Below are 67205 nucleotides of genomic sequence, written 5' to 3' on the forward strand. Positions count from 1 at the left end.
ACACTGGCTGTGCTGCTGGCTGGCTGCACGGAGCCCAAGGTCCGGTAGTTGGTGGGGAAGCTGGAGCTGGTGCTGAAGCTCATGTAGTTCAGGGAGGAAGGCAAGGGGCCAAGGCTCAGGTTCGAGATGAAGGCTGCTGTATTCTTAGAGGCTCCTAAGCAGAGATGCTCTCCCCAACTTCAGAGGTCCAGAGAAAAGGGCACCTGGGTCTATTTTGCAGCTTCCCTCCTAGTCATGCGGCTAAAGAGGCAACTGCTTCTTGCCCTCCATCCCACCCCGGCCCATTTCAGCTCAGGTCTCGGGCCACACTGTTCAGCAGGGTCCCCGAGGGCAAAGGGTGAGAGTGGGGATGGCTCAGAGCAAAACCATCCCGGTGCGTGGGGCGAGGGTCCAGGCTCAGAGATCACCTAGGACCAGCCCTGCAGGCTCTGGCACTTTGAGGCGCTCAAACTTGGGAAGGCCTTGGGGGGCGCCAGCGAGTCCAGAGGGCCCCTTGGTCCTTTCCAAACGTCTGGGGACTTCCTCTCCCTTCTCTCCTGAAGCTAGCCCGGCCCCTTTAAAGACATTCCTGGGGGCGTGGCTTAGGTGACGTCAGCTTGGGGCATGAATGAACAGGAGCCGGTTCTCACCCAACTTCCATTAAGGATTGGGGCAGGAGGTGCTGAAGTTGCGCGCGGGCAGCGGGCGGGAGCGGAACACCGAAGCCGGCTTGCGGGGCGGGCGTGCGGGAGCCGGGCAGGGATCAGGCCGAGAGCGAGGAGCGTGGCATGGAGCGTCGGAGGCCCCGTACCTGCCTCGCCCTGCTGTGGGGCTGCATGCTGGTCGCCACCGCGGCGCAGGGCAAGGAAGGTGAGTTTGTGTGCGCGGCGGCGCCCCAGCCCGGGCTGCCGGCTCCCGAACCTCGGCGCCTCCTCGAGCTCCGTGCGCTTCGCTGCGCGCAAGTTTGGAAACCGACCCGGCGCCGCCCAGCCCCGGAGCCTCCGCTGGGGTTGGGAGGCGCGCGGACCGCGACTGGGACAAACCTGGGACCCCCGCTCCCACACCGGGGTTTTAGGGGCTGAGGGGTAGCGGCCCGGGAGCGCGGGGCTCGGAGGCCGCGGAGAAGGGAACGAGACGCGGGCCACGCGGTTGCAGCCCCGGCGCCGACTCGGGGACGCATCCCGGCCGGGGGCGCGGGGGGTCCCTTGGAAAACGGGGTGTCGGAAGGGCTCTCGGTGCGCGACTCAGCCTCTTGGTGATCTGAATTCACTAACCCGTTTGCTCCGATTTGGCGGAGAAGGCATTTCTGTGAAGGCCCCTCATTTTGGGGAGGGGGCTCCTGGGCTGGCGGGGCGCACACTGCCGAAGTCCCTGCTCCCTGAGATTTTCTCCCCCCGCCCCCCCGCCCCGTTCTGCCTCCAGTCTGGGAAGAGAGCGTGAGGGGAGTTTCGGGTCAGTCTGCCCACACGTAGGCTTTCCTCCTTCCCACCCCGCACTCCCAGGCGCGGGGCACAGGTTCGCAGCCGCCAGTGCCGACAGGAAGTCCCAAAGTCAAGCGTTCTGAGCGAGCCAGGGGTGACTCAGAGCGGGGAAATGCGGCAGGTGGGGGCGCGGCCTCGAGGTGTGGAGCCATCAGCCCAGGGCCACCAGGGCGTCCGGGCACCCGAGGCTGGGGACTGAATCACCCACCCCCGCCCCGGCGCTCCCGGCGCCGCACTTGGGGAGGCGGCCCGGGCCGGGGGAGTGTGCGGACGGGGGCGTTGCTCCTCAGCGAGGGTCGGGGAGGGGAGGGGGGCTCCTGCCCGAGGCCCAGGACCTGCCTGTCCACCCCGCAGAGGCCGGCTTCAGTGTCCCATGGTGAGAACGCGTGTTGTGCGCGGGGCCCGGGCCGAGGCTTCCGCAGGCTCCACCAGGGGGAAGGGCGGAGGAAGCCCGAGCCCGGTGAGAAGTTTCCTTGCGCCTGGCCTTCTTTTTCCGCCTCCCGAACGGAGGTCGGGGGTGTCTGCAGCTGCGTGTTGGGAGCTCACGCCGGAGCTGGAGCCCTCGGGGGTGGAGGTGTGGGGTGGCATTCTGTGCCAGCCTCTGGGGCAGCCACGGCTGCTGGTTCCAGCTCGCAGGGGGGAATGGATGACAGGGATTTCCGTGGCCCTCAATACCCTCACCCCCTCAGCTTTTGGTCCTCCCCTTTCCTTGGGGACTGTGGTTGGAGAGAAGGGGAGAGACAGCTGGAATCACTGCAGGCCCTTTTCAAAGGCTGCCCGTGGGGGCTGGGGGATTAGGCTGCACTGACGCTGCTGGGTGATTGTTACCTGCAGCGGCCTGGTCCCCGCGTTCCACGTGGAGCCCTGCCCAGCCTAGGTGACTTCCATGGGATGGGGGAGGAAAAGGGCGTGCCCGGCAGAGTCCTGGGATGGGGGACTATTTATACTGTAGGCTCCCGGAGTCTCTTTGAAAGACTCCCAGAGGGAGTGGAGCCTTGGGGTGGGGTGGGGTGGGGTGGGGTGGGGCCAGTGATGGCCCGTGATGGCCCGGATGGCAGCTGCTAGTGTGTTGTGTTTTTGGGATTCAGGCTGGTGTGGTGGATCTGTCTAGGGGTGGGTTGGGGGCGAGAGAAGGACACACATGTCCCTTTCTCCCTTAACCCAGGCTGCTGCTCAGCTCCATTCTTCTTTCTCGCCCCCCCTCCCCGAGGGTAGAGGAGCCAGGCTGTGTTTGGAGACTCAGATGGAACCTGTTAGATTCTCAAAAGACATTGAATCTTTACAACAGGGAAACCGAGGGAGGGCAGGGCCCTGTGCACAGCGAGGGTCAGATCTGAGCATCTGGCTTCTTGGGCTGCCAGAGCTCGGGGCCCCTTGCCTTGTGGTTTCATGGTGGATTTTCCTGGGAAGTGGGAATAGCTGGGCCGGGGTGCAGGGGTTGCTGGCTTGAGGTGCTGATGGGAAAAGGCCTGGAGAGGGCTCAGGGGGCCTGGGAAGCCCTTGGCTTCTTGATTCTGTAAGAGTCCAGCTCTATCTCCTTCTCTTTTTCTTCATCTCCCCCTCTCCGCCCCCGCCCCCCCTACACACACACACTCACACAGTCTCTTGCCTCCCCTTTAACCAGTCTTGGTTGCAGAGAGATGGGGAACAGGGAGGTGACACTAGGGGAGTGGGGTATTGCATTGGGACCTGCAAGGGTGACACTGAGGATGGAACTTAAGTTGGAGGAGGCTTTCCTGGGGGTGGAGCGAGGGACCCAGGGTTCCTGGATGAGCCCTGCCCAGCCCAGGCCTCTCGGTGAAGCCTTTGGGGGCAGCTGAGGGGCTCCCAGCCCCCACCACCCCTTCCAGGGAAGCAGGTGCCTCAGGCCTCGGAAGAGCAGGGTGGAGGGGCAGCCGGCCGGGCTCCTGTTCCTGGTGATCGGTTTGAGGGAATTTCCCGGGAGGGGACTCCTTCCTGTGTGAAGGCTTTTTTCCTTCTCAGATTGAGCCCTGTGATACTTCCAGAGCCAGGCCTGAGGGTTGGAAGGGGAGCCCCGCTCTGGCAGGGGTTGTGGGGTTCCCGCTGCATCAGATGACCCCTTCAGAGCCTGGGAGTCATGAGCTCCCACCTTTGGCTTCCTACCTGTCTGTGGAGGTGGGTGTGCACTCACCATTGTCCTGGTGCACGCCCCCCCCCCCCCACCTCCGCCCACACACCTCCCCCCAGGCTGCCGCCAGGAACCTCCAGATTTCTTCCTGTGTAGCCCAAACATTCCATTTGCTAGAGGAGTTAGTGAATTTTCCAAGCTTGGGCCCTGGGCATGTCTGAACAAATCCCTGCCCCATCCACCCTCCAGCCCCCCTACCCTACCCTTACGGTCTTGGGGCAGGTGCCACCTCATATTCCCTCGCCCCTGTCTGGGCTGCTGGGCTCTTCCTAGAGAGAGGTGGCCCTGGCCATCGGTCAGATGGCAGTGCCTCACACCCAGGGCTTAAGTTCAGGGGAGCCTGGCAGTCTTACCTTGGGGAAGGGTTTCTAAGACATCAGGTCCCTGGCTTGGCCCACCCCCGGCCCCCCTCTCTGAACCAGGCCCCTCTCTGTTCCCTGCTGCCTGGATTTCCACCCCGGAGCCCTTCTCCCAGGTCCTGGCCCCAGCAATGCTGCTTCCTGAGGTCCTACTCCTCATGCTCCAGGGCCCAAAGGAACGGGTACTTGGCCCCTTACCTCTCACCTTAGGGCTTTATCCTCTGAATTTGTGGACCTTTCTTAGGTCCCAAGCCTCAGCTTCCCCAATCTCCTTGCCCTCCAGGGTGGGAGGCACCTGTTGGCAGCTACCTGGGCTTTACTTGGAAGAGCAGTACCTATTGGGTCTTGGCTGCAGCCGTTGAGTCTGGCAGAGAGCCAGGGTGGATGGGTGGGAGCTGCCCAAGGGCAGGGCTGGATGTAGGGAAGCCCCTGGTGGTGAGTCCCTCCCTCAGGCTCCAGATGCCTCTCTGGGGCCAGCGTGCTCCTGGAACCCGGTCCCTCGGGGCCTGGAAGTCCCCTCCGTGGGTTTCCATCCCTGGTCCCACAGGCACCTCTGCAGGGCAGTGGCCAGGGGGGTGAGGGACAGGGCAGCGGGAGCTACTTTCCCAAGGAGGGGACCTCACCAGCTGTGTGTATCTTTGGGCCCCTCCTAGAGGCCCCGTGGGTTCAGGGCTTTATCCCGCCTGCTCTGTGGCTTTTGTGGTGGGAAGATCGGTTTCCAGTCACCCCCTACCGGTTCCCCCTCCACTCCCTGGAGCCGTTCCCACCTGTTAGCAGCCCTCTCTCCTTGCAGGACCACGACACGTGTGTGCACATATGCGTGAGCATATATGTGTGCTACGTGGTTTGGTGGGGTTGAGGATGGGGCAGGAATAGGCACCAGGGCCCCCAAGGCCCACGTGCCTGTGAAGTGCTGTCCAGAGGCCGTGTCCCAGGAAGCAGACAGGGCCGCGTGGTGTCGCTTAACAGCTCAGCCCTGACAGCCCCAGCTCTCCGCCCAGCTGCTGTCTCCCCGCTGGGCTAAGCTGTGCTGCTCTGCCCAGCTGGAGGCTGAGTGAGAGGGTGGCATGCCTGGAGTCGTGGCCTAGGAAACAGGAGGCCTGGTCCTCACCCAGCCCGCTGTGTAGCTTTGACTGGGTCCCGTCCCTTCCCTGGGCCTCTGTTTCCCTACGTGTTGAGGGACGGGTCTCATGGATATGGTGACCCCCTACAGTGGGGTCTCACTCTGGGCTGAAGAAGCCGACAAGGACTCTTGGGGTTCCTGGAGGACTGTCATTTTTCCACCATGGCCTGACCCCCGGAGATGCCCCCAAGCTTACTGGCCTCCTCTCCTGTCTCTTCCAGTTGTTTTGCTGGACTTTGCTGCAGCGAACGGGGAACTCGGCTGGCTCACGCACCCGTATGGCAAAGGGGTAAGCCTTCGGGGTCGGGCGGGGGCATGGGAATGGGGGCGCTGAGACCCAGGGAGGACGGGGCCAGTCTAGATCAAACAGCTCAGCCAGGGTTCATACCTCGTGTCCTGCTTCTCACGCCAGCTTACAGGTAGACATCCCAGGGTGGGCTGGGGATTGGGAGGTGATAGGGAGGGACCTGAAAGGTGGAAGGAGCTGGGAGACAGCTGAAGGCCCTGGCAGAGCAGGGACCCATGGGAGTTCCCTTTAGCCTAAGGCTGGGAGGGGTGGTGGCAGCCACCCTGGGCTTGGATACCCCCAGGGGCTGGTGGTCAGGGGGACTATCTTGGGAGGGAAGGGGTTAAAGGCTCCCCCTGTCTTCCAGGTCCCAGCCCAGGAGGTGCGGGGTGAGGGAGAGACAGGGAACAGTGGCTCCCAGGTGCCCGCAGCCCCCAGCCTGGGAAAAGGATCAAGTTCCTCGCTGCTCCCCCAGCTGTTGCTTCCCCTTCCTGCTCGGGGCTGCGTTTGTTTTGCCTCATCCCCATCCAAGTTGTCTCCCCTCTGCCCTGGCCTGTTATGACCCAGTCTGGAGGGAAAGATGCTGGGGTCCTTTCTCCAGCCTTGTGCGTCACTACCATGTGGCCTTGAAGATATTGCTGCTCACTGGGCCTCCGTCTGCCCTGCTGTACCATGGGCCCTTGCTGAGTTTGTCCTGGGGCCCTGAGCCATGGAGAAGTGTGTCTCTAAGGGGCTCGTTGGGACAGCTCCCACTGCTGGAGAGATCTGCGTGAGTTAGGTGCTTGTCCCTGGTCACCTTAGCTTTGAGGAGGCCTGGATGACAGCTCTAGCGGATTTCCTGGATCCTGGAATGTCCAGCTGGGAGGCATCTCAGATCATTTCACCTAACCCAGTCATTATACAGAGTGGGAACCTGAGGCCCAAGGGCATTCGAGGCCTTGGATTTTGTCACATAGTGCGGCCAGGCTTCTTTCCTCAGCCCCTCTGCTTTCATTCATGCATGCACTCATTCATCCAACAAGTACTTCCCTGAGTACCTACTCTGTTCCAGGTAGGCCCCGTGCATACAGAAATGCATTAGACCGAGTCCCTACCCCAAGGAGCTCAGAATCTAGTGTGGGAGCCAGATGTAGGTGTTACCACGGAGGTGCCAAGTACTTCGACACGGGCGACATGAGACTGGGGGCCAGAGAGGGGCATGTGGCCCAACCTTGGCCCAACCTGGGAAGTCTTCCTGGAGGAGGCCAAGCTATGTTCCTTCCTGGAGGAGGGAAGAAGATGCGCTCGTCTGTCCCAAAGCCAAAGTCTAAATGATGGGAGATCACCCATTGTTTCTGACCCAGCCTCTTCCCCTGCCACTCACATGCGCACACAGGGAATAATGATGATGATGATGATGGTGGTGATAATGCTGATGACACCAGCTGTTGTATGACAGCTCTTTCATCTTACCCTGCCAGGCAGTGTGCTCAGCAGTTTGTAGACATTCTGTCATTTATCCTGACAGCAGTGCTGTGGGCTAGATGTTGTCCCCAGTCTGCAGATGTAGACGTGGAGGCCTGGAGAGCTTCAGTGCTCCACCTGCGGTCACATGGAGTCCTCCTCCTCCCCGCCCCAGACCACAGTCTAATATAGAGGTTCAGCCCCCTGACATTGGGATCAGAAACAACAGGGACAGCTCCCGGCTCACTGGGTACTTCTAGTGCGTGGGGGTGACACGAAGCTCCTCTCTGGGCCTCAGTTTCCCTGTAGAATGAGGATAGCAAGAACTGAAAGGTGTCTTCCTGGTGCCCAGGGCTGCCACCTGGGCATTGCCTCTGGGCCTCAGTACCCCCCCCTCCCCCCCGAGGGCGTACCCACACTAACTTGCTGGCCCCCACAGTGGGACCTGATGCAGAACATCATGGACGACGCGCCCATCTACATGTACTCCGTGTGCAACGTGGTGGCCGGCGACCAGGATAACTGGCTGCGCACCAACTGGGTGTACCGCGGCGAGGCCGAGCGCATCTTCATCGAGCTCAAGTTCACCGTGCGCGACTGCAACAGCTTCCCGGGGGGCGCCAGCTCCTGCAAGGAGACCTTCAACCTCTACTACGCCGAGTCGGATGTGGACTACGGCACCAACTTCCAGAAGCGCCAGTTCAAGAAGATCGATACCATCGCGCCCGACGAGATCACCGTCAGCAGCGACTTCCAGGCCCGCCACGTGAAGCTGAACGTGGAGGAGCGCTCCGTGGGGCCGCTCACCCACAAGGGCTTCTACCTGGCCTTCCAGGACATCGGTGCCTGCGTGGCACTGCTCTCCGTCCGCGTCTACTACAAGAAGTGCCCCGAGCTGCTGCAGGGCCTGGCCCGCTTCCCCGAGACCATCGCCGGCTCGGACGCGCCCTCCCTGGCCACCGTGGCGGGCACTTGCGTGGACCATGCTGTGGTTCCCCCTGGGGGCGAAGAGCCCCGCATGCACTGTGCCGTCGACGGCGAGTGGCTGGTGCCCATCGGTCAGTGCCTGTGCCAGGAGGGCTACGAGAAGGCGGAGGATGCCTGCCAGGGTGAGTAATGGTGCAGGGGTGGCCTGGGGTAGGGGTTCTGGGGTGGAGCCTGTGTTCCCAGGACTGTGCGATCTTGGTAAGGTCATCCCTGTGCTGACGTGGTTCTCTTAGTGGAGACCGCAAAGTCTCCCTAGACTTCAGGTTTTTTATTTCATTGAGAACGAATGAATTGTGAAATGAATGAATGGAGTCTAGTATCGAGGTTACAAGCAAGAATGCCTGGCTGCAAATCCCAGCTCTATACTTAGCTCTGTGACTTTAAGCCGGTTCCTTAACCTCTCTGTGCCTGGGTTTTCTCATCGGTAAAGTGGAGGTGAACGTAGTGCCCATCTTGTAGAGTTGTTATGATAATTAAATGACTTAATGCTCATAAACTGATTAGGTCAGTGTCTGACACATAAGTGCTTTTAAGTGCGATTGTTATTTTTGATTCATCCCACAAGAATAGCTTGGGTATCTACCGCATGTATACCAGCACTGTGGACATCTGGTCCAGTCCCAGGAACTAGTTCCATCTCTGTTAACTCACTGTGTGACCTTAGGCAAGTCACTTAACCTCTCTGGGTCTTGAGCTCCTTTTCTGTAGGTGGAGGTAAGTGAATTGGACCCTGGATTCACATCCCCTGGCTTCCCAGGAAAATTATCTGGGAGCTTTTGAAAAATGCCTGTGTTGGGGAAAAGGTGGAAGGAAGATAGAGGATCTTTCCGGCCCCTCTCCTCACCTGACCCTCCACGGGCCATAGACCCAGATTCTCTCCTAGGGGCCTCTTCTGACGACAAATCAAACCAGAGAGGAGGCCAGTTAAATCAGACCCTCTCTGGGCATGGGTGAGCTCACGTTGGGAGGCTGCGGCTTGGCACGGCCAGGGCCTGTGACAGCGGAAATCGGTGCAGCAACATGGACTTTTTTCATTGGGTGATTTTTTTTTTCTGGAAACGGCTGTGGGGCAGGGCATTTGTGGAATGCAGGCCGACCTTTGGAAGGCCAGCTCATCCCCGTTCTCTGGGAGCTTCTTTGCTAAGATAAGCGGGGTGTTGAGAAATTGGGGATTGAGTCTGTGCAGTTGCACATACCCACTGGGTGACCTTAGGTACATCTCTATTCATCTCTGGCCTTAGGTGTCAATAAAATGCGAAGCTCAAGTGTTACAGCTGACTTTATACTTGGTTTTTAGCCGTGGATCCTACAACCTGGGAAGTGGGTGGAAGTGTTGGAGGAGCCTGAAGCCCTTTCTGATAGGCCCCACTTGCCTCCTAAAACGAACCCTCAGAACCTTGCCTAACACAGTCTGCAAAACCCTGAATGGGAAGTTCCCTAAGAGCCTTTCAGGCCATAAGCCTGGGGTGCAGTCTCTGTTCCGGCCGTTCTTACCACCCCGCTGTCCTCGCAGCTCCCCTTTGCTGCGTGAGGCGGCCCCTGATTTAGGTGACCTCAAGTGCACACTCCCAGTTTCAGACAATGATGAGGGGGTGGGAGGGGGGGCCGAGGCAGCCCAGTGGGTTGAGCAGACTCCTCCCACATGACATCCTCACACAAGAATGCGGGGGTGGGGGTGAGGGGCAGCTGAAAACTTTCCACAGGCTGGTGATTCAGGCCCTGTAGAGATAAGTGGACGGTTAGGACTGGGGGGCGGGGGGCGGGGGGGGGGCACGGTTCTCCAGCAAGCAGGGCAGCCTTCCCTCCCCCGGAGGTGGGGGGTCAGGATTCTGGCAGGCTTTGTTTGTGAAGAGCTAGCAAGCCCCGGGTAGGGAGGACTGGTTTCTGAGAGCGAAGCTTTTGACTCTGCCGGTGGGACCCTCTCCACGGCCAGCCACCTGTTGCCTGTTTTCCTCTCCTCGGGATCCTTCTACCAAAATTCCCTTCAGTGCTCAGGGGCCTCTGTGTGGCTGCGAGCCTCCAGCCTGGCTTCCCTGTGTCCCTCCAGGCTTTTCCCAGCAGCCCCTGACCATGATGCCGATGGAGAGCATAACAGCAACTTTCATAGACAAGAGCTCCCCAAGGGCAGGCACACAGCTAGGCAGGCACTTATCCGGGCGCTCGTGCGGAGTTCGCACCACCTTTCTGCCATTCCTTTTTTTAAAAAAATATACATTTTTATTGATTTCAGAGAGGAAGGGAGGGTGGGGGGAGAGAGAGAAACATCAATGATGAGAGAGAGTCATTGACTGGCTGCCTCCTGCACGCCCCCTACACTGGCGACCAAGCCTGCAACCTAGGGCATGTATCCTGACTGGGAATTGAACCGTGACCTCCTGGTTCATAGGTCGACGCTCAACCACTGAGCCGCACCAGCCGGGCTCTGCCGTTCCGTTTAGCAGACAGGGATTTGAGGCCCAGAGACCTGCCTAGAGTCACACAGCTGAGCTGTGGCTGCACCAGGATTTGAATGCAGGCGGCGCAGCGGCATCCAGGCTCGAGGATGGGTCAGGAAATGGGGCGGGAAATGACCAGTTCCTTTGGAATCCCTGACTCAGCTCTTGGCCTTGGGACCAGCTCTCAGGGCAACCCCAGGATGGCAGGTCCTCGTGCAGGAGCAGGGGTGATCAGGGGGGTGTTTGCTGTACACGTTGAGGGAGAAGTTGAGGGAGGCGCCAGGTCTGCCCCCCCTGTTCCTAATGGGAGAACCTGGCGACCTGGATTCTCTCATTGGGGCTTGTATTGATGACAAACTGTGCCCAGAAAAGGGGCGTGGGTACCCCGAGGCCACCCAGCACCTGGTCCAGGTTATTCCCAAAGTTTGTTTCTCAGGGTTCTTTCCCCAGGAAGCTCCGAGCTCAGGAAAGAGTTAAGCGGACAGCGGAAGGGAGGCACTCCCAGGTGCTGTGTTGGACAGGTGGGCACGCTGCCCGGAGAACTCTCGTGAGCTATGTCAGGAATGAGCCAGCTTCACTCCGGCACCCCCCCCCCCCCCGGCCCCGCCGGAGGACAGTGGAGTCACTCAGGCTGACAGGCTGACCGTCGTCTCCCCTGGGGCGGCTTTGTCTCCCTTTCGGCTCCGCTTCCTGTGCTGGCATCGGCCGCTGAGCTGGCGGGCCCCCCGGCTGGCGCCTCGGCCATGGGACTGCTGGCCAGGTGAGCAGGTGGCCGGCGGCTTGGGCCAGAGGCTCAGCCCAGCAGCTGGGAGGCCAGAGCTGGAGGTGGGCGTTTGGGAATTCCCTCCTTGGTGACTCCTGCTCCCTGAAGGGGCTCAGGACCTCGGGAATGTCCCCTCTCTACCTTAGTTTCTCTATTCCCGGTTCAGAGGGACACCCCATTCCAGACACCATGCTAAGCATTTCAGAAGCAAGGTTTTCTTCCCATCTTCACAAACAACCCAGAGGGGCTGAGGATTTTATTCCCATTTTACAGAGGAGGACACTGAAGCTCAGAGAATGGAAACAGTGGCCTAAAGAGCTGGGGCCTGTAACGAGGAGGGCAGTACGTTGTCCCCAGCTGGCCCTGGCATGTGTCCTTCCATCTGTAGCTGGGTGACCTTGGTGAGTCCCCTCTGGGCCTGTGACTTTGTGCTGTGGCTCCGTCCAGAACCTGGGCTGCTCTGCCAGACCGTTGACCTATGGGACCTCACCATGTGCCAAGGAGCAGGGTCCTAGCACTGGCATCCCGAGGGGCCCCAGCCTAGTCCAGGGTCCATAGCTGAAGGGAGGCACCCCCTGGGCAAGAGAGGCTCTCTGGTTGAGGTGGGTCTCAGGCAGGTGCCCCTGGGCCTTGGCAGGAGCCCTGCTTTGTCAGGACGTGGCTGGGGGCTCTGGGTGCTACCGCGCCTCAGTTCTGTGGAGCTGCCCTTGGGCCCTTCTCCCCCCATACCCTGACTGCCCCACCCTCAGCTCACACTGGGGCAAATTCAGGTGCTGGCAGCTCCTTGGGGAGGCCCCTCCCTCCCTCACCGGAGGTGAGTGGGTCCCCAGAACGAAGGGAAGGAAGGAAGGAAGGAGGCGAGGGAAAGCAAACAGAAGATAAAAGCCTGGTGGTAGGGAGAGAGCAGGAAGCGGGGAGGCGGGGGGAGGGGGGGGCCATCGCTTATCATGGCTTGTGGAGGAATGCCCCCACGATACTTCCCCAGAGCTTGTGCGTGAAAGCGCGTGCGTGAAAGCGTCAGGGTGCTGGCAGCAATCACCTTGCGGCAGCAATTGGGGCCATGGAGACACCGGCTTCTGTGGGCACCACAGGGCCTGCCAGGGAGCGAGAAGCCCCCGGGCCCGGAGCTATCAATGTCCCTCATTTGCTGGGTCAGTAACTATGAGTTGCCACTGGCTGCCTGTGAGGGCAGGAGACAAAGTCCACACGCTGCATTCTTGGGCTGAGGTGCTGCACACCAGCTGGGCACGGCTTGAGGAGATGACTGGCCCCAGGTGAATTGCTACTGTGACCTCCTGACCCTGTGACCGCCCCACCACTGGCCTGAGAGGCGGTTGGGCCTGAGGAGAGGAGCTCTGCCAGGGGCTGGATTTGCGTCATGCCAGAGGGTGTCTGTCCCTGAGTCACCCCACGCTGCCACCTGAGGGGCGGGTACCGTGAACTGGAAAAACTGGGGTACAGCCCAGGGTGCAGCCACCGTGCCCCAGTTCCCCTGCTCAGTGATACAGGCCTGCCAGGTGAGTGGGGCCAGAGAAGATCTCCACAGGTGTGCCAATGCCAGGTGCATGCCAGGCAGGTAGGCAGGTGGATGCCCTGGCATGCCATCCCCACAGGGTCTCTCCCTGGACTGCTCACTTCTTGGTCCTAGAGCCTGTGTTTAATGTGCACATGGTAGGTTTTGCCATTTACTCATTCATTCATTCATTCATTCATTCATTCATTCATTCAGTCATCTATCCATCCAGCCCACAAATAGTAGCTAAGCACCTACTGTGTGCCAGCTCCTCTGCTGGGCCATCAGACACAGATAAATTGGACTCCCTTCCTGCTCTCCAGGAGCTGCCAGTCTCATAGCGGCTCCTAATGTGTGCGGAAATAATTTCGGATGGAGCATTACAGCCAGTGAATTCCCCTGGAGCAGAAATGGTGTTTCTCTATCTCGCCGTCGTATCCCAGCACCCAGCACTGTGCCAGGGTAGGGAGTGCTCAATTTCTACTTGGTAAATGTGAAACTGAGTAACAGATGCCCTAATGGGGCAAGAAGGGAGCCAGAAATTGGGCAGTTTGGAAGGGCTGTGGAGAGGAGCTCTGTAACAGCCAAGCTGGGCTATGGAAGGATGCAGAAGAATTTGCTGGCTGGCTGCGGGACAGGGAGTATTTTGGTGTGTGACTGTGTCTGAGTGTGTGTGAACACCCAGTGTGTGGCCCCTGTCCCCGCTTGCCTGCCCAGAATGCCAGGAAATCCCGTCAGGCAAAGAGAGGAAGACACAGGAGCCTGCTGGTGTCCTACCCATGAACTCGGAGGCCCCCGCGCGCGGGCACGCTCTGGCACGGCCCCCGGGAGAGCCCCTTGCAGTTCTGTGGCTGGAGGAGGGGGCAGCACATTCTCGTCAGGCAAGCACATGCCCTGTTGATGCTGCCTCTCCACTGTGTTATCTGGCACATCCGCAGCGGAAATCTCTCCAAATTCCCTCTTTCCTGCCGGCAGCAGGCGGGCCACCCCCAGGCTCTGGGGCCAGAGAATGGAACCCGACTCTTCCCCCACTTCCTCCCCTTGGCATAGGGCTGGGGGGCTGGGGCGCAGCCGCGTGGTTGTGGGGTGGGGGCATGGTGGGGGGTTTGCAGGTGGCTCAAAAGCCTTAAGCAGAGCCAAACCCGCGCTCATGGAGGCTCACGGTCCCCTCCGCAGCCTGAGAGCCTGGACGGGAAGGATGCAATTGAGATTCTAGGGGCCCTTGAGCCCCGCACCCTGCGGGGCCGAGGCCTCCTGCAGCACCGCTCACCCAGGGGGTAGACCCCTGGCAGACAAGTCCGAGCGTCTGGGGGAACTGAAATCCCAGGATAAACATGACCCAGCTTTCTGGAGTCTCATTTTTACCCGAAGGTTTGGGAGAGGAGAGAGCTATTTTGTCTTCTATGAGATATGAGGACGAATGCATAATATCCAGGAGTTTCTTAAATACATTGGGACACTTGAAGGAGGCTTTGGCCACCCCACCCTGGGTTTGAGTCCACCCTTTTCTTCCCATAGGACAGTGGTGGGCAAACTGCGGCTCGCGAGCCACATGCGGCTCTTTGGCCCCTTGAGTGTGGCTCTTCCACAAAATACCACGTGCGGGCACGCATGTACAGTGCGATTGAAACTTCGTGGCCCATGTGCAGAAGTCGTTATTTTGTGGAAGAGCCACACTCAAGGGGCCAAAGAGCCACAGTTTGCTGACCACTGCCCTAGGACATAAATGTGCCCAGTGTGACAAGACCTATGTTAGGACACCCACCCCTACTCCCTTTCCCAGCTGCTCTGACGTCAGTCTTGGGATTGTCTGGCTGTTGAAGCAGGCATCTCTGCTTCGGGCTTGTTCCAGAACATGGATCCCTCTTTGCTCCGCCTTGAGATGCTGGTGGGAAGGGAGAGGGGCTCAAAGTCCAGCAGCCCTGGGTTTAGGTCCTGTTCTTGTGTCTCGAGAGCTTGCTGAACGTGGACAAGCTGTCTGGCCTCTCTGCACAGCCATGTCCCCGCCTCCAAAGCGGCGTGAGTGGTCGCAGTGCCCAGGTTTAACGGGCTGATCGTGAGGACTAAATGAATGCCAGGCGCTTGGACCAGGAGCTGCACCCGGTCGTGGTTTAACCAGTGGTCAGTGTTCGTTATTGGGGCTCCAGGGCCCCTCTGTCCTGGACAAGTCCCCTTTACTACAGGCGTGCTGAGGTTCTGACGGGGCAGGGCCAGCGGAGGGGGTGAGAGAGGCTGCTGGGACGGACGGTCCCCAGGGCCCCCCTGTAAGAAGAGTCCTTAGCAGGATGTCATTGTCCAGGACTGTAAGGAACTGGGTGTTCTTTGAGTCCTGTCCCCTGACTGCCGTCCCCATCCCACCTCTGCTCACATAGGGGACAGGACAGGAGGGAGACTTTGTCCCAGGCTTCTCTTGACCGTGTAGATCTGACTGTGCCGCTGTTCTCTGCATCAAACCTTCAATGGTCTCATTGCCTTAGGATAAGGCCCCAGCTCCTGGGCCTGGCAGTACAGGCCTTTCTCATTCTGGTTCCTGCAGACCTCCCAGCCTTTATTGCCTGGTGCCCCCCACCATTTGTGCCCACAAACCACTCATGCTTTCTGTTAGTCTTGCTGTTTCTCACCCCTAACTCTCCTCCCCATATTTCTGCCCTACCGAGCTCCTACTCAGCCTTTAAACCCCAGCTGAAATATCTCCTCCATGATTCCTCGGAACTCTGGCCAAGGTTGCTTCCAGCCCCTTAGCCCTTTGCCCACTCCTTTATGGCAGACACGGTCACACGCTCCTGCTCCCTGAGTCACACCTCGGGCCCATGCCCGCCCAGGGTCAGCGAGTGTTGGATCCACAGATTAAGCCGAAGGAGGGTATCGGTAATCGTAGGGCTCTGGAAGGTGTCCCTAGGGTGACCCCTCTCCACTCTGTCCACTCCAAGCCCTGGGTCGCCCCTCACAGTGGGCCTTGTGTCTGGGCAGCTTCCTGCCTGTGGGGCCGGGAAGGGGCTTGGGGCAGGGGCAGGATGGGCCAGTGTGAGAAAAAAGGCCTTGCAGTCAGGTGCCTGAGCCCCTCGCCGGCCTTGCCAGGACAGGACCTACCAATCGGGGAGGAAGAACTGCTTCCTGGCTGCCTTTGTGAGCGGCGGAAATGACTCGGGCCTGGAAACAGACCCAGAGAAAATGCTGGGGGCCTGGCCTTTCCTGCTTTCTGGTCGGCCAGCCCTAGAACGGAAAGACGGTCGGATCTGGGCGTGGGGGGAGCACCTGCAGGGGTGGCATCCTGAGCTGGTGTGCCTGGCCGACCAGTTGAGGTGGTGGTGAGAGTCATCAAAACAAACAGTGAAGAAGACGCAGTTATTGCCCTGGGCAGCCCGACGTCCAGGTGGGGACCCGTCAGGCTGGTTGGCACAGATGAAAGGAGGTACAGCATGCTCTGTCCAGTGCTGAGCAGGTGTGAGAGAGGGTGCTAAGGAAGCCGAAGGGTGAGACGGGGGCCTTGAATGCCAAGCTCAGGGGCATGGCGCTTCTTGCAAGAGGCAGTGGGGAGTGAGGCACAGGCTTGGGGCACGCAGATGAGGTATTTCCTGAGTGTCCAGTGTGAGGTAGGTGCTTGCCATGCCTTTTCACGTCACAAGACATTTTACAATGAGAAAACAGGCCCGTGGCGGCTGAGCGACTTGCCCGGGGTCCCATGGCCAGGGAGTGGAAAAGCCGTTGCCGTGGGAACCGGTTGAACTGACCCATGTCTGTCCCTGTGCCCACCAGCCTGCTCGTCTGGATTCTTCAAATCGGAGGCGTCCGAGAGTGCCTGTTTGGAGTGCCCCGCACACACCCTGCCGTCCTCCGAGGGGGCCACGTTCTGTGAGTGTGAGGAAGGCTACTTCCGGGCCCCGCAGGACTCGCCGTCGATGCCCTGCACAGGTGAGTGTGCAGCGGGTCAGGGAGGTTGACAGGTGGCCAGGGTCTGGTGGTCGCCATGTCCAGGGCTACCTGGGTTCGAGCTCTGCCCTCTGCCCTCTGTGCAGGCCCGCCCTCTCCCCCAAGCTACCTCACGGCCGTGGGCATGGGTGCCAAAGTGGAGCTGCGCTGGACGGCGCCCCTGGACAATGGGGGCCGCGAAGACATCACCTACAGGGTCACCTGCGAACAGTGCCTGCCCGAGTCAGGCGAGTGCAGACCTTGCGAGGCCAGCGTGCGCTACTCGGAGCTCCCGAACAAGCTGACCCGCACCAGCCTGATAGTCAGCGACCTGGAGCCCCACATGAACTACACCTTCGCCGTGGAGGCCCGCAACGGCGTCTCGGACCTGGTGGCCAGCCGCAGCTTCCGCACCGCCAGCGTCAGCATCAACCAGACCGGTGAGGGCCTGGTGGTGGCGGCTGTCGCCCGGGTGGGGCTTCCAGAGGCCCGCCACCCAGGGCTCAGCTGTGTTCAGAGAGAGAGCAGCGGCCAGTAGTTAAAAGCACAGTCTCTGGAGTCACTCCCCAGCTCTGTGACTGTGGCCAAGTTACCCAACCTTTCTGAGCCTCGGTTTCCTCACCTGTAAAACGGGTAACAGGGCTATGGAGAGGGTTTAATAAATTCTTCTAGATGAAGCCCTTAGAACAGTGCCCGGTCCATAGAAAGGCTATAGCAGGAGGTGGCTGTGACTTTGTTTTTATTATTTACGCACTCACAGCTGCTCTCAGGGCTCTTCTGAGGAGCTAGCTGTGTGGGGCCGGGGTCTGGGGCTCTGTGCTCTAGAGCTGGAAGTTAAGAATCCCAGGTGGGGGTTTAAAGAGCTTGGGCTGTGGATGGATCCAGGTCTGGGGACACTTGCACCCCACCCCTGGGTGGCTCATCACACCCCTCCCCCACCCGCTGTTCTGCCCAGAGCCCCCCAAGGTGAAGCTGGAGAGCCGGGGCACCACCTCGCTGAGCGTGTCCTGGAGCATCCCTGTGCCACAGCAGAGCCGCGTGTGGAAGTACGAGGTCACCTACCGCAAGAAGGTAACTTTGCAGGGGGTCGGGGGGGGGGGGTGTCATAGATAGCCACCACGACACAGCCGTCTGAAGAAGCCCCATTCTGCAGATGGGGAAACTGAGGTCTGGGCTCTTCCTGAGTCACCTGTCCCAGGCCAGCGCAGCAGAGATTTGGGGGAGAGGAGACACAGTGTTCTGGAACTCCCAGACGAGATAGTTGGGGGGAAATCCAGGTCTTGGGGATCGAGCAGACCTGGGTTGGAGTCCGGGTCATGCATTTGCTGGCTGTGACCTTGAGCCAGCCACTTGACCTCTCTGAGCCTCAGTTTCCCCCTCCGGAAGGAGAGCGTTGAGTTTGCCGCGTAAGTGAGCTAAGCAGGGGTGGTCTCTGTGGGCTGAGCTGATGGCCCTGCCTGCCCTCACCATCTGCCTCTGCGCCCGCTGGCCACCCCCAGGGGGACTCGAACAGCTACAACGTGCGCCGCACCGAGGACTTCTCTGTGACCCTGGACGACCTGACTCCGGACACCACCTACCTGGTCCAAGTGCAGGCGCTGACACAGGAGGGCCAGGGGGCCGGCAGCAAGGTGCATGAGTTCCAGACGCTGTGTGAGTCGGGGACCGGGGCGTGAGCCAGGCCAGGGCCCTGAACTGGAGCAGCTAGGACATCCTGAGAGGAGGAAAGGGCCAACAAACTCAGAAATCCACCCTTCTGGTCAGCCTGCTTCTAGGACAGCCGTGTGGGTTGATGGCTTGGGGAGGGGCCTGAATTGGGAGCTGGGGGAGGGGACCCAGCAACATTCGTTCAGAGCAGAAGGGAGGATCTGAGCTCTGGCGTTGGCAGACCCAGGTCAAATCCTGCATCGCAGGAAGAGTCCCACACCTGGGAGTGCCGGCTGCATTCCCGGGGGCCGGCCTCTGATTGCCCACCTGTGAAATGGGACTAAAGAGCATTATGACCATCACACGTAAAAATACCCAGCATGTGTTTCGAGTCCCTAACGTGGGTGCAACAGGGGGTGTGGAGTTGGCGGGGGGGCTTCCTTGTCATCAGTTGGTCTCCCCAACAGCCATGGAAGCGTCTGCCAACGTGGCGGTGATTGGCGGAGTGGCCGTGGTCATTGTCCTACTCCTGGTGCTGGCAGGAATCGGCTTCCTGCTCCATCGCAGGTTCGTGGTGGGACGCAGAGGGGTGGGAACCTCGGTTTCCTGTCTGGAAAATGGGCTGATAGTGATCTCCCCCGGCCCCTGGGGGTGTGAAGATGCAGTGAGCTGCAAAGTGCTCAGCACAGCGCCTGGCGCGCCGTGGGGCCTGGGACACGTCTCTGCCCAGGCCATCTCTGGGCGGTCATCGTCTCTGCCCTTGTTGTTAACGGTGTGTCCACACTTCCTCCGGACTCCCAGGCAGGAAGCGCCAGGGAGCGCTAATGAGGAAAGCCCTCCTTTGGGCTGTGACAGGGCGCAGATCCCAGGGAGTGAGCCCACTTGTCGCTTCCTGTCTGCCCCGCCCCAGCCCGCCCTCCGCCCTCTGCCCGCAGAGCAGGGCGCTGAGCACACTCAGTCCCCGCTCGGGGCCGCAGCGGGGTCAGGAGGCTCCGGCCAGAGCAGCCCCTGACCCCTGTGCTTGGTTCCGGTGGGTTCTCAGGAGGAAGAGCCAGCGGGCCCGCCAGTCCTCGGAGGATGTTTACTTCTCCAAGTCAGGTGAGATGCCGCCCCCTCCGTGCCCCTCCCCCTGTCCCCACAGGCCCCCGGCCCCGTCTCAGCCCGCAGCCCGGGCACTCCTCTGAGGGGCTGAGCCAGAAGCTCCATGTCCCATGGCCTGGTCCCGGTCTCCTGGCCCCTGATCCTGTAGCTTCCGCTCCCTCCTTGAGAGCAACCCTTCCCGGGGACCCTCCCTGGCCTGTCTGTGACCAGCCCCTCCTCCCCCTTCCAGAACAACTGAAGCCCTTGAAGACATATGTAGACCCCCACACGTACGAGGACCCCAACCAGGCCGTGCTCAAGTTCACCACCGAGATCCACCCATCCTGTGTCACACGTCAGAAGGTCATCGGAGCAGGTGAGGTTGGCGTGCCTGCGGAGGGGCCTGGTACGGGCTGGGAGTGCCCGGTCCCGGCTGACTGGGGATGTTCCCCCCCCCTCACCCCCGCCCTTGCCTGCCTGCAGGAGAGTTTGGGGAGGTGTACAAGGGGACGCTGAAGGCGTCGGGGAAGAAGGAGGTACCTGTGGCCATCAAGACGCTGAAAGCCGGCTACACCGAGAAGCAGCGGGTGGACTTCCTCAGCGAGGCCAGCATCATGGGCCAGTTCAGCCACCACAACATCATCCGCCTGGAGGGCGTCGTCTCCAAATGTGAGGCTTGTCACCAGTGGTGGGGGGTTGGGGGGGCCCTTGGGGGACCTGACCTACAGGCGGTGGAGAGGGGCTGTCCACTAGGGCTATCATACAGGGGCCCCATCCATAGCTGTACCCCCCATCTGTGCCATCCCCTTACACCTGTGCCCACCCCCTGCAGACAAGCCCATGATGATCATCACTGAATACATGGAGAACGGGGCCCTGGACAAGTTCCTTCGGGTACGTATGTGAACTGGGGTGGGCCGGGACCCTGGGCGGCAGGCTTGGGGGTGCCCTCCTGGGCTCCGGGCCGGCTGGTGGCTGAGGCCTGTGCTCTGGCAGGAGAAGGATGGCGAGTTTTGCGTGCTGCAGCTGGTGGGCATGCTGCGGGGCATCGCGGCCGGCATGAAGTACCTGGCCAACATGAACTACGTCCACCGCGACCTGGCCGCCCGCAACATCCTCGTCAACAGCAACCTGGTCTGCAAGGTGTCGGACTTCGGCTTGTCCCGCGTGCTGGAGGACGACCCCGAGGCCACCTACACCACCAGTGTGAGTGCCAGGGGGCTGTCGCCAGCGGGGTCCATGGCTGGAGGGTGCAGCAGCCTTTGCCTTCGTTGAGGTCCTCGTACCTGCCCACCTGGGCCACGGGCCTCAGGAGGCAAGAGCAACTGTAGGGAGCACGGAGGAGAGGGGCCCTGACTGCAGCATCTGGTCTGGCTGCAATAGTCCTGAGGCTGATCAGTGAGGACTGTGGTGACTGGGCCTGGGTCCCCTGCAGGGTGGCAAGATCCCCATCCGCTGGACAGCCCCGGAGGCCATCTCCTACCGCAAGTTCACCTCGGCCAGCGACGTGTGGAGTTACGGCATCGTCATGTGGGAAGTGATGACGTATGGCGAGCGGCCCTACTGGGAGCTGTCAAACCACGAGGTAGGCCCCCTCATCCTACCCAGCCTGGCTTGCCCTGGACCTGAACTTAAACTCTACTCATTCCTGAGCCCCAAGGCTGGGCAGAGAAGAGTCTTGGGTGCCAATCTTCACCTGGTACAGACCATTCGTGGGTTTGTTCATTTAGGTTTATTGAGGGCCTACTATGTGCCAGGCCTTGTGCTGGGTTTTAGATCCAGACTCTTACTACATCAGTGGAAAGAAAAGGAAACCAGTTAGTGGTGTGTGTGCATGTTTGTGGGTATGTGTCTGCACGTACATTCATGTGTGTGTGTGCACCTGTGGATGCATGTGTGCGTGTGTGCGCATGGGTGTGTGTGCACATGCCTGATGCCTCACCCAGCCTGAGGGTCTGGAAGGCTTCTCAGAGGAGGTCACATCTCTGCTGAGACAAAAGACAGTAAAGTAGCCAGGCGAACACCAGGAGGCGAAGAGTGCTCTAGACCCCTGGTCGGCAAACTGCGGCTCGAGAGCCACATGCGGCTCTTTGGCCCCTTGAGTGTGGCTCTTCCTAAGCCTTAGGAGTACCCTAGTTAAGTTAATAACAATGTACCTACCTATATAGTTTAAGTTTAAAAAATTTGGCTCTCAAAAGAAATGTCAATCGCTGTCCTGTTGATATTTGGCTCTGTTGACTGAGTCTGCCGACCACTGCAGTCTAGGCCAACCATGTCAAATTTGCGGCTGGTGGGCCGCATGCCACGAGTTTGACATGCTTGCCTAGGCGAAGGGGGCAGCTTGTATAGAAGTCTTCGCCCAGAGACTGGAGGGAGGCTGGCTGCAGGCTCACAGCATGGCTGCTGCCTGGGGCCTGTGAGGGATCAGGGTCAGAGTCCCTTCCTCCATGGAAGTACAGAGACAGCCCCCTCGACACTTGCTGTTTGTCCTCTCGGCTCAGGACAGGAGACCCATCCTGTTTCTGGGACTCCCCGTTCATTCCTCCTCTGCCCACCTCCATGTACTGGTGCTCCCCAGGACCTGCGTGGGTTGAGGGCTGTGAAGGCACCCTGCCCACCTACCTCCCTTTCCCCACCAGGTGATGAAAGCCATCAACGACGGCTTCCGGCTGCCCACGCCCATGGAGTGCCCCTCCGCCATCTACCAGCTCATGATGCAGTGCTGGCAGCAGGAGCGCGCCCGCCGCCCCAAGTTCGCCGACATCGTCAGCATCCTGGACAAGCTCATCCGCGCTCCCGACTCCCTCAAGACCCTGGCTGACTTTGACCCCCGGTGAGTCCCCATGCCCTCCAACCGCGGCAGCCCCCAGCACAGTGGCCGGTCAGGGCTAGTGGGCGAGGGGCTCGGAGTCCCGCACGGGCTTTACTTAGACTAAACAGGGGCCGGCGTGGGTAACACTAATGAAAGCCACCAGCACATGTGGCAAGTGTGCCGGGCACTGCTCTCAGCCCTTACGTGTTTTAACTCATTTAAACAACCTACAGGTGGGTCCTATAATCCTCCCCCTTTTGTAGATGAGGAACTGGGGAGGGCAATTAAGTACCTTACGTGCGGGCACATGGCCAGGCTGGGACTGTGACGCTAGGAACCTGAGTCTCTCTGTTAAGGTTTCGCTATTTTGTGGTTATTGGTGGTGCCCTTGTCAGTAGAAGCAGAGGGGGCAGCAGTAAACTTCAAACACTGAGTGTTCCCAGCATGCCAGGCTGCCTCCCTGAACCCACCTGACTTGGCTTTCCCTTTGCCCGGGTGAGGGAACTGAGGCCCGGGGCAGCTGGGTGAATTGCCCAGGTTAGGGAGCCACAGGCTGGGGGCCTAGGGCGGGCTGGGTGTGCAACCCTGACCCGAGGGTGGGCGTTCATGTTGCAGAGTGTCCATCCGGCTGCCCAGCACCAGCGGCTCCGAGGGGGTGCCCTTCCGCACGGTGTCCGAGTGGCTCGAGTCCATCAAGATGCAGCAGTACACAGAGCACTTCCTGGCAGCCGGCTACACGGCCATCGAGAAGGTGGTACAGATGACCAACGAGTGAGTTTGGGCTCTGCCCGTGCCGCCCGCCGCCTCCTGCCCCTGGTTCCACCACCCTTCCTCTCTCCTCCCCACCCTCCTCTCTCCTCTCGCCCTCTGCTTGGGGAGGAAGGGCAGAGCCAGGCCGGCAGCCAGCAGTGCTGCTTGGCTCCCCCTTCTTCCGGCGCCTTTTGTCCGGAGTGGGAGAGTACTAGTCACATTCGCAGTAGCGTTTCTCGAGGGAGCCTGTGGGCCGGCTCTGTTCACGAGCACCTGGAATCAGTCCTCGTGCTAACTCGGCAGGTGGGGCCCGTCAGTGCTCTCACTGGACAGGTGAGAAGTGGGTGCAGAGACGTGCAGTGACCTGTCCAGGGTCCTGCAGCCGCTAGGGGCAGAGTTAGGATGCCAGCCCTGGTCAGTCCAGGTCCGGAGCTCAGGGACCATGGAGGTCATTAGTGGAGAAACTGAGGCTCCGAGATTGCGGGCTTACTTCAGGTCACACAGTTGATAGCCGGGACTCTGGGAAAACAATGGCTTCCCTTCATCGCCATCGCTGACTGAGTTCCGTTTGCCTTTGGAATAGATGCTATTATCACTTCCCCGTTTTACAAATAGGGAAACTGAGGCCCAGAAGTTACAACACTTGCCTGGGGTCACAGCCAGTTAGGGGCAGCCTTCCTCTCCAGGATGCCAAGAAGAAGTGGGCAGAGCCCTGGGACAGCCTGGCTGATGCCCAGGAGAAAGGGCCAGCCCCTCCCAGGCACCTCTCCCCTCATGGTGACTGTCAGCCTGTGGTCCAGCCTGGCAGAGTGCCCGTTCCCCTTGCCCGGCCCTGCTTCTGCCCTTTGTCAGGCTGTCCTATGGGAGCTCATCTCTCCTCCCAGCTCCAGCATCAGGGACCTTTCCCGGCAGGGCCTTGGCAGAGATACCTCCTCCCACCCCGGGAGGGAGAAGACACTATCCTCTTAGCCTTTTGTGCTTCTAAAAATAGTGTGATGTCCCCCAACAGCCCCACTCGTACAGGGTTCAAGGTCACGGCAGGAATGGGCGCTGGGGCTGGGAGGTTTTGGGAACCACATGGAGGGGATGACCCCAGCCTCTCACGGTTCTGGGTCACAGAGGTTCTGGGATTTGGGCCTGTGCATGAACATTCTCCAGGGCCTCTGGAAGCCGCTCAGCTGGGCTTCCAAACTGCTAATCAAGGCCTCTCAGACCAGGCCATGGCCCATCCCAGGGGACGGCTGCGGATGGGAGCCAGGGGAGGACAGACTGACCGGAGGAAGGCATGGAGATGTGGGGAGAGGAGACGGGTCTCGGGGTGTCTCCTGTTGCCAGCCAGCTGCAGGGCCCCCAGCTTGGGCTCCGCCGTCACACCTGGGCTCAGGTCCCACATTGGCCACTTCCTGGCAGGAGGCCTTGTTCCAATTGGGTTTCGTCTGTGAGCCTCGGTTTTGGGTTCCCCACTGTGGGGACTGCGTGGGGACCATGCATATGACACGCCTGGCGCACAGTAGGGCTCAGTCCTCTAGTCCTTTGCTTTCCGCCCCAGCCGTGGGCAGATGCCGGGTTCCGGGTGTCCGCCTTTTCCCTGGGAACCTGGAACAGCCCCCTTTACCCCTCCAGAGGCTCCCCCCCAAGGACAGAGGACAGCACAGCTTCTCTTCTGGGCGAGCAGGGCCAAGGGCAAGAGAAGTGCTTACAGGAAACATGCTCTCAAAGGCTTCCCGAAATAGCCCGGGGTGCTCCTCGGCCAATTCCTTTCCCACGAGCCGGGACACGGCTATCTTGGATGGACGGAGGCTCTGTGTGTGTGCGTGTGTGCTGTGTTTTGAAAAGGCCTGGATAAAGGCAGGAAGTCATTCCACGCTCCTTCCCCCTCCCACCAACCCGTTGGTGCTGAGAGCTGGGGTCTGCGTGACTCACAGCACCACTGCCTCCTTCTTTCCTTCAAATAAACGAGACAGATGGGGATCGCAAGCACTTTCTCAACCTGAAGGCTGTCTGCACATGCGTGGATCCCGGTGGGAGGCGCTGAGCTGGTCTCGGGAGAATTCCGCTCTTTCTCCATGGGGGCTGGATTTAGGCCTCAAGGTCGTCCCCGGTCCTTTGGCCTCCCTGCTTCCTGGGCCTGTCTGTCCCAAGGGGCTGGCTGCACGTTTCCGTGGTCCCATGGTGACCGCCTCCCCTCAGCTTGAGCACTCAGCGCGTTATCTGGGAGCCACTGAGTTTCCAGCTTGACCAGTGGCTCTCAATGGCCTTGAGGAGCTAATGAGGTGGTGGATTTGCACCCCAGAAAAGTGTTCATCCTCACAAAAGGCCCTGCCCAGTGTCTGAGGCTGCTGCACACAGCATCCTGTGAGGGTCTTACGGTCTCCGCGTGCCCCCAGCCTCGGCCTGGCGCCGATGGGATGTCTGCTGCGTGAATGACTGATCAGGGTGTGAGGCCATTTCTCATTCCCCGCTCCTTGAGTCCAGGTGTTTCCTGGGGAGGTGTGGCCTTTGAATTGTCCAGGGCCAGGGCTGGCATTGCGAGCACTCAGGAAGAAGGTGGCCTCAGCCTTGTGTGTCCTCCTCCCGGTGATGGGGGTGACTGCCCTGGATCCCCGAGGGGGGAAACAGAAGCTGGTGTGTCTCTACTTAGGGAAGGAGGCAGGGGAGGGAGGCTTGGGGGCATTGTGTTGAAAGAGAATGGGGCTGGGGCAGGGGGCTCAGAAGCATCTCATCAGAGCCTCCCATTTACATGTAAAGAAGCTGAGGGCCTAAGACAGGACAGGACAGGACGGCCCAGGGCTTGGGTGGAGTCCTGGACTGGAATTGGGCCTCCTGCCTCCCAGCCCAGGGCTTTTGCCTCCTAGACGGGCCTCGGAAGCAACCTCAGCTCCCACCCTGTCCCATGGACCACACACCAATGCGGGAGACAGGCCCAAGGCAGCTTGGGCAGTGAATCAGCATCCACTAAAGTATTCATCCATCCATCCATCCATCCATCCATCCATTCATCCGTTCATCAGACACTCCTTCCTTAAGGACCTACTGTGTACCAGGCCGATCCTAGGCCTCAGGAGGGCATCGGGATGCGGGGATGGGCCCAGCCATTGCCCTCCTACAGCTCCCGTGCCTCACTGGTTCTTTTTTTTAAAATTTAATAAGTTTTATTTTTCAAAATGCCTAGCTGGTGGGACCTGCTGTTCCTGCATCTTCCCCAGCAGCTGGGGCACCCCCTCTCCTGGAGATGCTGGGCACTTTACTTGAGCTCTGTGCTTGGGGCTAGTTTAGTGAGGCCTGTACTAAGGACCCCCGCAGGCTGCCCTGGCCAAGGAGTGGGGTCTCCGTCTCAGAGACAGCAGCTGGGGCACAGCTGGTAGTTGGGAGCTTCCCTGCTAAGTTTGTCACAGTTGCTTTGTCAGACAAGACCAGGTTGTTGGGCTTGTCCTGCGCTTTGCCCTTGGCCCACGTCTTCTTTTTGGCCTTGCCCCAGATTTGTTCTCCGGTCTCTGTCTGTCTTGGCCGACTTTCTGGAACCTTTCTGCTTCTTACCGTCTTGGGCGGGAGCAATGGCTACCACTGCTGCCTCGATGAGATGTCGGACAAAAAGCAACCCCCTGGTTTTTAAACCATGCACCAGGGACTCTGAGGGCTGGCGAAATGCAGGCTCCCGGCCCCACGGCAGAGCTGCAAGGCCCCCAGGGGGTCTGGAGGTGGGCCCAGGCCCCTCCCTCTTTCCCTGGCGGTGCAGATGTTTCTCCGGGAGCCACACTGTGAAACCTGCAGGGGTGGGGAAAACAGCTCTTGTTTGTAAAACCCTTCAACTGTTTAGATTAGAAACGGGAGCCAGGGGAGGACAGACTGACCGGAGGAAGGCATGGAGATGTGGAGAGAGGAGACGGGTCCTGGGGTGTCTCCTGTTGCCAGCCAGCTGCAGGGCCCCCAGCTTGGGCTCCGCTGTCACACCTGCGCGCAAGTCCCACATTGGCCACTTCCTGGCAGGAGGCCTTGTTCCAATTCGGTTTCGTCTGTGAGTCTCGGTTTTGGGTTCCCCACTGTGGGGACTGCATGGGTACCATGCATATGACACGCCTGGTGCACAGTAGGGTAAAAGGGTAGGAAGTTCTCCCAGATGTCTGACTCCTGGCCTTCCTGCTGCAGTGGGAGCCGCCAGTCCCTGAGCCACCCTCTCCACCCACCTGGGTCTGCACTCCCTGCTCAGCACTCCTCTGAGGGTTCCCAGCGCCAGTGGGAAAGTCACGTCTCCGGAATTGCAAATAGGAACTTGCACCATATAATTAGCTCCAGTTACAGCCAGGAGACGGCCCATAAAAACCTGGGTGTTTTCATGGGTTTGGGCTGGTGGGTGAGGACGGCGGAGGAGAAAACTCCCAGAGTGAGCAAGAACCGTCCTGCTCCAGGGCGGGCTCGGAGCAGAAGTGGTTTTACAAGGGGATGGAGGCCGCATGGGAAGGGCTGTGGGGGAGGGGGACGATGGGCACACCTTTCTATCTGGTACCCATGCCGCCACCGGTTTCGGGGTCTCCCACCCCAAGCTGGACACTATTATTTCATTTTACCGGTGGGAAATTGAGGGTCCTAAAGGGGAAACACCTGCCTCAGGTGACCCGTAAGCCCCTCCGATTAGAGACCAGCAGGGCGATAACCCTTGGTGGTCCCTCAGCAAGTATTTCCGTGGTCAGTTGGCAGCAGGGAGGACTTGGAGGGAGTGGGGTAAAAGGGGGTGGGGGCTGGGAAGAGACCTTAGAGCGTCCCTGCCCCTGGGGACGGCATCAGCGCTGCCTGGGCAGGAGGCCTTAGCTGGGGACACTCGGGACAGACCCGAGGTGGGGGAGGGAATGCAGTGTCCCAGCTGGTTTGGTTCCCAGCTCTTCCACCTCCCAGCTGTGTGACTTTGGGCAAGTCACTTTCCCTCTCTGAGCCTGTTTTCCAATCTACCAGATGAGCGTGACAAGAGCACCCACTAGTACTTCACAGATAATCCTGCAGATTTGACTTAAAGAAAAAAAACAGAGTTGGCTTTTCTGTCATTTTTTTATTTTTGTCGAAGTCAGCATGCTTTCAGGATGTCGATCCTTCCGTCAGGCCTCTGCCCCACCAGGTCCCCAAGGCCCCCTCTTCTCTCCCCGCCTCAGCCCCCCTCCCACAGCTGCCCACCTCTCCCAGCCCCTGACCCACCCTCTCTCCCTCCCACCCGCAGTGACATCAAGAAGATTGGGGTGCGGCTGCCCGGCCACCAGAAGCGCATCGCCTACAGCCTGCTGGGACTCAAGGAGCAAGTGAACACGGTGGGGATCCCCATCTGAGCTCCGACGGGGCCTCGCGCCCCCCTCGGCCAAGAATACTTGAAGAAACCGTGGCCTCCCTGCCAGCTCTGCGCCTGGCGCCAGGGACCTTATTTATTTCCAGTTGTTTCTTACGGATGCCACCCTGCGGCCTCTGCTGGGGGCCGGGCGGGTGTCTAGCGGACAGCTTGGCCTGAGCTGAACTGCGGAGGTGCTCAGGGATCGGGCCGGGGTGCTTCGCCCGCAAAGGACAGCAGCCAAGCACTTAGCAGGCACCGCCGTGGTCCCAGCTCCTGGGCAGGCGCCCGCCAAGGCCGTGGGACATACACGCGGGGCATTTCCACACCGGCCTCCCTCTCGCCGTCTCGGGAGGCGAGTGGCCGCGGGAACAGGGTACCTCACGCCCCACCCACTCACGAGCAGAGGACAGACAGCACGCTCAGCTGGGAGAGGCCCAGAGTTGTTCCCCATCTTCTAGTGCAGCGGTCGGCAAACTGCGGCTCGCGAGCCACATGCGGCTCTTTGGCCCCGTGAGTGTGGCTCTTTCACAAAATACCGACTTCTGTGCGTGGGCCACGAAGTTTCAATCGCACTGTACGTGGTTTTCTGTGGAAGATCCACACTCAAGGGGCCAAAGAGCCGCATGTGGCTCGAGAGCCGCAGTTGGCGGACCACGGTGCCTTCCGCAGGCCCTGTCCTCAGCCCCCAGGGGCCAAACCCTTGCTTCCCCAGGGCCCTCACAGGATGCTCGGTTGTGTTGAGGTTTTTTAAAATATATATTTTGTACTTTGTGGAGAGAATGTGTGTGTGACAGGGGGCCCGGCTAGGGCTTGGGGCCGAGGACGGTGTGTCAGACATTCCCAGGCGGGGGGCTGGTCCATCCATCTCTCGCCTCCTTAGACAACATTCATGACTCCGTCAGTGTTAACGATTCTGTTTTGTGGGGAGTTGTTTTTTGTTTTTTTTGAACCTTAATTTATTATTATTTTTTTATATTTATTGTTAGGAAATGACTTATTTCTGCTCTGGAATAAAGTTGCAGATGGATCAAACTGACCTTGGTTTTTGAGTTTTGGAGGGGCAGGGGGGTAGAGAGGCCTTCTGTGTTGGAAGTGGGGGGGTGAAGGGTCGCCCCCACGCTGAGTATTTAAACAGCTTCTTTCGCAAGGCACACATGTCATGTAACCCTGGGAGTGGGGGCGGGTGGGAGGTGGGCAGGGAGCCAGGGAGCAGGCCCAGCCAAGCCCAGCCTCCATGCCAACCAGGCCTCTGTCACCTTTGATCTGCGGGCTTGTGGGGGGCTGGGAGACGGGAGAACAGCCATGGGCCCCCTCCTACACATCTCCACGGAGCTGTTGAAATACATTCTTCAACTGTCCATGTTGGGCTCTGAGGTTTACAAAGGATTTTCACAAGCGTTGGCTTGTTGGAGCCTCAGCACTTGGAGTTTTATGGGTAGCCCCATTTTACAGAAGAGGAAAAGTGAGGCTGGGTCCAGTGACAGGGCTCGCCCAAGGCCACCCAGCAAGTTGGAGACAGCAGCCAAAATTGAAAGCAGGGCCGGAAATCCCAATTAGAGGCTTTTCTCACAGAAGAGGAGACGAAGGCTCAGAGACGTGCAGTGACTCGCTTTAATCACACAGCGGGAAGGAGCAGAGGCTTTGAGGGAAGCCGGAGACCCGATTTCAAATCCTGAGCCCTCTCTACTACACCAGGTTGCTGCCCTGAATGCCAGAGGTTGTTCACACCTTAGGAAGTTGTGGCCCACAGGTGACCAGGGACACGACCCGGTGAGCAGAGTTGACCTGGGGCACAGGAGGAAGGCTTGCTGGAGGAGGTGGCCCAGAGCTGAGACCTCAGGGACAATGAGGAATTAACCAGTGAAGAGGGCGACGCAGGCAAAGTAAATGATGGCTGTGTGAAACCATGTGATTGAGCAAGGGGAAGCACGAACACTCTGTTATTATTAGAGTAGACGTGGGAGGCGAAGGGATCTCCAGGGCCTTCCTTGTAAGGCAGATCTAGGAGCGGGACTTTTAAGCTGAGGCCAATGGGGAGCCACGGAAGATTTTAAACAGGGTGAGGCACCATTACTGCGCCCCAGACAGAAGTCACTGGTAGAGGCCTGACTCCTAGCCTGTGGGGAGACAGAGGAGACATTCTGGGCCCTCCCTCAGCTTGCCTTGGGGTCTCCAGGCCGGCCACCCGGCCACTGCAGGGGGGCTGCCTCCGTGGGGAGCCAGCTCTTGGTCCTGGCCCACTGAGCATCAATGAGTTGTGCAGTGTCGGGCAGGGCTGGGGTTGGGGAAGGTGAGGGAGTGCAGGGACCAGCTCACCAGGCCTTCCTCCCGTTAGCGCTGGGCCACAGGGGTGCGCTGGGCATGGGGCTGAGTCAGGCCTTCCTGGGACCTAAATTGCCGGGCCTGCCCGTGTGAGAACGTGGCTCTGTTACTGGGCTGTGGCTGCTGCCACCACTGCTGACAGAGCTGTCATTTCAGCAGGGAGCAAGCCTGGGCTGCAAGGCCAGGCCGGAGACCCATTGCCAAGGCAACTCAGCCACCCAGTGGCCCCGCTGGTGAGCAGGAGTGGACACAGGCAGGGGCTCAGCAGGGGGAAGGCGACCGCATGTGCTCCCCCCTCAGAGCCCCGGTAGCCACAAGGCCCGCCTAGGGCACGGGAGATTGCTCAGGCCTGTGAACTGTAGACGGGGTCTGTACTCACAGGCTGGGCAGCTGCCTGGAGCTTCCAACAGACCCCACAATTGCCAAGAGGGGAAACTTATGTTAAAAAAAAATATTCGAACGAACCTAGCTCTGTTCCCTAGAAGCAGTGACGCCCAGGCAGCAGATCTTGGTTCCTAAACGCCACTCTCCATACAAGGAACCACGGCTCCTTAGAGAAATGACTGATCCTCCCGCCGAGGCAGGGGAAAGAGAAAAGGAGTCTAGAGCATCTTGCAGTTCTGGAGAGGAAGGAAACGCTCAAAAAATAAGCCGTTGGGGGGGATGTCAGACACAGGAGGCAACCTGGAGGCGATCCCACATGGCCAAACCGAGACCAGATTGAACAACAGATGACATGGAATTAGATTATAACCCAACGTAGGAAAGAAAGTGCCACACGTCCATGCTGCTATACATAGTGATTGAGGAAATAAATAAAGGGGGAGACCAGACAAGTCCTCCTTTCACAGTAATTCCAAATAACCCACGGGGGTGCCCCCTGCAGCAGGTGAATTTCCCACTGCTTCGAGTGAGGGCTGGACCTAGCGATACCCTTCCGAAGAAAGGAAGTGCAGAACGGGTTACAAAGTGTGTGTGTGTGTGTGTGTGTGTGTGAGTGTGTGTGTGTGTGTTTCCCACATTGGAGAAACCTAGCCACAGTATAGTAACCAAGTTTAACATGAAAAAAACCCAGCAAACAAACCCGGAGCAGCAGGGATGTGTTGCTTGAACTGAAGACCGGGCATCAGCAAACACACAGGCCTTCCTGGGCGCCACCCTCCGCTCTGAGTGCTTACCGAGTTTACTCACTTAATCCTCCCAACAGCCCTCCAGGCGGGCACCATTCTTAGCATTTTACAGACTTGAACACGGGGGCACCCAGAGGTTAAGTAGCTTGGCGGAGCCACCCAGCTCGCGCACGGCAGGGCCAGGAGCCCCCGGCCGCAGAGGCCCTAACAAAATGGTTTCCCACCTGCCGCTCTCCGCGGCCAAGACAGGGCATGCTGTCCTCTCTATCCGGGGCGCCTCCGTAGATGCGGTCCGAGAAGCGCTGGTTCTGGGGGAACCAAGGCCCTGTAACCTGCCCGAGGTCTCCAGATGCCACGGTGCCCCACGACCCAGGCCCCCAGATTGGGGAGGGAGAGGAGAGGATGGAGGCGAGCTTGCTGCTTGACTCCTTTCCGCAGTGGGCGTCTGCTCCGCGCCAGGTGGGCACTGGGGCCACAGAGATTAAAAAGGCTCCCTCTGCCCTCCTGGAGGTCTCAGGCGGGAGGGGGCCACAGTGGCCACGGGACCCAGGCTAAGAGGGGGAGGGTGTTATAGGAGCCAGAGGACACCCGATTCAGCCTGGAAGGTTCAGGTGGGCTTCCTGTAGGAAGAGGAGCCATCCAAGCTGAGGCCAAGGTCAAGTAGGAGTCCATCAGGGGAGGGGAGAGGTGTCCCCAGAAGAGCCTGTCCCTGCCCCCCATACTCCAGACCTCCGGGGATAGGGCCTGAGTCCCCCCGTTTGACCAGGACAAGCCCAAAGCCACCCTGGCCCTGACTGTCACGTCAGGAGCAGCCCCATGACACCAGCCTTGCTCTTGTTCCCACCCCAAGCAGAACCTTCATCTCTGACCTCAGTCGTCTGAGCTGAGAAGTGGGCCTGCAGCCCACAGCCCGCCCTGGGCTCTGAGCTGTGGGGGCCTTGGCAGCCCTTTGATGCACCAACAAAGCCCCGAAGGAGATGAAGGCAGCAATTAGGAGGGTGCCTGGTCGGGAGTCGCCCCTTTATCCGCTGCTCCCAGTCTGGGTGGCAAGTTAAAACAGTATCACCGGGCAGCAGCCTTGGATTTCCTATTTAATTAGCAAATCCTGGAGGAGTGGGCAAGCTCCAGGCCCCTCCCTACTTCTAGCTGTGGCCCAGGTGGGAGGATAAGGCCTGGCACACAGCGGGTGCTGCTAGAGCAAAGGGTGAATGAACGGGTGCCTGCTTCACCTCTCCATCGCCTTCTCCCCAGAACAGTGTCTGACACCCAGTAGGCCCTCAATAGACAAATGAATGGGGGAGCCTGAGGGCCCAGGGGGGCCACATGAAGCCAGATTGTTTGGTGTCCCAAGACGCTGGGTGGTGTTGGGGGCACTGGCTACGCCGACACCCGGCTCCCACTGGCTGGCTGGCACCGCACAGACAGTGAGGGAGAAGGGACCCGGTGTTTCTGAATACCTACTATGTGCCAGTCAGCGTTCCAAGCCTGACACTCACATTGTCTTATTGAAGGATCATAATGACCCTGCAAGACATGGATTTATCCTCATTTTACAGATGGGGACACTGTGGCTGTGTGGTTATGGTATCAGAGCAAGATCCCACGGCTAGGAGGTGACCGAGCAGCTCTGCCTGCTGCTGTGGCATTTGGGGGTCCTCGGGGTTCTTGGGAAGCAGAGCAGCAGGAAGGCCCTTGGGCTGGAGGAGGCGGGCAGGCTTTATTGGGCACCTCCTGCTGATGTTGCTGTGGGACCCTCGGTGTCTCTGGCTCTCGGTGTATCCCTTTGTAACATGGAGGCTCGAGGAAGTCCATCCTGGCAGCATGAGGGACTCCTGCCCCCACACAGATGCGCCTGCTCCCCACTCCTGACGCCCTCTCCCCAGGCAGCAGGCCCCACTCCAGCCCCTCGGGGTCTGGTTTCCAGGCAAACCTTGTCAGCCAGTCTCTGCCGGCAGAACCAGACCGGGTTTCTGGGAAACTGTGGCACACCCCACCCTATCAGGGGTGGGGGCCCCTCTCCCTCTGGGCCTGGACCCCATTTCAGCAGCCTCATCACATTCCCCAGCAGCCTCGGCAGCCTGGACAGACAGATGCAGTTTCCACATTGGTCTGGCATAGCTAGGCAGCCAGGTCTCCTGCTGGGGGGAGGGGTCCCCCCAGGAGCAGGCCTCAGGGGCCAGGCAGACCAATCTCAGCATCTGGGCATGAGCAGTTACACCCCCAACATCCCGGGGATACAGCTACCCTGACCACTGCCCCAAACTCCACACCCAGGCCCAGCTCAAACCTCCTCCCCTCCAAGAACCCCCAGAACCACCGCTGCTGCCACCGGTTTGGGAAAATCAGCCCCACGCCCCATGCCCCTTTCCAGCACCCGGACCCTCAGGGCTGGAGCAGAGGTGTGTCCGTCTGTCCCTCTCACTCCCCTGAGCAGCCCCAGTCCTCTTCTCCCTAGAACTTTCTTCGAGAACTCTATGGCCCTAACCAGTTTGGCTCAGTGGATAGAGCATTGGCCTGTGGACTGAAGGGTCCCAGGTTCGATTCCGGTCAAGGGCACTTGCCTGGGTTGCGGGCCAGATCTCTGGTAGGGGGCATGCAGGAGGCAGCTGATCAGTGACTCTCATCATGGATGTTTCTATCTCTCCCTCTCCCTTCCTCTCTGAAATCAATAACAATAAATAATAATAATAAAGAACTCTATGGACGGGCATGGTTATTGTCCATCCCTTGGGTGGGGGGACTGTCTATGTACCCCATTGGCTCAGTCCCTGGTTTAGGTCCCTTGTTCTGTGTACTTAGTAGGAATGCCCCCTTTCACTCCATGTCCCAATTGGGATGACATTCTATTTGGTCACCCGACCAGAAGGCCTAGAGAAGGGAAGGGCTTGCCCCAAAGCCCCGAAGCTGGAGTGGCAGAGGCAGGATTTGAACCTGGCACCTAGCTCCAGAGCCCCCCTCCACACGGACGGGCTTCAGAGTGAATGAGCTGGGCACCGAGGGTCTTGTGTGCCACCACAGCCTCCGCACCCTGGGCACAGCCCGCCCGCTTCCCCCTGCCTTTCAGCTCCTCCGTCACAGCCTGCGAGGGTCTGCCCACCACCCGTCTCAAGGGCACCCCTGACCCTACCATGTGTCCTTCGTGCACTTTTGCAGCTAAGGGCTCACATGAGATGATAACTGTCTGTCCTTGACCCCTTGACCTTCTGCTGGTGGCCAGTTCCCTGAGGGCAAGGACAGACCTGTTTCGTGGCTCCTGGATCCCCAGACCTGACCCGGGGTGCCCCCACATATTTGAAGATGGAACCAACGCATGGTGCTTGGTGCCAGAGAGAGGGTGGGGAGTGAGAGAACCCACAGATTGACCTGCCCAGTCTGCCAGGGAGAGAGACCATGGGAACATGGAGATTCCTCAAAAGATAAATGCAGTGGCTTGAGCAGCATGAGGACTGTGGGACCCGGAGAAAGAGCAACTCAGCCTGGGCAGGTCAGGGAAGGCTTCCTGGAGGAGGTGGTGTCTGAACTGACTTGAAGGATGAGGCGATAGGGGAAGGATGAAGGGTGCTCAGCTTGGAAGCTGAAGGAAGACCAGCAACGCTGCAGATTTGAGAGCAGGACCCAGACAGCAGGGACGGTCAAGGCTGCAGGGGTGGGTCGGGGTCTGAACCAGAGGCCTGTTGCAATGCTAAGGATTTCATTTTTAGCCTAAGGGTGGGCACCAGAGGCAGCTCCATGGTTCTTCACTATGGGGAGGGGAGGGTGGGCAAGAAAAAGTCAACTTTCATTTTTTGCAAAATTGTGCTGTCCCCTTGTAAAAAAAAAAGTTATCTAAGTGCTGACTTCTAATTCGCTAAGTGTTATCTGAGTGTTGCCGGCCAGGCCATCTGTGAGACCGCGCTGCTGCTCGCCTGGCCCTCCACCAAGGATGCAGGTGCCCCTGCCCCGCCCCCACCCACCCCAGGCCTAGCCATCTGTCTGGAAAGGCCCATTGTGGTGGCCTCTGACATCACAGCAGGGGGCAGCGTGATGCCACTGGGCGTCTTTGTGGCCTCGGAGGGGGAAGTGCCCCACCAGAGGCCCAGTCCCCACCCCCGCCCAATCCTGTTAAACATGGGCTAGGGACAAAGGCGGCCGCTTTGTGTTTCAACCCTGTCTGCAGTGAATGACAGGCGGCCGAGGGCGGGGACAGCCAGAAGTCCTGCATTCCAGAGCCCGCCATCTCCGCCAGCTGGGCCCTAGGTCAGGCTAGAAACCCTGCTGCCCCCAGTCACTGCCCCCGTGTTCCCAGCCCTCCTCTCTGGGCTCCCAGCAAGTGGGACAACAGAGATAAAAGGGTTCCAAGCACCATGCTCCCCCCTCCTTACCCCCCCCACCCCCCCCCGCCCCCACCGTCACCCTCAGATCACGGGCCGGCGCCTGTGATGAGGGGCTGCAGGCAGAACCCTGACCGTCAGCCTGTGAGATGAGGAAGAGAGGCCCGGGAGACCTAAGGGCCTTGGGGGGAGACAGCAGACCCAGTGGGAGCCAGAGACGGCAAAGGCCCTGAGGGACAGACCTGGGAGCAAAGGCCTCAGGGCGCCCATGGGGGCTGAGGCCTAAAGGGGGACAGGACTTGTTGCCATGCCTCAGTGAGCACGTATTAGGCACCTCCTGAGAGCCACCTGGTCTACGCTGCTGGCTGTCTGATCTTGACACCTGGAAGGTGGTGGCCTGCAGCAACCCCAGACCTGGCCACTCTGGGCCGGCACTCAGAGAGCGAGGCCTGGCTTGGGGATGGCCAGGTGGCCCCTCCTCCCAGGGTCCCTAAGGGAGGCGGGAGCAGGACTCCCCAAGGCTCAAGCTCTGAGGTCAGGCGGCGTGATTTGCAGTTCCTCCTTTGACACCCACCTGCATGCCCTCCCCTCGCTGAGCCTCTGCTTATTGGTCCATAAAACGGGATTAACAGTAGCCCTTCACAGGATTGTTGTGAGGGCTGGACGAGATGGTGTGAGGGGCCCCATGCTGCTCCAAGCCATCAGCCCTCCCCTCACCCCATCCCTGCTGGGGGTGGGGCAGGGTATGCCCAGGCCTAACACCACCCCAACCTCCATCTGTTCTTGGGCTCCTTTGAAGGGTCTGGTGAGGCTGGGAGGAGGCTCAGATGATTGGGGACAGCTAGGTGGGGGCGGGGGGCGCTTCAGGAAAGGCCTTGGCACCCCCACTGTCACCAAAGTGGGTTTCTCCATCCGTGGCAGAGTGCCCGGGCATTCGAGGAGGCCGGGGGTGGCTCAGTTTCAGGCAACAAAGTCCCCTTTCTCCCCAGCTTGAGGAATGCCTGGCACCCCCTCCCACCCCGACCCTGATCCATATCTGCTACCCAGACCCAGATACCCACCAGTGTTCACTGCAGGGGGAGGGGCTAGGCTGGGCCCTGGCTCTGCCCTGAGCCTATAAGGGAGCCCTGCCCCTTTATCCCTGCCTCTCAGTAGCTCCCCCTGCCCACCACATGCACATGTGCACACACGTACACACATGTGCACACACATACACACACGCACACAAGCGTACACATGCATACGCGTCCTCCCATCAGCCCTCAGGTCACAGCCCTGAGCCCAGCCCAGCAGCGGAGGCCACCGGCTGGGAAGGGAGAAGCTGCAGAGCCGGGGCCCTGCCTCACCTTGGCTGTTCTCGTGACTTTGTGCTGGAAGGTGTTTTTAAAAATACCCGAACTTGCCAGAGCGGAGTCACAGCCCCACCCACACCTGCCCCACTTTTGAACCGATAGTGGCCTGTGCAGTCGCAGAGCCGAGCCTGGTGGCTCAAGCCCCTCACTCTTACAGGGGACCGTGCAGGTCCAGGGGGGTGAGGCTTAGCCAGGGCCACAGGGCCTTGTGGGCTGGCTCCAGGGCGAGGGCGGGGCTGGTGCCAGGCACGCACAGGCTCTGGTGGGATCTCATTGGATCCTAGCCAGGGGCAGGGAGACGTGGCCTTCCGGGTGATGGTTGTACCCTGTGTACAGATGAGAACGCTGAGGCTCAGGGAGGAGAGACCGAGGTCGCCCAGTGAGGAGCAGAGCAAGGATTTGAGTGTCAGCCCTGGGTCCCCAGGGATGCTGAGCCCCCCGGGGTCCCCTCCCTGGCCACCTGGAGGAGAGTGCTCAGGCCCAGGCTGCTTGCTGCCCTGGTCTTGACCCCTGGGTGGGATCTGCCCCTCCTGCCATAGCCCCGGCCAGACTCCGCCCAGACACCTCAGGAATGTAGGGGGGTGACTCAGGGATGGTGGAACCTGGGGTCTAGGGGTGGACACAACAGAAAGGTCACGTGTCTGGACTCTGCCTGCACCCCTGGGCTGGACCACAGCTGGCAAGGGGAGCCCCCAAGGGTGGCTCAGGCCTGTGTCCCTACTTGCCATGTGACCCTTGGCATGCAACTGCCCGGCTCGTTTGCCTGGGCTGCGAAGGGGAGCAGGAGCTGCTGAGGGCTGAGGCTGAGACTGGCAGAGGGTAGCGAGGAGCGGGGGCCAGCCCTGCGGTGGGCTCCTCTCCGGGCCTCCTCCCGCAGCCTCAGGAATCGCCTTAATTACAGCGTCCGCCTCGCTGCGCTTCCTGCCATAAACCCAGGAATCTAAATTAGAAGGCAGGAGGCCGGCTCCCCCTTCCCTCTGACCCCCCAAGTCTGCCGGGAAGTTCTCCTGGAGACAGGCTGCCAGTGGGGGGCTAAGTACAGAGGTGCCCAGGGCTCCGACTGGGGGGCCTGAGGGGCTGGGCTGGGCCGGCGGGTGACTAGCCACAAACTCTTCATGCCTATTACTGCCAAGTGCCTGCTGCGTGCCAGGCACCAGGCTGAATTAGCCCCTCTGACCCTTCCCGCAGGACAGCGAGACTGACGTCAAGATTCCCTGTCACAGAGGAGGAAACTGAGGCCAGAGCCCAAGGTCACCCAGGGTGTTGGAGGCTGAGCCAGCTGGACCCAGGTCCCCAGCTCCCCGGCCAGGGCCGCAGCCTTAGCAGAAGGCCGAGGGGAGGGTGGGACCGTGGTGACGGCTGGCAGGAAGGGGGACCCTGACCGATGAGCCGGCCCCCTCAGCTCCAGGAGGGGATGGGAGGGCTGTGATGGGAAGGGGTGAGGAGCTGCTGTGCAGAGACCCGGCACAGTGTGCCTTCTGCAAGCCTGGCCTGGGCCTTCCCCTCCCTGGGACCTGGCCAGGTAGACCAGGGCTGGGGCTAGGGGGGCGGGGGGCCCTCAGATTCAGGATGAAATCCAGCCAGAGACCTGTGTGTGTGAGTACTTGAGTGTGACAGGCAGTGTGTGTGTGCGCATGTGTGCGGTGGGGAAGTGAGGTCATCTGGGCAGAAGGGAGCTGAGCTTGTCCAAACCACTGGAGCCACTGGGGGAAAGAGAGACAGACTGGGTGGGGGGCGGGAGAGGGAGCGCCAGGGACTGAGGGAGGGAAAGAGACCAAGGCAGAGAGGAGAGAGAGCGCAAAAGACAGAGACAAAGAGACAGGGGGACAAGGTGGGGCAGGGGCAGACAGACAGACATGATGACGGAGGACGGAGGGGCAGGGGTTTGAGAAAGAGGGAGCCAGAGAGCAGGGTGGGGACAGCCCTGGAGGAGAGGGGACTTCGGGCTAAGGGGTTTCCTACTCGGGCACCCCTTGACTGGGGGCTGAGGGGAGACCCCTCATGTGTGTTTTCTGTCCTGGGCAGGGGATCCGAGAACACCCATCCCTAAGGCCATGTTTTGAGGACCTGTTCCATGTGCCTCCTAGGGGTGAGGTCTGCTTGAAGGAGCCAATGCTCAGAGGCTGGAGAGCCCGGGGGTAGTGCTGGGTTATGCGCTGAGAGCACGGGGGTGGGGTGAGGCAGGGAGGGCGACTTCAGATGGAGAGGCCTCTCGGAGGCTGCTGTGTGCAAGGAGCTGGTACAGAGCTGGTCGGGCCCACACCCTGACAGGCTCCGTTCTCACCAGCCACGGCCCAGCCCCTGTGACCCTCCCATCATCCATCTCCCCTTCCGTGGCTTAGAGCCCTGCCACCTGCTGCCTCATCTCCCATCCTGCTCTCCCCAGACCAGTGGTTCTCAACTGTAGCGACAGGCAATGCCTGGAGATGGTTTTATCTGTCCTAGTTGGAGAGCTATATGCTCTGGTGTCTAAAGGGTCGAGGCCAGGGATGTTGCTAAACATCCTATAACGTGTAGGACAGCTCCTGCAGAATGCAGCATGCTCACCACCTTCCTTTCCCCAGAGCACACCAAGTTCTCCCTGCCCCAGGGCCTTTGCACTCCCTGGAATGTGCTTTCTTCAGATCATCACACAGCTTCTGCCTTCTCATTCTCCCAGAATCTGCTCAAATATCCCCTCTTGAGAGCAGTTTCCCCTGACACCCGTAATCCCTCCCTCACTCTCCATCATAAACCTCTGATTATTTCCCTCCCAGCACTTATCTCCACATCAGGACAATCTTGTTTATTTATTCAAATCCCTATTATAGTTCGCCTACCCTCCACTTGGCTGTGAGCTCCAGGAAGGCTGGGACTCCGGTTCTCAGCAATATTCAGATGCTAAGTACTTGGTGTTAAGACTAAGCCCTCACTCGGAACAGCCAGGGGCTCTTTTAAACACTTTGCCGGGAACACTTAACTCCTATCAGGCCTATGAGGTTTAGGCATTGTTATGCCCATTTCACAGATGGGGAAACTGAGATTCAGGATGTCAAGTGACTTGTCCAAAGTAACACGGCTAGTCAGTGCCTGAGCCGGAATTCAAACCCAGGCAGGCTGGCTTCAGAGTTCATGACCTTAACAGTGCCACACCGCAGTCTCCCTGCATGTGAGCGGAGTGGACATATAACCTGGTCACTGGGACTCATGTCCCAACAACTCAGACCCCTGTCTTTCTCCATGAGAAAGCCTCCCCCTACCCTACCCTGGCCTCCTCGTCCCCCACCTAGAACTGGGCGCTGCTGTCAGATGTCTGAGAAAGAGAGGTCGGGGTGTTCCTTACACTTGCTCATAGTTGTTCACAGGCAGATAAGCCCTTGTTGGCAGGTCCCTACAAGGAGGAGGCTCAGGGACCCAGATATGAGGGCTCCTCACCCTGGGGATCCCCCATCATAGTCACTGCACCGGGGCCACAACTGCTGCCCTGAGTCACTGTTGACTTTCCCAGACACTCCTGGGCGCGGGGGCAGAGACCCACCCCTTCCTTGTGCCTCCCTGGCAGGGTGGGGTGGGCTGAGCAGGGGTGAGTCTGAGGGCTGCGCTGAGCTCTGCACTGAGGCCCCTCCCTCCTGCAGCGGCAGCCCCTAAAGAAGACCCACAACCCAGAGGGGTCTTCGCAGCAGGCACAGGAGGAAGTTGTGGGTGCCCTTGCCTGCTGGGGTTGGGGAGAGGAGCCTGGAAGGCTTCCCGGAGCTATTCGCTGCCCAGATTCCTGTCTAGGAGTCCCCTCCCAGTCCAGAACCCACTGACCGCCCCTCCTTCCATATCCTGGAGTCCTCTCTGCCAGGCATGGTACCCCCCGACTGACCCAGCAGCTACGTGGCCCTGTCCCAGTGTCCCCAGAACTTCTTTGCTTGGCCATGGCCTCTCTCCCAGCATCTGTGGAGCCAATCAAGTGACAATCTGGACCTGGGATCTGCTGGGAACTCCATAATTCTCATTCATTCATTCATTCATTCATAGTGGTTAGAGCATGGATGCTAGTCTATATGGCGGGGTTAATACTTTGCTTCACCACTTACCAGCTGTGTGATCTAGGGCAAGTCCCATCATTCCTCTGAGTCCCCCGTTTTGCCACAGAAAAGATGAAGGTAAATAGGGGTTTTAGAGACTTCACTGGGAGGAAGCAGAGCGTTGAGCACAGCACCCAGTTTGTGGTGAGTGTTTAATTCGAGGGAGCCTTTTAAAAAAGATTCTCCACAAAAAGTTCCCTAGGGATACACAGACCCCTAAGAGCAGCCTCAGCCCCAGTAAGACCTGATTCTGGAGGCCTCCTGATGCGAGCCAGGCAGGAGCCCAGGGTTCCAGTCCTGGCTTTGCCGTTGGGTTGCTGTGTGATCTGAGCAAGTGAATGGCCCTCTCTGAATCTCAGGCTCCCTGTCTGAACAATGACCGGTTGGCTTGGATGACCTTAGGCACGTGACATCTCTCTGTCTTAGTTTCCATAATAAGAGCACCTACCTGCAGCAATGCTGAGAGGAAGAAGTGAATGAATGCGTGTAAAGCGCTTAGAACAAGCCTGACACACAATGCCCAAGAGATGTTAGCCATTATTATTAGCTAACATTACCTCTGAGGGTCTTTCTCCCAATTGAGCTATAATTTATATATCATAAAACTCACCCTTTTAAAACATACACTTCAGCCCTGACCGGTTTGGCTCAGTGGATAGAGCGTCGGCCTGCAGACTGAAGGGTCCCAGGTTCGATTCCAGTCAAGGGCATGTACCTTGGTTGCGGGCACATCCCCAGTGAGGGGTATGCAGGAGGCAGCTGATCGATGTTTCTAACTCTCTATCCCTCTCCCTTCCTCTCTGTAAAAAAATCAATAAAATATACTAAAACATACACTTCAGTCGTTTTCAGTTTACTCACAAGATTGTGTGACCATGTGACTGGATAGGGGGACCGGCCAGAGCAGGTCTGCCTCAGGCTGGCCAGTAGTTGTGTGGGTTCTTGACTTCATGCAGGAAAGACTCCACAGAGGAGTCCAGGCGATTTTGAGAGCACGTTTATTAAAGCTGGGGCCAGAGAACGTAAGGAAAGGCTTAGGGTAAAAGCAACAGGGGAGAGCCTGTGCTCTGGCTCCCTAGAAACCTTACAGGAAAGAAATGAGCCTGTGTGGGGCTGCTGTCAGCTCATCAGAAAGTCTGAGAAGGAGGGGTCCTTGGAGACAGGTTCAGGGGGTGAGCCTGGGATGAGCTGCCGCTGCCCGCTGCTCCCCTGGTTGCAAGTCTCGTGAGGACCCTGAGAGTTTAGGAGAGAGAAAGTGCAAAGTTCATGATGCCTCAGAACAGGCACAGGTGTGCCCCCGAGAGAGCCTGAGTGGGGTCTTTGTCTCAGGGTTTTTATCTCTCTTTTGCAGGTGAGATTCTTAGGGTTTCAGTAGAATATTCATCAGCTTTTAGGTACATTTTTAATATGTTGCTCCATTAAAATGAGTGTATTGGGGAGTTTGGGATTATTTTTTGGTCGGCTTTACTATTTTACTTTTATCTTGGGTCTGTCTGGCTCTGTTTGTTTGTTTGTTTGTTTTGTTTTGTTTTTGTTATGTGTTCCCCTGACTTCAGCCATCCTTGGGTTTGCCTGGCACAAACGGCACTACTTGGGTGTCTGCCCTCTGTCTCCCCAACCAGGGTGACTGAAGCCATGTGTTCTCTGGTTAGGGAGGAGAGGTAGAAACTATTTGCTCTCAAGTGTCCTTGGTTAGTGAACTTAAGGTCCTGTGATTCGCTAGCTGGCTGTAAATTGGTCGAATTATTTGGCCTTATTTAGTTATCTTGTCTCAATTTCCCCATTCCACTTGCCCAGGAATTTTCCTAGCTTCTTACTGTCCTGCCTCAACCATCAGCACCATCTAATTCCAGATCATTTTCATCATCCCAAAATGAAACCCTGTGCCTATTAGTCACTCCCCATTCTCCCTCCACCCCCGCAACCACTAATCTACTTTCTGTCTCTATGGCTTTCCTTAGTTTGAACAGTTCGTATAAAATGGAATATGCAGTATTGTGTCTGGCTTCCTTCACTTAGCACAATGTTTTAAAGGTTTGTCCATGATGTATTAGTATTTAATTCCTTTTTATGGCTGAATAATATTTCATTGTATGGATGGGTGTACCATATTTGTTGACGAACTATTGGGTTGTTTCCACTTTAGGGTTATCCTATATAATAAAAGGGTAATATGCAAATTGACCCTAACAGCAGAACAACTGGGAATGACTGGTCACTATGACACACACTGTCCACCAGGGGGCAGATGCTCAATGCAGGATCTGCCCCCTGGTGGTCAGTGCTCTCCCACAGGGGGAGCACTGCTCAGCCAGAAGTTGGGCTCACGGCTGGCAAGCGCAGCAGTGGTGGGAGCCTCTCCCGCCTCTGCGGCAGTCATACATCTCCCAAGGGCTCCTGGACTGTGAGAGGATGCAGGCCAGGCTAAGGATGCCCCTCCCCGCCACCCCCCCCCCGGCAGTGCATGAATTTTGTGCACCGGGCCTCTAGTTATGAGTAATGCTGTTATGAACAATTAAGTATACGTTTTTGTGTGAACCTATGCTTTTCATTTTCTTGGGTACCTTCCTTGGAGTGGAATTGGCAGATCATATGAGAACTCCATGTCTAGCCTTTTTAAAAAAATATCATTATAATTATTATAGTAAAAGGAGAAAAATCATATGATCATCTCAAGAGATGCATTTGATACAATTATATACCAATTCATTATCAAACAAAGGACAAACAACTCTTAGAAAATTAGGACTATACAGTAACTTCTTTAATCTGAGAAAAAAAACAACCTCTTCAAAAACTCTAATCATCGTATTTGGTGGTTAAACTAAACTTTTTTCCATTGAAGTTGCAATCAAGGTAAAGATGACATAAAATAAATTTAACTCTAGTGTACGACATAACGAACGTTTTACTCTAGTGTTTCTGTACCAATGACACATTTTTCATTTCCAACATTATGTACTATACTGTATCGTCTCTTTTTCTCATGATCTGTTCAGATGAGTTTGTCTGTTTCAAGGAAACAGCCTCTGGTGTTTTGATCATTTCTAGTTTTTTGTCTTCTATTTTATTAATTAATTTCTGGCCCTATTTTAAATATTTCTTGGCTTCTACTTTTTTTTTCAATCCTCACCCGAGGATTTTTTTCCCCCCACTGACCTTCAGAGAGAGTGGAAGGGAGGAAGGGGTGGGGGGTGAGGGGGATAAACATCACTATGAGAGAGACACATTGATTGGTTGTCTCGTGCACATGCCCCGCCTGGGCCAGGGAATGAAGCTGCAACCCAGGTACATGCCCTTGACCTGGAATCGAACCCGAGGCCCTTTGGTGCACGGGCTGATGCTCTACCTACCGCTGAGCTACACGGGCCAGAACTTAGCTTCTACTTTTAAATATTTCTTAGTTTTGTTCTGTTGTTCCTTTCAACGTCTAAATTTAAGTGTTTGTTTTTACCTTTGTTATTTAAAATGCAGATATATAAGGCTCTTCACTTGAATTCATACATTTATTTTCACGAGCACTTTAGTTGCATCTCGACGGTGTTGATCTGTTGTATTATGTTGTCATTCAATTCTAAATACTTTGCAATTTTTATTGTGATTTCTGCTTTAACCATCTGTCATTTAAGACTGTGGTTTTTAGTTTCCAAACATATGGTTTCTTCTTTAAAAAAAAAAAATTGGTTAGGTTCTTTGGTGTACTAGTTTGCCAGTTAATATATTTCTAAATATTTTGAGTGTGTTTGAAAGACATGAGTATTCTCTGTTTATTGGCTATGAGTCTTTACATATATTTTAGATAGACCTGCTAATTATATTGTACAGAGAGTGCTCTAACACAGTGGTTAAGACCCTAGGTTCTGGAGTAGACCGCCTGGGTTTCCATTATTCACATCTGTAAAATGTGAATGATATAATAGTACCTTCTCATAGGGTTTTTTCAGGGTTAAATTTTTTTTCTTTTTTTTTGGAGAATTTTTATGAGTTTATTTGAGCCAAATGGATGACAATTGCTCAGAAGCACAATCTAAATGGATGGAGGGAAGGCCCTGGAGAACAGCAGTTTTGCAGCTTACTTTATACATTAGAATCAAAGGAGGGTTCACAAAATCCATGGGTGGTAGATTGTGGGGGCGGGAGAAAACAACGCAAGGAAAACTCTTGAATTGGATAAAAAGGCAAAATAGCGAAACACATACTTCTTTCACATCGGTGGCTTTTACAGGATAGTTACTCTACTGCGCATAGAGATGGGATGTGGGGTTCTGTGGTCTCCTGCCCTGGTTCAGAGTTGTGTCCTGAGGGGTCTGGAAAAGGGGATTCCTCTGGCGTTTCAAAGGTCTGTGAACCTAGATGCAAAAAGACCATAGACAGGTTCACCCAAATTAAAGACTGGCCTTTGTCAAGGGAGCTACAGGCCTCCATGACCCACTTTCAGTTGAGAATTTTTACATCCAGATCATCCTATGTGGTTACTTTCAATCTGAGTTTGTAGGGACCACCACCAGACCTCCCCTGAGTTTGTTGGACTTAGGAGGTGGCCCCTTTTGGGCCAACAATTCCCCTTTTTGGTCATAAATCTTTCCTCAGGATGCATTGATGACCAACCGCTTGGTTGGATAATGTGGTCCCATGGTGCTAGGAAGGCCCATTCCTAGGAAGTCTCAGTGTCGGCGTTTGTCTTGCTGAAAGGGTGGGCCGCTGGGGATGGGGCAAGACCGTGGCCTTGGGAGGGAGACAACACTGAATTTTTCTCAAAAAGGAAAGCCCTAACCGGTTTGGCTCAGTGGATAGAGCGTCGGCCTGCGGACTCAGGGGTCCCAGGTTCGATTCCGGTCAAGGGCATGTACCTTGGTTGCGGGCACATCCCCAGTGGGGAGTGTGCAGGAGGCAGCTGATCAATGTTTCTAACTCTCTATCCCTCTCCCTTCCTCTCTGTAAAAAAAATCAATAAAATATATTAAAAAAAAAAAAAAAGGAAAGGAAAGGCAGGCACATGGAAGGCAGGTGGGTCTTCCGGGCCTTCATTAAGAGAAACACTGGATCATTCTAACCTGCAAGCTGTCAGGATCCATGTTTTACTGTCCGTCTCACTTTTCTGTATTTTGCATCTATAGTTTGAGGGCATGACCGTACACCTCTTCGGCTTTCACAATCTGACCATGAGATGGTTTCCCTGGACCATGGCCCGTCTACGGCCCACTGGAAGCACTCAGCTGTCCCTCATTATTAATCTGAGTCCTGCTAGTTTTACAATTGGGAACTGTAATTTCAAGGTTTAGTCAGGCCCAAAGATTTAAGAACACAATGGTGCATCTATACTAATAAAAGCCTAGGTGACCCTCACACGCAACGTCATCATAAGATGGCCACCGCAAGATGGCCACGCGCACAGCGGAGGTGGGGCCTGTCGGCCGCTCCACACAGTGAGGCCTGGGAGTCCCGCGGCTCCCCACGGCACGGAGGAGGCCGGTCCGGCAGAGGAGGTGGGTAGCAGCAGGGGAGGGCAGTTGGGGGCGATCAGGCTGGCAGGGGAGCAGTTAGGTGTCAATCAGGCAGGCAGGTGAGCAGTTAGGAGCCAGCGGCCCAGATTGTGAGAGGAATGTCCTACTGCCGGTTTATCTGGCCTAAACTGGCAGTCGGACATCCCCCAAGGGGTCCCAGATTGGAGAGGGTGCAGGCTGAGGGACCCCACCCCCCCTGCATGAATTTCATGCACCGGGCCACTAGTATTATAATAACCATAAAAAATTTCCAGAAGCCAGGAAGACAGTAAGAGTTTCATAAGTAAGTGTCCTGTGCCTCAGCAGCCTGATAGAGAGCCATTTTTCATTTACAGCCCCTTTGGCTTCCATCTGAATTAACATAATTAGTCATCCTTGTTGGGCTGGGGGTAAGCACATTCCCATAATTGGGTTCTAGCGTTTGTACATCAAATTCACTTCTCAAGATTCCTTTTCCACCAACCTTCTACAACTTCCTTTGTCCTTCTCAATTTGGCTCTTTTTACTCATTCAGAAATAGCCAATTTATGAGGACAAACTGCTTCCTTTTAACTTCTCTAAAAAACACACACACACCCCTCTTTTCCTTCTTCTGCAATAACATTCTTTTAAACTTCAAAAGAGAAACCATAAAAAAGAGAGAGAGAGAGGAACCATAAAAAGAGTGTTATGGGTATTACAAAAGTTATCTGATACACCTTCAGCAATCATTCACAGTTGGGTTATATAAGAACAAGTTTTGAGAAAAACCCACAGAACAAGTATAACTATTATGACGAATGGTATTAGTCAGGTTAAGACAACAAAATAAATGGTTTCTTAAGTTCAGATCTTCTCAGTGTCTTGGGAAAGCTGTTTCCCTCTGATGTTGGTGGCTTCTCATCCTCGAGGGGTCTTGGATGTCCCCTTAGGCCAGTGGTTCTCAACCTTCTGGCCCTTTAAATACAGTTCCTCATGTTGTGACCCAACCATAAATTTATTTTCGTTGCTACTTCATAACTGTCATGTTGCTACTGTTATGAATCGTCATGTAAATATCTGATATGCAGGATGGTCTTAGGCAACCCCTGTGAAAGGGTCGTTCGACCGCCAAAGGGGTCACGACCCAGAGGTTGAGAACCGCTGCCTTAGGCAGAGGCGAGTGTCCGAGACCAGGGCAGATGTCCATTCCCGGTCAGGCACCTGATAAGGTCCCTTCCAACAAAGCTGGAGAGAGTTTTTATTGGGTGTCTTCTCCAATGGACAACATCTCCTGATGATAAGGCGTGGTCTTTGAAGTCTCTGTCCCATACGACAAGGATCAGAGGTTACAGGAGGCTGAGGCCAGGAGAACTGGACAGAAGATACTGGCTGCAAAGGGGCGCCTCCACAAGTCACCCCGAAAGGCCAGGGGCCTCCTTCAGAAGCTAATCGCTGCTTCTTCTCCCCCAGCCCCCCAAGTGGGGTAGACAAGGGTCATGTGAATCTGGGGGCTGCTCTCAGGGTCGAGCCAGGCCAGTATCAAACCCAGAGAGCCAAACTTCTTCCTATACCGGCCAGCAGTTTTGTGCGCAACAGGAGCACACGAGGGAATTTGGCCCTGAGAGGTCCTGCCACAAAGGGTCAGGGCCTGAAAGACCTGGTGGTCGGGCAGGGATCCCAAGGGGGGCAGCCTGGCACCCCATATGCTGGTGGCAAGTGGCAGACGGAGGAGGGGCAGCAAGAGCAGGAGGCACCCATTCCACTCTGCGCAGCACTCACAGGGACGCTGCAGCAGAGCACAGGCTGGGACCCGCCACCAGGTTTAGCTCTTTGAGAAACTGCCAAAGTGTTTTTCCAAGTGGCTGCACCATTTTCTCTTCCCACCAGCAAGGTATGAGGATTCCAATTTCTCCACACCCTTGCCAACACTTGTTAATGTGTGTCTTTTTTATTGTAACCATCCTTGTGGGTGTGAAGTGGTATCTCGTTGTGGTTTTGATTTGCATTTTCCATTGACTAATGGTGTTGAGTAGATACCATTTTCATGTGCTTAATTCAAATCCCTTGCCCATTTTTTAATTGAGTTGCCATTTTAGTATTGAGCTGCAAAGAGTTCTTTATAGATTCTGAGTTCTAGGCCCTCATCAGATATTTGAATTGCAAATGTTTCCCCCATTCTGTGGGGTGTCTTTTTACTTGTTTATAGTGTCTTTTGAAACACAAAAGTTTTGGACTTTGATCAAGTCCAATTTATTTATTTTTTTCTTTGCTTGTGCTTCGATGTCATATCAAAGAAACCCTTGCCTAATCCAAGATCACAAAGCCATCTACCTGTTTTCTTCTAATAGTTTTATAATTTTAGCTCTTAGATTTAGCACTGTGATCCATTTTGAGTTAGTGGCATATGTGGTGTACAGTGGTGTGCCATAAAGGTCTAATTTCATTCATTTGCATGTGAAAGTCCAGTTATTTTCAACATTATTTGTTGAAAAGACTATTTCCCCCAATTGAATTTTTCTTGACAGCCTTGTCAGAAATCACTCGACCACAGTGCATGTGTTTATTTCCGGACTCTCCATTCTATTTCATTGATCTATGTCTATCCTTATGCCAGTGCCACCCTGTCTTGACTGCTATAGCTTTGTGGTTTTGAAATTAGGCAGTGTGAGTCCTCCAACTTTGTTCTTCTTTTTCAAGATTGTTTTAGGTATTCTAGGTTCCTTACATTTTTACATGCACTTTAGGATGTGCTTGTCCATGGGGATCTTTGAACCTGTGATTCTAAGGCCATAGTTTTTGATAATTCCAATACCTGAAGTCATCGTGGTTTATTTCTGTGGTCTATTTCTGTTATCTTTTAAAAATTGAAATATAACTGACCTATAACACTTTGTAAATTTAAAATGTACACATGTTGATTTAATACATTCATATATTGCAATATGCTAGGTTACATAGTTGTTATTTCTGTTGTCTTTTGTTTTGTACTGATTCTTGCCCATGGCGTCTTGTTTTCTTAGGTGCCTGGTTATTTTTGACTGCGTTCTGCTCATTGTATTTGAAAGTTATTTGTGAAAAGCATATGAGGCCTAAGATAATGACACCTCACCTCCCTCCAGACGTGTCTTTTGTTTGCATCTACCAAGCACCTAGAAATACTTTAATTCAAGTTCAAGGCTTGAGTTTCTTGAGTCACCCAGATCCCTATGCTCAAGGCCTGGTTTTCTTCTGGTTCAACCTTACTCTGAGGATGTCTTAGCTTAAAAAGATCTGAGGTATCTTGGACAAAGACCTGTCCCTATCTTGGACAAAAGGCTGGGCTTACTTTTCATCCTCCTTCCTCCCCAGCTCCCCATGAGGCCATCAAAACCACAGCTCAGTCTGGAAGCCGTTTCTTCCAGATTGGCAAGTGCCCTTGGACAAATGCGGCCTTCCACATGGACTCTCTGCCCTGGATGTAGCCTTCTCCTACATTCTTGCTAGGGAATTCTTCACCACCTTGATAATTGTTTGATTGTCTTAAAATGATCTTTTTCTTTTTAATATATTTTTATTGATTTCAGAGAGGAAGGGAGAGGGAAAGAAGGATAGAAACATCAATGATGAGAGAGAATCATTGATTAGCTACCTCCTGCACACCCCACACTGGGGATCGAGCCCGCAACCCAAGCAAGTGCCCTGACCGGGGATCAAACCATGACCTCCTGGTTCATAGGTCAATGCTCAACCCCTGAGCCACGCCGGCCCCAAGAAGATGATCTTTTAAAATTGGATCTAGGGACTTCATTGTTTTTAGCAAGAGGGTTGGTCCAAATGACCTATCCCACCATCACTGGAGGCGGAAGCCTCTGCACAGCCATAATTTCTCACTGGCATTTCCCTGCCTTTGCCCAGGCTGTGCCCAGGCCAGGATATACCCCCTCTCTGTTCATCTCAGACACGCTCAAAGCCCTACTCGCAGCGATTTGCCAGCAAAGCTCTCTCAACTCCAGGTCCCTTGCTCTCAGCCCTGGTCCCTAGAGTGCACGTCTCCGTTGCTGTATGTACTCACCATTAAACATTTACGTGGCCCCTCAGTATGCCAGGCCCATCCCGGGCACTGGGGACCACCTGTGTACAACACAGGGGCTGCCCCTTACCCTCAAGAAGGGTCATAGACAGTTGTGATCCAGTGGGATCAAGGTTGGGAGGGGGAAGCAGAGGAGCCATGGGATGCACTGCAAGGAGACCCAACAAGAAGAGGCTTCCAAGAGGAAGTCATCGTTAAGCCAAGGCTTGAAGGACGAGTAGCAATAACCCGGCAAACAGGGCTGGGTGGGAAGGGCCTTTCAGGCAGAGGGGAGATCCTCTGTGAAGCCACCACGTGGAGCTGGTGAATCTGAATGGCGCTCAGAGGGAGGAGGGGACGGAGGGGCGAGGCTGGGAGGTGGATCCAGCACCCTGTCTGACTTTACGGGTTCTCCTCGCCCCCTTTCCCCTCCTAAAGGTGGCGCCCCACGGAAATGAGGACCCTGCACTGGAGGGAAAGCAAACTTCCTTGCCCTTGGGCGCTAAACAATTCCTCTCAGTGAAGGTCACCCTCCTTGGCGGCCTCAGTCCCTCAGCCTCACCTCCTTCCTCCCGTCCTTCCGGGGGCAGCGCGGAGAATGGCCACGTCCCCTTGCCGCGGGAGAAGCAGGATGTGGCGCTGAATGAAGCCACAGAGACTGCCTTTCTGAGCTGCCCCTGCCGGAGTGTCCGCCGTCCAGGCCCCGAGGCCCTTCCTGCAGCGCCGTCCTGTTTGTCTTGGACGCGGTCCCTGGTCGAGGGAACAGGGTGGGATGGGGTGCAGAGGCGCCGAGGCCTGAACCCGCAGGCACAGTCCTAAGTAGCGCTGCTCTCGACCCAGCCAGGATCCCAGTGACTGGGGACAGGCGGGACCCCCGGCCCCCCACCTGCTCCCCGGGTCACCCCAACATCAACCCGGAAAAGAGAAGATGAGTTCGTCCTCAGGAGACCGGGAGTTGATTTCCGTTCTGCCCCCTGAAAGGTTGCTAGCAGGGAGCTGGGTAGGCCATTCTAGCTGGGGGGGGGGGGGGGGGGGGAGATCCTTTGCTCATTTATTTCACTCAGTCCCACTTGTTCCTATACAGGAACCAATGGATAAACTGAGGCTCGCTCAGCTCACAGGGCAAATGAGAGGCAAGACCTGCACCCAGGTCCCCTGACCCCTCCCCAAGGACGCCTGATGCCCAGCCGTGGTGGCGGCGGGGGTTCAAGGCTCACAGTTGGGCTGTGGCGGGTGGGCTGCCAGGTGCCGAGAGCTGACCAAGGAGTTCACCCTTCTGCAGCCCCAGCGCCTGAAACCCGGCCTCCTGGGAACAGAGGAGATGAAAGCTCCTCTCCCACCCGTCACGCTTCACGGGAGGCTGACACTTCCCTGGCCGGCGGCTCCGGGGGCATCAGCAAAATGGGCTGAACAAAGCACGCCTTGTTCCGTGTCCTAAGCCTTTGTCAACGCCTTCCAGCCAAAGACCACCAGGCACACACCTGAGCCAAGCGGGGTGCATCGAGCGGAGGGGCGGCGCACGCCTGGGGCAAGCGGGGGCCTCAGTGAGGGCGGTTAGGAAGGGCCGGGGAGGGTTCCGGCTGCTGCTGGGGATGGGGCGGGCGCAGGGAGTGGAGCTTGGCCCCGGGTTGGATGCGTCAGTCAGTCGCGAAGGGGTAATTCTGTGATTGCATATCTTAATTTCAATCTGAAAGGGAAGAGGAAGGAATGGGAGCCGGAGCTGTGATTGGCGAAGAAGCCGCTGTCACACACTTGGCGGGGGCAGAGGGCCGCGTGGTCCTCGCTGTGGCTTGGAACGGGCTCATTTCTTCTCTGCGTCCAGACGGGCCGCACAGCGGTCTTGCTTTCTGCCCTGATCCGTCACGGTGGCTGAGTGGCCTTGTCTGATGCTGGGGACCCGTGAAGCTGCTGTGCCCAACAGGAGCACACGCCTGGAGCGCTGGCCACGCCACTCAGGGCGCCATGAGGGTCATGTCCACCGGGCCTGTCTGCCGGCTTCAAGGCCGCAGAGGAAGCTCAGCAGAGGCCGGGAAGCTGAGAGGCTCTGAGCCAGACCTGGATGCAAATCCTGATGCTGCCATGCTCTTGGACAAGTCACTCCCGGCCACCACCCCCCGACCCCCAACTTTATTCCCAAAGCAAACACCTAGCGCATGCTAGGGATGGGGGCCTTGGGCAAGTGCCTGGACTCTCCAGGACTCAGTTAACTCCTCTGGAAAATGGGAGTAATATGGGTACCTAAGATACATTCGTGCCTAGCTCCCAGGATCGCTGACCCAGAGGTCCCAGGGGGCCCTGCCTCCCTGACCGCCCTACCTGGCGGCCCCTTATTAGTGGGGAGGCAGGAGGGTGCAGCCTGCATTGGAGGGTGAGTCCCCGCCCGCCTGCCTAGAGGCCTGAGTCCCAGCTGGCCCCCAGGCACCTCCGCGGTCGCACAAAGCACACGGAGGTCCTCTCTGACTTTCAGCTGTTCCTGTGGCTGAGCTGCATGACAGCAGGGAGGGGCCCCACATGTTGGAGCTGCCCTGCAGGTGGCCAAGTCCCCCAACTCTGCCCAGGTACCCGCTCTACCACCGTGGCCTGGGTACTGCCCATTCCTTGGCCCAAGTCTGACCATCTGGACACTGTGGGTGCCCTCCCAGCACTGGCAGCCTGCGGTTCCCTGGCCTCCAAAGGAGTGGTGCCAATGTGATTCCTGGGGCCAGGGGAGGCAGACAGGGTGCCAGGGCTGTGGGGGTGGCAGAGGCATGCACCATCCTGCTTTCTCCTGGCGTGGAGGAGGGGTGGTGACAGGAGGGCGTGAGAGCAGCACAGAAAGAAGCTTGTGTACCTGCTGGAGGTGGTTGCATGGGCCTGAGTGGTGTGGCAGGTGGGGGCTCTCAGCTGAGGGCTGGGTGTGTAGGTGGGTGCAGCGTGGCAGGACGCTGGCAACAAGGTGGGTACACATTCACGTGTGCATGTGGGATGCCCCTAAGCTTTGGTGGTGGGTCTCAGAAACAGCCTGTGTCTAGGATTCAAACTGGCCCGGGCCATTTCCCAGTTGGATGACTTGCTGGCTGGGTGACCTTGGCCAGGTCACTCGCCCTCTCTGAACCCCATTCCTCGACTTCACAAGTGCAACTTGAGCTCTCGCCGTGTGCCCGACATTGAGGAGACAGGGGCAGACAAGACAGACAGGGTCCAATCACTCGTTCAACTGCTGGTCTAGCCTTAGTTTACCCATCTTTAAAGTGGGGTGGCAATACCCACCTCCTGGATAATGACTGGAGGGTCCAGGGCATGGGGTTAAGTGCTGGGTGGAAGTTGGTGTTCTTCCTCCTGGAAACCTTGGAGCTGCACCTCTTCCCAGCTGGTGGGAATAAGAGCCAAGAGGGCCCCCTTCCGGGCACGATCAGCTCCCAGGCTGCCCTGGCTCAGCTCTGCTGACGTGGGCCCTGCGAGTGAGTGGCAAAGGCATCTGGGTGGGGAGGGTGAGATGGGGGCCTCACATTCCAAGAACCCTGGCGCCTTCCCAGTACCAGCGGGGGTTGTGGGGGGAGGGGGTGTAGTCTGAAGGACAAAGATTCTCTGTGGGCCCCCTTCAGTCACCCCCACACGCTCACCCAGTGGGCACAGGTGTGGGATGGAAACTCCTCCAACAAGTTGGGACACCCTCTTTCTCTGGGCAGGGCTCCTGGGGAGGGGGCAGGGGAAAGGGCCGAGGAGGCGCTGCCAACTTCCCACTGGGCTGCTGTTTACACACAAGTGATGAGCTGGCTCTTGGCTGCGCTGCCTGCTGCCTGGCCAGGTGCGCCAGGAGAAGCCGGCGGGCTCCTGCCCAGCTCCAGTGGGCATTCCGTGCTCGGCCCCTGCTGGATTTGGGCAGCAGAAGGGACCGCTGGGGACGGGGGACTCTGGACCCCTGCTCAGAACCAGCGTCTGATTTCCTCCTCTGCCTGATTTCTCTCTTGGGCCCACAGCAGCCCCTCTGGGCCAGAGAGGACCGTGCTCTGAGGAGGTTGGTGACTTCTCTCCTTTTAAAAAAATAATTTTAATCCTCACCTGAGAATAGGTTTGTATTGATTTTAGAGAGACAGGAAGGGAAAGAGAGGGAGAGAGATTGATGTGAGAGGGACATTAATCAGTTGCCTCCCATACACGCCCAGACTGGGGATCAAACCTGAAACATAAGTATGTGCCCTGACGGGAATCAAACCACCAACCGCAACCTTTTGGTGTACAGGGTGATGCTCCATCCAACTGACCGACCCGGCCAGGGTGGTGACCTCTTGTTGTTATTTTTATTTTAAATATTTTTTTATTGATTTCAGAGAGGAAGGGAGAGGGAGAGAAAGAAACATCAATGATGAGAGAGACTCATTGATCAGCTGCCTCGTGCATGCCCCCTACTGGGGATCAAGCCCACAACTCAAGCATGTGCCCTTGACTGGAATCGAACCCGGGACCCTTCAGTCCACAGGCCGACACTCTATCCACTGAGCCAAACCAGCTAGGGCGACCTCTCTTTTTTATATCACTGGCCTGGGGTTGTGTCTCAGTGAGGGTGGCTGACTAATGGCAGGAGGGGAGGAAAGAGGCTGTAGCTAAAATGGGGAAGATTTACCCTAGAGTCTAGGGTGGTCGGCAAACTGTGGCTTGGCAAACCGCGGCTCGCGAGCCACACGTGGCTCTTTGGCCCCTTGAGTGTGGCTCTTCCACAAAATACCGACTTCTGCGCATGGGCCACGAAGTTTCAATCGCGCTGTACATGCGCACCCGCACATGGTATTTTGTGGAAGAGCCACAGTCAAGAGGCCAAAGAGCCCCATGTGGCTCGCGAGCCGCGGTTTGCCAACCACGGCCCTAGACGGTCTGGCTCAGTGGATAGAGTATCAGCCTGTGGACTGAAGGGTCCCAGGTTCAATTCCGGTCAAGGGCACTTAGCTCAGTTGCAGACCCTATCTCCAGCCCTGGTCGGGGCATGTGCAGGAGGCAACCAATCAATGTGTCTCTCTTACATCGATGTTTCTCTTTGTGTGTCTCTCCTTCTCCCTTCCCTCTCTCTAAAAGTCAATGGGAAAATATTGGACCTCTGAGGAATACCATTGTAGACCCATTTTACAGATAAGAAAACTGAGCCCAGAGAGTACAAGGGAGACACGTGGTAAGCTGGGAGATATTCGTTCCACGGGGTGCGTGCCCTGACCGGGAAGCAGAGAGCAGGGGAGTGAGGCAAAGTGGGGTGGTGGCCTGGTGTGCGGCAGCTTGCAAAGGCCCAGAGCTAAGCGCAGGGCTGCAGCTGGCCCCATCGCGGGGGACTTTTTAAAACAAATTTTTTCCATTTCTTATTTCTACGCAGGGGACTTCTTGCCATTCAGGCAGGGTGTTCTCTTCCAGTTACCTTCCTGTTTCATTTCCTTAAGCTGCACAGCTGGCTCCCCTAATCACACCGATTGGCATCCAGGCCCCCGGCCGAGGGTCTGCCCAGCGCCAGCCACCCCCAATGCACGGGGCCACCCTGGACCTGCTCCGGGGAGACCAGCTTCCTCGCCGGCCCCTCTGCTGTCCAGGCCAGAACTCTGCTCCCCTGGGAAAGTGTCACTATGTCCTGAAGATCCAGTTCATGGTCAGGCCTGAGTTCCAGGCTTTGGGTTGGACAGCCTGGTCCAAATTTGGAGATGGACATGAGGCTGTCCAGGCTGAGGGGACTGGTGTGGGAGAGGGAAAGGGGGAGGCAGGAGCAAACCTCTGTCGGACCTCAGGTTCCCAGGCTCAGTAACCCCTTTGCTCAGAGCTCGTCCATGGATTCTTGATCCCAAACTGGCTGGCGCCCTCCAGGCCAGCCCGCAGTCCCTCTCAGGGCTCAGTCTCGCACCCCAACACCTCTCCTTTCCCCGTCATCAGTTCATCCCCACATCTCCCGAGCCCTCTCCCACCTCCAGCTGCAGGCCTGGACCACTGGGCCCAGGTGCCTCTGAGCTAATTTGGACCTTTGAACACTTCCTCTTACTTGTTCTCGCCAGCCCGGGCCGGAGCCTCCTGGGAGGAGGAGGGGAAGTCAGGGGCCCTCGAGGTTGGGGTTGGCAAGGGGAGATCTCAGAGCAGAGGTCGGGAAGGTAAAAGCTCTGGTATGTTGGAGAGAAAAGGGAGATTCCACTGTGGCCCAGGGAGCCTGGCTCTGCCCCGACCTTGGGGGTGGCTGAGAGGATTTGGGGCGCTGCACTGCTAAGTCCTTAGAGCTCAAGGAAAGTTCGCTGTTGTCATTACTGGTGCGTGGCCTCACCTGACCTTGTCTTTACCTCCTCACTTCTTATGGGGAAATCAAGGCTCAGAGAGGGCGTGGGCCCTGTCCCTAGTCACACAGCATCCAGACGGCGGGGCGGGCACCTCCCCAGGGTGGGTCCCCTGGGGCAGGCCCCATTGTGCTCTCCCAGCAGGAAACCGCTGTGCTCAGCAGCCTGGGCAGCGGGAGAAGAGGAACAAGTTTGGCTACGTGACCGGCAGGCCCTGGAGGCTGAGCCAGGCCCAGCTCCGGAAAACAACCTGCTGGGGCCGCCAGGGCAGAGCGAGGGGGGTGGGCACCAGGGTGGAGACCTCCTGCCTGGAGAGGGAGGACTGGGAGGCGGCCGCAGGCAGCCGCAGGGCAGCAAGGGGGCAGCTGGTCAGTTCACAGTTCCCCTGACAAGCAACACCAGGCTGCCTCGGGCAAGAGTGGGCACCTGGGGGGGCAGCGGGGCCAAAGGGCACCCTTGGCACGTGGGGGTGATCTGCAGAGGCTGCCCGCCTGCTCATCAGCTCTGGGGAACCGGGATTTGGGTGGGCAACTGGGTGTGGGGGGGCCAGCAGGCGGCTTGCAGCAGGTGGAGACTCTGGGCCTCAGTTCCCCGTGGGGACTCATCAGGGCCCACGGAGTCCCTCACTCTAGACACGGCTGGCTCGGGGCGGGGAGCCAGTTGTGAGGAGAAGGCCCTGCAGGCCCAGGTGGCTCCTGGTGTGGCCGGGCAAGGCAGGGAGGGTGCTGAGCGCCAGGCACAGCAGTCAGGACTTCTCGGGAGGCAAAGAGGCGCCGTGGGAGGACTCAGCCGGGAGGACTCAGCCGGGAGGACTCAGCTGTGGGAGGGTTCAGCACAGGGTGGGCGGTGCCCAGGTGAGGCTGCTGGGAAGGGCTGGGCTGGAGGCTGGAGGTCACGGGGGCACAGCTGGGGCCGCAGCAGGGCCTGGAAGAGGCCAAGTGGATGAACCTGGAAGTGCCTGCCTGGGGTCAGCCCCTGGCTCCCCTCACCTGTGTGACACAGGTGTGTGCAACCCCCTGCATCTTGTTCTTTGAACATAAAGTAAGTTTGGAACTAGGTCAGCGCAGAGAGCCTCTCTGCCTGCCACCCAGCGCCAAGCTCCCTGGGAGAGGCGGGCGGGAGCCGGTGGCCCCTCGCCCCTGCTCCTGCCCTGCTCTCCTAGGCAGATGGGGAGGGGATCCAGGCACTTGCCTCTGAGCCTCAGTTTCCCCATCTGCGCAATGGTCCTCCCACTTCCCAGGCTGGTCGGTGAGGACCAAAAGGCAGGAGCCCTAAGGGCCCTAAGGGCCTTCACCCATCGAGGTGCAGAATCCCGAGGATGTTTATTTTTAACTGGATTTGCTGGCCATCCATCTGTGTCCCCTGTCTCCCCCCCCCCCACCCCCCCCCCCCCCCGCCTCCTGCACGTCTGACTTCCTTATTTCCAAGGCTGCCGCCTCCAAGCCTGCTAAAGTGTCCCCATCCGCAGACAGGCCCTGCCCCAGCCACTTCCTCTTACCCCACCCAGCCCCCTCCTCAAAGTGGCTCCTGCCCTTCCCAGCAGGTCTCAAAGCCGGATTGGTGGGCCTCCCCCATCAGACCCCGGCATGGGGGTCTTCACCACCTGCTGGGACAGGGACATCCCACCCTCAGGAGAGTCCTGGGGGCCCTCTGTCAGCCCCACCCTGACCTGGTTGCTGTCCCCCACGCACACACTGGGAAAAACACTTTCCCAGAGCGCTGATCTCTCCCCCCACCCACCCCGCCCACTTCTCTGGCTGGGAAGGTAGAGTGGGCTGGGCAGGGCCGGGCAGGGCTGGGCAGGGCGGTGGAGATCAGCTGGGGTGTGTTTGTTTTTGGGGTTTTCCTCTTGGGCTGGTTTTCTAAACAAAAGGCCTGGGTGATGGTGGGGACAGAGCCACCCCAGCCCCTCATGGCAGTGGGGGCTCCAATGGGGGGCCACCTACACACCTCCCAGAGCCAGGCTCTCTTAAGGAACCTTGGAACCCTGTGGTGCAGGAGCTATTTCCCCATTATAGAGAGGAGGAGACTGAGGCTCAGAGAGGCCCAGGGCCAAGCCCAAGTCACACAGCTGAAGAGGGGCGGGGAGGTGATTCAGCAGAGAGTTTAATTTGGGCTACACCAGGTGCCTGGCTACTCATTCCTCCTCCAAACTCCCTCCCTCGCCTCACTGCACCCTCCCCCCATTTTGTGCTCCCCTCCCCAATCTCTCAGGCTGTGCCCCTCTCTCCTCCTTTTCCTTCTCCCTCAGCCCCGATCTCAGTCCTGTCCTCATCACTCTCCCCCGAAATGGACATGGACCCTTCATGGCTCCAGCTGCCAACGTCCAAACCGTGGACTCCCGGCCACAGTAGCAACATTGGAGAACCTGTCCGGGTCAGGCCCTGCTCCAGCACTGTTACCCAAGGGGAGCTAAGTAATCCTCGAGGCAGCTGGGAGGTGAGTGGTATTGTTATTCCCATTTCACAGGTGAGGATGTGAGGCCAGGGAGGTGAAGTCACTGCTTATAGGAGGCAGAGTCAGGGCTGGAAGCCCAGCAGCCCGCACGCTTTGTCCATGTTACCCCCTGGCTCTCCAGCCCCGACCTCTGACCTGAGCTGCAGGCCAGACATTCCTTCCTGATTTCCCTGCAAAGGGTACCACCCCTGCCTGCCACCCCATCCCCATAGCTCTCATCTGTGTTTAGGCCTATGTGTTCCACGTCCCCACCCCTAGACTGGGAGCATCGCGGGTCCCATTCATTGCAATCACGTCCCCACTCCCAGCCCCAAGGCCTGGCGTTCAGTAGGGCCTGGGTCTGTGTCTTAGGAGGGACAAAGTGATTCCAGCTCAGGATCCGGCCTTAGCTTCCCCACAGCGCTCTCTGCTGGTCAGAGGGAACATCACCCTCGGGCCATCGGCCCATGCCTGGATCCCCACCACCCTAATAACCCCCTGGGTTTATAGAGCTACTTTCTTCCACGGAGCTCAAAGCACATTCCCATCTGTGATCTCCCTGGCCTGGGGCCCAGGAGAGTGGGCGGGCCGAGCATTTCTCTCCCCATTTTACAGATCCAACCTGAGGCCTGGAGAGAGACGGGCGAGCCCCAGCGTGCGGGCAGATCCAGAAGAATTTACCGGCCCGTTCCCCCAACCCTCTCAGTGACCGATGAACACACTGAGGCCCAGAGGGAACAGATTTGCTCAAATGCGTCCTGGACTTGAACCGTAGGGTCCTAAATCCAGTCTGGGGCCTTCCCGCGACATCACCGTCTCTGCCCGCAGCTCAGCAAGGCTTGGCCAAGTCAGTCAACGTAACGAGCCGCTGTTGTCCTTTTTGTAAAACGCACTTTCCTCGCTGCCCGCCTCCCGGGGGACTAGGAGACGGTGGGCCTGGGAAGCCAGGTGAGGTCGGGCAGCGGGAGGATGAGAACAGTGGCCAAAGCCGCAGGTTTCCGCAGGACCCTTGCCCCTGCCTGGCACAAACACAACCCAGGAGGCCACTCCAGCCCAAGGCCTGGCCTTCAGAGGGCCAGCATGTTGTCAGGCTCCGGAGTGGGAGGTGGGAAGAAGCGGTGACCAGTCTAACCCTACGTCTCAGTTCCCGCCGTCTGTTACGTCCCTCCCTCCTGGCATTCGCCATTTGTTGACTCATTTATTTATTCCAGTGGCTTGTTAATACCTGCGTTCTCCCTGACTGACTTTAAGCCAGGTGTTGGCAGACTATTCTGCAAAGGGTGAGATAGTAAATATTTTCATCTTTCAGGCCCATATTATCTCTGTTGACGTTATACAACTCTGCCATTGGAAGGTGAAGCGGCCGGAGATAGTAAGTAAAAAAAAAAATGAGCATGGATATGTTTCAATAAAACTTTATTTACAAAAAAACATGCTCAGGTCTGGATTTGACCCGGGGTCAGAGTTTGCTGCCATCTGCGCTAACCGCAAAGATAGTGGGGACATGTCTGATTACTCCCAACTGTACCCCATTGTTTGGGCAAGACAGCACGTGGCAGGGGCCGATTCCATCGATGTTTGATGAGTGAGGGAGTGAAACAGCGAAGACCCGTGTGAGGTGGATGGGTGGAGGGGGCGTGCACAGCCTGTGCCAACAGCCAGAGGCAGGAAGGGAGGCGATGTGCCCGTCCCCAGAGCGACCAGGCTCAGCATCACCCCAGAGGTCAAGATAGAGGGGATGCTGGGAGACTAAGGGCTGCCCCGGTGTGGCCAGCATTGAGGCCCGTGTCCTCAGGTCCCTGGGAGAATTAAACGGGACAGGACGGGTCTCGGCTCAGCAGCTGGCACAGGGGAAGGTCTCAGCTGACATGATCATTATTGTTGCTGTTTTTAACACAAACACCTGAAACTGTCTCCCAAGCCCCCACCAATGGCGGCACCTGGGCCAGGAGGGCTCTTCCCTTCTGAGGATGGGCCTATGGTGACCACAAGAAAGCCTGCCCCTCCAGGAGCTGCGGATGTCTGTCTGTGCTGGGGACACCCCACCCCTGTTTGCTCAGCAAGCTGGCAGCTTCCCAGGGCAGGGAGCAGGGGCAGGTCTTCCCTAGTCTCCCAGTGCCCAGGACAGTGGCGGGGTACTTTCTGGGTCACTTGGCCAAGGGAGAAAGGGAAAGGAAAACAGTGAAGAATAGTGCAGTCTCGGGCTGCCCCCTGGTGCCCGGATGCTGCATGACACTCATGGCTCAGGAAAAGCATCTCAGGTGAGTCTTACTTGTGTCTGTGCCTTAGTCCTAAGGGGGGTGGGGGGGGAGGGGAATGTCCTCCCTGCCCAGGGATACAGCCTCTGAACCCTGAGAAAGGGATTCTGTCCTGAAGAACCACAGTGGACCAGGCCTGGCCAGGCATTTTATTTTATTTACTTACTAGAGGCCCAGTGCACAAAATAAATTTGTGCACTTGGGAGGGGGTTCCCTCAGCCCGGTCTGCGCTCTCTTCCAGTCCAGGAGCCCGGCAGTTGGACATGCTTAGAGCTGCTTCGGAGGCGGGAGAGGCTTCCACCACTGCCACTGCGCTCGGCCAGTCGTGAGCCCGGCTTCTGGCTGAGCGGCACTCTCCCTGTGGGAGCGCACTGACCACCAGGGGGCAGCTCCTGCATTGAGCGCCTGCCCCTTGGTGGTCAGTGTGCCCTCATAGTGACTGGTCGTTCCGCCACTGGGTGGATTTGCATATTAGCCTTTTATTATATAGATTTTAAAAATAAATCTTTATTGTTGAAAATATTACATATGTCCCCCCTTTTCCCCATTGACCCCCTCTAGCCCACCCCGCCCCCACCCCAGGCCTTCTGCACCCTATTGTCTGTGTCATGGGTTATACATATATGCATACAAGGTCTTTGATTGATTGCCTCCCTCCCACCCACGCTCCCCCACCTTCCCTCCACGATTCCGCACTCTGTTCCATGCGTCTATGTCTCTGGATCCACTCTGTTCATCAATTTATTTTGTTACTTAGATTCCACATATGAGTGAGATCATGTGATACTTGTGTTTCTCTGACTGACTTATTTCACTTAGCATGATACTCTCCAGGTCTCTCCATGCTGTCTCAAAGGGTAAGAGGTTCTTCTTTTTTACTGCTGCATAGCATTCCATGGTGTAAATGTACCACAGCTCCTTTATCCACTCATATACTGATGGGCACTTGGGCTGTTTCCAGATCTTAGCTATTGTAAATTGCACTGCTATGAACATAGGGCTGCATGCACTCTTTCTGATTTGGTGCTTTAGGTTTCTTAGGATATATTCCTAGAAGTGGGATCACTGGGTCAAATGGCAGTTCCATATTTAATTTCCTGAGGAAACTCCATACTGTTTTCCATAGTGGCTGCACCAGTCTACATTCCCACCAGCAGTGCATGAGGGTTCTCTTTTCTCCACATTCTCAACAGCATTTGTCATTTATTGGTGGTAGCCATTCTGACACGTGTGAGGTGATACCTTGCTGTCATTTTAATTTACATCTCTCTGATGATCAGGGACTTTGAGCATTTTTTCATATGTTTCTTTGGCCAGACACTTAGAGACTAACTCGATGCACCTGCTTACTCACCAGGCTGGAAGCTTCCCCAGGGCAGGGGCTGGCCTCCGCTGTGTGTAGCACAGTGGTTGTGTCTCCTCCATCAGACTGGGGCTTGCCCTTCTGTCTCCCTTCCCCACCTAGTCCAGCTGGTTGCCTATGAGAGACCTCAGCTGGAAGCCCACAGTCTCGAGCCTGGAGCTAAGAGTGAGCACATTCTACGGTTAGCCCATGGCCTTCTTTCTCAGGCTTCCCGGAAAGGCCCCAAGCCCAGGGCCTCGGGACCCCAAGGCAGGCTGGGCCCCCAGAGAAACAGGAAACCGGACTGGGAGCCTCATCCGGGCCTTAGCCCCACTGGGGAGTGATTGGAAAGAAGCTTGGTTTGCAGATGAGCAAACAGGGGATGGGGCTTCCATCGCTCTTCAGACAGAGGCCAGATCCAGTGGGAGGCCCAGCGGGAGCTGGCTCCTGCCACCTCCTTCCTCTCAGCCTCTGTGCTCTGGCCACCGAGGCCCTCTCTTCCTCCTGGGAATTAAGCCCTTCCTCCCACTCCAGACCCCAGCCGTGCTGTTCTCTCTGCCAAGCCAAGTCCCACTCATCTGTCAGCTGTGGACTCTCATTGTCACTTCCCCTGGATGCTCGCTCCCTCCACGCCCAAGACCAGATCAAGGCCTTCTCCCCCACACTCTTCAGTGCTTTCCCCGTGCTTCTTGGGGCTGTGATGCTCTGTTTACCTGGGCCATTGCTGCATTAATGCCTTCCTCCCCCAGGGACCTTGTCTGTCCCACCGTGCCAGGCATCCAGTAGGCATTAGCATTAGCTGGATGAATGAAAGCTTGAATCTGTTAGTCCTGGCTATAACCACTATGTAGATGTGTGACCTTGGACCAGTCTCACTTTCTTCCATTCAGTCAACAAATATTCATTGAGCGCCTACTACGCATTGAGCCAAACCCAGTTCTGTCTGGCTTCCACCCTGTTCTTCTGCATACCCAGCTCCGCCTCTCCTGGGAACGCCAGTGCCGGGGAGATGCTAGAGGCCTGGAGGTGGCAATCCCAGCCTGAAGTCTCGTCCTCTCCCACTGGTCCCCCAGACGTCATATGTGCCAGTCCCCTGGTGCCCCCCACCTCCCTGCCTTCCGACCTCTGTGGACGAGGAGCCCTCCACCATCTCTGCCTGCAAAATGCCACTGCAGGGGCACCATCATCTTGAAGCAGAAGCAACTCTCCTCTCGCTGCACGTGGCTGGCCTGGGAGGCTCCACTGTCGGCCATGACCCGAGTTACTTACATCGGGGCTTCCCCCTCCCAGGACTGCCCGGGCAGGACTGAGTCTGATTCACCGGAACGGCTCTGTTGATTAATCTTTCTCCGATCCGACACTGAACATCTGCTTTGCATGCTCCAGTGTCCCACTCGGGGCTGGGCACTCAGGGTGAGTGTCTGCCACTGGGTAGGAGAGTGGGGCAGACCACAGGACTGGGGCTCTGTCTGGATCCCCAAAATCATGACAGGAGAATGGGATTCAGGGTGTAAAGGGCACAGCCTGGGCACTCTCTCCTCTAACCCCTTCACCCACCAAACGGCCTCTCTCTCCTGTCCCCCATGGGTGGGTGGGGCCAGGAGCATGCTGGGGAGGGTGGTTGAAGGTCAAGGCAGATCGACTCTGGGCTGAGCTGGGGAAGGACAGCCTGCCCGGGGGAAGGACAGCCTGCCCGGGGGAAGGACAACCACACATCTTGAGCTGTCTGGGAATCTGGGAATCGTCTGCTTCAGCAGAATTCCAAGGACGGGGAAGGTGACTGTGGGCATCCAAGGAGGAGCTGCCCACCCTTGCATGGCCCAGTCTCAGGCCAGTGCCAGGGCGGAGCTGCCAGGCAGGAGACCTGGGCTCAGCCTCCACTTGCTGTGTGCCCTCGGGCAAGCCCCTGTCCCTCTCTAAGCGCCAGTCTGGACAATGAGAGAATTGAGTCTGTGGAAATGACCAGCACGAATGCCAGAGGCTGGGATTGCCAGAACCCCTCACCCCACCCCAGGGACACCTCTGAATGGGTGACCAAGTGGCTCTGGGTGGGGCCACTGCCCAGCCTCATCCACCTGTCCCTGTCTTAGGCTGAAGGGGGGCACCGTGAGCTCCCCAGCATCCTCTCTCTCCCCTGTGACCTGTCCCATCCTCTCTGCAGGGGTCCACCTCCCTGCCCCCTCTGCCCCCAGAGCTGCCAGGCTGCCAGATGGGAGCATGGGCAGCTGTGACCAGCATCCTGCGTCACGGTGAGTCAGAGCCCTCCGTCCGAGCCAGATGGAGTTCCTCCACCGAAGGAAGAAGAGAAAGGCCCTGCCTCCCAGCCCCGGGGTTCACAGCAGGACCCAGAGCCTGGCCACGGGCAGACCCGTCCTTCCTTCTCCACACCAGGCAGGCACGCAGCCGGCCCTGCAAGGCACTGGGCACCCATGGTGATCAGGACAGACCGTCCCCTCAGAACTGCCCCCCCCCCCCCAGCCAGACTCAGGAGGCAGGGCTGCTCTCATGGGGATGGAGCATGAGGGTACCTGAGCACCCAGCTAAATACAGTACTGACTCCAGGACTGGCACATCTGTCCTGCTCATATGGGCACATAGTAGATGCTTCATACACATCCATTAAGTGGAGTTTCTTCAGGTTTCCCATGGGTGTAGGGAAGCTTGGTGAGGTAATAAATCATCATACCTTGTTCAATCACTTCTGTTTATTTTTAGCCCTAAGTTAAGTACATAGTATGTGCCGATCATTTTATATATTTTTTTTATTTTTTTAAAAATATATTTTATTGATTTTTTACAGAGAGGAAGGGAGAGAGATAGTTAGAAACATCGATGAGAGAGAAACATCGATCGGCTGCCTCCTGCACATCTCCCACTGGGGATGTGCCCGCAACCCAGGCACATGCCCCTGACCGGAATCGAACCTGGGACCCCTCAGTCCGCAGGCCGACGCTCTATCCACTGAGCCAAACCGGTTTCGGCCATTTTATATTTTTTTAAATTGATTTCAGAGAGGAAAGAAGAGGGAGAGAGAGAAACATCAATGATGACAGAGAATCATTGATCAGCTGCCTCCTGCACGCCCCCTACCGGGGATCGAGCCTGCAGCCTGGGCACGTGCCCTTGACCAGAATCGAACCCTGACGCTTCAGTCCACAGGCTGATGCTCTATCCACTGAGCCAAATCGGCTAGGGCTGTGCCAATCTTTTTAAAGCAGATTAATCCTTACAGCAATCCTGTGAGGCGAGATTTTTGCCCCCAGTTAACAGATGAAAGCACTGCGGCTCAGGGAGGTGAAGCAACCTGCCCAAGGACACACAGCTTGTGTGAGCTGAGTCCACATTCATTCCAGGTCTGCCAAGGCCACTCTCCACCCCGACTTTACTCCAGAGCAGCCACCGGGCCTGCGGAAAGAGAGCAGCACCCACCCCCACCCCGTACCCCACTTCCACTCCTGGCAGCCCCACAGGTTCAGATCCTGCCTCAAGCCCCATTCGTCCTTCCAAACCCTGCAGGTCCCTCACCAGGTTCTTGAAAGAAACCAGTGAACCCGGCTTCCTCGCCTGCCTGTGTTAGAGGGACAGAGTGACCCGCCCTTCCTGGGCCTCAGGTAGGTGCGAGGATGCAGCGACAGATGCGTGTGGGACAGAGAGCTGTGGCCCTGCAGAGCTGGGGCAGGGAGGTTTGCTGAGCGGCTGGGTGTGTGTCTGTGTACAGGTGAGAGTAGGGCTGTCAGTGTGTGGTGTGTGCTAGTGCGTGTGCGCACGGCTGTGGGTGTGCAAGCATTCGCACGTGTGCGCGTGTCCGTGTGGAGGCATGCGAGGGGGAGTGGTTAGACTCCCACTGTCGCTCATTAGCCAGGAGACGGGGGCTGAGAACAGCCTTGTGCCTGGGTCCCCAGTGTCCTAGCGAAGCCCAGAGAGGCGGGTGCTGCCCCTCCCGGCGCTGCGGGAGACCCCGTGGAGTGTTGCCTCCAGCACACTGCCCCTCCCGCCCCCCTCCACCTCCACCCTGGCCCGCACCCCTCGCAGCGAAGGGGCCTCAGGCCAGGCCCCCTGCGAACGGTCGTGTCATGGAGCTGCCGTCACTGCGCCCCGCCAGGTGTCTGGTCTGATTGTTGAATGGACGTGGCCGTGCACTTTGCGTCCCAAATGCCGGAGATCTCCCCGCCCCCACGGCCCTTCCCTGAC

The 67205-nt window shown here is 57.4% G+C and overlaps 1 protein-coding gene across 1 annotated transcript; it reads left to right on the forward strand.

Moving 5' to 3' along the window:
* Nucleotides 1-7259: 7259 nt before the first annotated feature.
* EPHA2 (EPH receptor A2) lies at nt 7260-29152 on the forward strand. Its single transcript, XM_081088124.1, has 15 exons — nt 7260-7929; nt 16275-16430; nt 16535-16867; nt 17383-17498; nt 17927-18080; nt 18542-18641; nt 19117-19172; nt 19405-19530; nt 19638-19823; nt 19987-20048; nt 20151-20360; nt 20590-20739; nt 21794-21987; nt 22582-22737; nt 27923-29152. The coding sequence occupies exons 1-15, from the start codon at nt 7269-7271 to the stop codon at nt 28026-28028; spliced, it is 2766 nt and encodes a 921-aa protein (XP_080944250.1). The 5' UTR covers nt 7260-7268; the 3' UTR covers nt 28029-29152.
* Nucleotides 29153-67205: the final 38053 nt, after the last annotated feature.

The sequence above is a fragment of the Myotis nattereri genome (genome assembly GCF_964212035.1).
Source record: "Myotis nattereri genome assembly, chromosome: 3".
Lineage (NCBI taxonomy): Eukaryota > Metazoa > Chordata > Mammalia > Chiroptera > Vespertilionidae > Myotis > Myotis nattereri.

Excerpts from the sequence above, each read along its gene's own strand:
- EPHA2 (XM_081088124.1), top strand. The coding sequence starts at position 7,269 with ATGCAGAACATCATGGACGACGCGCCCATCTACATGTACTCCGTGTGC. Across the intron at positions 18,642-19,116 it reads GGCTTCCTGCTCCATCGCAG|GAGGAAGAGCCAGCGGGCCC; the intron begins GTTCGTGGTGGG and ends GTGGGTTCTCAG. Across the intron at positions 21,988-22,581 it reads CTGGCTGACTTTGACCCCCG|AGTGTCCATCCGGCTGCCCA; the intron begins GTGAGTCCCCAT and ends TTCATGTTGCAG.